At 42.7% G+C, this 72,089-nt stretch overlaps 1 protein-coding gene across 1 annotated transcript; it reads left to right on the top strand.

Moving 5' to 3' along the window:
• The first annotated feature begins 38,236 nt into the window (after positions 1–38,236).
• Positions 38,237–64,462, top strand: ATP12A (ATPase H+/K+ transporting non-gastric alpha2 subunit). Its single transcript, XM_032402451.1, has 23 exons — positions 38,237–38,245; positions 38,825–39,064; positions 42,110–42,169; positions 45,021–45,224; positions 46,004–46,117; positions 47,104–47,238; positions 47,370–47,487; positions 47,742–48,010; positions 48,659–48,857; positions 49,016–49,125; positions 50,707–50,841; positions 53,986–54,178; positions 56,341–56,516; positions 57,193–57,329; positions 60,095–60,245; positions 60,787–60,955; positions 61,043–61,197; positions 62,495–62,618; positions 62,801–62,946; positions 63,432–63,565; positions 63,719–63,820; positions 64,257–64,348; positions 64,434–64,462. Exons 1-23 carry the CDS (start codon positions 38,237–38,239, stop codon positions 64,460–64,462), a joined length of 3,201 nt encoding a protein of 1,066 aa, XP_032258342.1.
• Positions 64,463–72,089: the final 7,627 nt, after the last annotated feature.

The following is a 72,089-nucleotide window of genomic DNA, read 5'->3' as shown; positions in this document are numbered from 1 at the left end:
AAAGGGGTGATTTTGGGGCAGGGATTAGTTTAGAAAGTGGGCATGCCTGGGGAAGTTCCCAGTACCATGGCTGTGGAAGAAGCCAGCTACCATGCTTGGGGAAGGTGCCAGCTACCATGTCTGGGGAAGGAGCTTAAGGTAATGGGAGAGAGGAAGAGCAGCAAAATGGAGGGATAGAGGAAGCCCCTATTTCCACATTTTTACTTCATTCACCTCTGGAAAGGGGGCAGATACTCTTCCTATTTCTCTTTCTTATCACTTCCTCAGTCCTACCTTACCTCCTTCTCCTAGAGTGCAGATTTCAGGCTGGCTTCATAGTGAGACGTAAATCTCTTTGAGAAGCATGGCAGAGTTAATAACTAATTAGATTAGCCTTATATTTTCAACTACTTTGTGGGTTATATAGGATTTTATAATCTTATCTGGGGATCAAAACAGCCATTTTAACTGTTTGTATAGAAAAAAAATTATAATGTTCTAAGTTCCAAACCCCAGGATTACATTTTTTAAAATAAGATATACTATTTTTTTCCTGATTATAAAAGTAATGCATGCAATAATAAACTTGGAAAAATATAGGAAAATATAAAGAAGCTAATTTAAGTCATCCATAGTTTCACATTAGAAACACAGCCCATTTTTTAGCCGGGGCAGGACACAGCGCCAGCTCCTAGCCAGAATTTACGTTTTTGCCACCCTGGGTACAGAGCTGGAGCTCATTTCCTCTACTGCTGTCAGATGTAGCCATGTAACCAAATCCTAGCCAATGAATGTAAGTAGAAGTTATACTTCTGGGCCTGGCCCATAAAAAGCTCCCACACCTGCACTTCCATACTCCCTTCCTTTCCAGCTAGCTAGAATGAAAATGGTCTCCAAGGCAACCTCAGAGGCCATGCATTCAGGATAGAAGTATCCCTATCCGCCTCCGTCCTGCAATAGTTTTACAGAGGAGGGGCCTATGTCAATCTGTACATCCACCCAGTAGTGCTAAGGAAAAAAAAACAATCTTCTCTTGTATTAGTCTTCATACTTTTGTGTCTACCCCTTCCTACATTTAACCTGCCCTATTAATATAACTAGGGATTGCCTAGATTTCCCTAGTAATCTGTAAACTATCTACCATGGGCCTTTCATACAGCATAGGCCCTCAACAAATATTTCTTGTTTGATTATAGATCAATTGGTTGACTGAACATATACATTTTCAATGCAATGATTCCTACAGGATCCCTTCCTTTTCACTACTAGAGTTGAGGCCTTGCTATCCAAGAGCCCCATTGCCAGCATCACTGGGATACTTTTGGTGGGCTATAGAATTTCCCATTTTTTCCTTTCCTCCACTGGGAAACAAGACCATAAATCTCTCAAAGCACAGTGAGGTCTAATAAAGAAAGAGTTTAATATCTATTTTACAAATCCAGACTGTCCAGAGGAATGTCCTATCATCACATCTAAATTCTAACTAGTTGGCACCTGGGTGGCTCAGTTGTGAAGCATCTGCTTTCGGCTCAGGTCATGATCTCAGGGTCCTGGGATCGAGGCCTGTATCCTGCTCCCTGCTCTGCGGGAAGCCTCCTTCTCCCTCTCCCACTCCCCCGGTTTGTGTTCCCTCTCTCACTGTCTCTCTCTCTGTCAAAAAATAAATAAAATCTTTAAAAAAATAAATAAATAAATAAATTCTAACTAGTATCTTTTGGCAGGAGTTTCAGCACAATAAGCGTGCATTAATAGATCAATCTAAATACAATTTTCCCTGCCTAAAGAACATGTTGGTTCCAAGCAAGGAGACAGGGGACTTTTAAAACATCCATAATAAGCAAATATCCCCCACAAGTAAAGAAAAAGAACAAGGGGAAAGTGAAATTAGAGGACTGAAAATGAAGAGCAAGAAAATAAAAGAAAGGAAATGCTTAAACTGAAAAGATTTAGAAACGGACAAATGTATGTTAAAGAAAAATGAAAAGATGAGACAAAAAAGGTGAAAAGAAAGCTAGAGATCCAGGTAAGAGCCCTGAGACTTTTCAGCTTCTCTGTTGCCACTGGCTTGGTGACCTGGATGGAGTCTGATTCAGATTAGCAAAGGGTGGCCTTCCCACAGTTGCTAGATTTAATGGGTGTCCCCAAGACCTTTCATTCACTTCCCCCTCAATTAACATATCTCAGTGTGGAATTATGCTAATTATTCTGGAATTGCCTCTTCAAACCAGATTAACAGTTTCCTTGTGCCAGAGTGATGTAGTGCTGAGATTAATGGAAACCAGAAATGGTGTCAGATTATTACTCTTATGTGTTACACCTCTGCCACTGAACAGACATAAAGGGCATCTTGCAAGGGGACTTGTTGCCCAAAACCCACCCCTCTACCCTGCAAGTCAGACCCTGACAAAGGCCACTGTTGGGCCAGGTGGGACACTAATGACTATGTCAATGAAAAGCTGGTCTTAGCAGTCACCATCAAACACTATCTTCTTGAAACACTAGAAGGACATATGTCAGTATCTAAGTAAACTGTCATACCAGATAGCAATCTTGAGAAAGAAGAACAAAGTTGAAGGTATCATAATCCCAGATTTCAAGATATACTACAAAGCTATAGTAAACAAAACAGTATGGTACTGACACAAAAATAGACACAGAGATTAATGGAACAGGACAGAGAGCCCAGAAATAAACCCACAACTATACAGTCAATTAACCTATGACAAAGGAGGAAAGAATATACAATAGCAAAAAGACAGTCTTTTCAATAAATGGTGCTGGGAAACCTGGACAGCTACATGCAAAAGAATGAAACTAGACCACTTTCTTACACCAACACAAAAATAAACTCAAAATGAATTAAAGAACTAAATGTGATACCTGAAACCATAAAACCCCCTAGAAAAAAACATAGGCAGTGATCTCTTGGACACAGCCCTTAACAACATATTCATAGACCTGTCTATTCAGGCAAGGGAAATAACACAAAAATAAACTGTGGGGTTACATCAAAATTAAAAGCTTTTGCACAGCAAAGAAAACCATGAGCAAAACCAAAAGGCAACCTACTGAATGAGAAAAGGCATTTGCCAACAGCATATCCAATAAGGGGTTAGTCTCCAAAATACATAAAGAACATATACAACTCAACACCAAAAACATCAAACAATCCAAGTTAAAAATGGGCATAGGATCTGAAGAGACATTTTTTCCAAAGAAGACATACAGATGACCAATGGACACATGCAAATATGCTCAATATCACTCATCAGCAGGGAAATGCAAATAAAAACTACAATGAGATGAACCTCACACCAGTCAGAATGGCTAGTATCAAAAAGATAACAAGATAACAGGTGTTGGGGAGGATGTAGAAAAGACAACCCTCATACCCTATTGGTGGGAATATAAATTGCGTACGAATGTAAATTGGTACATTGATGGGAATGCAAATTGGTATGGAGATTCCTCAAAAAATTAAAAGTATGACCCAGTAATTCCACTACAAGATATGATCCAACAGTTCCACTACTGAATATTTACCCAAAGAAAACAAAAACACTAGATTTAGAGGCGCCTGGGTGGCTCAGTCAGTTAAGCATCTGCTTTCGGCTCTGGTGTGATCCCAGGGTCCTGGGATCAAGCCCCGCATGGGACTCCCTGTTCAGCGGGGAGTCTGCTTGTCCCCCTGCCTCTGCTTCTCCCTGCCAGCTCATGCTCGATCTCTCTCTCTCTCTTTGTCTCAAATAAATAAAATCTTTTAAAAAAACACTAGATTTATATTCAAATAGATATATTCACCATTATGTTTATTGCAGCTTTATTTACAATAGTAAAGATATGGAAGCAACCCAAGTGCCCATCCATAGATGAATGGATAAAGAAGATGTTTTATATATATATATATGTGTGTGTGTGTGTGTGTGTGTGTGTGTGTATATATATATGTATATATATATGTATATATATACACACACACACACACAATGGAATATTACTCAGTCATTATACCATATGATTTCACTTATATGTGGAATCTAAAAAACAAAACAAATAACAAACAAACAAAACACCAAACAGACTCTTAAAAACAGAGAACAGACTCATGGTTGCCAGAGGGAAGGTGGGTGGGTAGATGGGTGAAACAGATAAAGGGTAAAATTAAGAGGTACAAACTTTCAGTTATAAAATAAATAAGTCACTGAAATGAAAAGAGTAGCATAGGGAATATAATAACAATATTGTAATAATGTTCTATGGTGATAGATTGTGACTACACTTAACATGTGAGCACTGAGTAATATATAGTAATGTATTACTGAATCAATATGTTGTATACCTGAAACTAATATAAGATTGTATGTTAATTATACTTCAATATTTTAAAAAGGCAAAAAAAAAAAACCCTGATATGCCACAAACCATGATATCTAATCATAATTTATTAAAATTAGAAATCAATAATAAATATGGTTTTTTGGGGTTTTTGTTTTTAAAAACACATATATCTAGAAATTTAAAAGTATACTTCTAAATATCATTGGCCCAATAGGAAAGCATAATGAAAGCTTTGAAATATTTCTAACTTAACAGAAAGAACTGCACTTTAAAAAACTTGTGGAAAACCCTTAATGCAGGATGTAAAGGGAATTTACACCTTATATGCATTTATGTAAACACATGAAAGATTAAAAATAAGCACAATAAACTGTGGAAAGGACAAGAGAACAAATGCAAAGAAAGCATTAGGAAGGGCGCCTGGGTGGCTCAGTTGGTTAAGCAACTACCTTCGTCTCAGGTCATGTTCCTGAAGTCCTGGGATCCAGTCCCACGTCTGGCTCCCTGCTCAGCAGGGAGTCTGCTTCTCCCTCTGACCTTCCCCCCTCTCATGCTCTCTCTCTCTCTCTCACATTTTCTCTCTCTCTCTCAAATAAATAAATAAAATCTTTAAAAAAAAAGTAGTAGGAAGAAAGTAATATAGATAAGGGTAAAAGTAATGAAATAAAGAATGTAAAAACCATAGACAATCAACCCAATAAAAGCTGGTTCTTCACAAGGACTATAAAATGGACAAACTCCTTGCAAAATTGATAAGAAAAGAAAAACAAGTTACAAATAGGCAAATTTAGAATGAAAAGCGTGACATACCTACATATTCAGTAAAGTTGTTTAAATCCTAGGAGAATACTACAATTTTTATATCATTAAATCTGGAAACTTCAGTGGAATAGAATAATTCTTAGGTATAACTTACCAAAATTGACCAACGAATGAATAGAAAGAATGGAAGAAAAACAGAAAGAAATTGACTCAGTACTTGTAAATATTCCACCTAATAATGATATCAGGGAATAAATGAATAAACGGGGAAAATAGATAAATCTCCCACACAGAAGCCTTTCAAATAATTTATGTAGCTACTCCATCCTCAGGAAAATGAAGCATAACTCCTCACTCCTTAAGTGCAGGCTGTACGTAGTGATTTTCTTTCAAAGAGTACAAAATGGATTGCACGGGGTGTGAGTGGGGAGAGTAGCCTTCCCATGGACAAATCTAGCAAGCACTCCCTCAGCCAAGTGAGAAAGGTCAGTATCAACAATGATAAATCATACTGAATGTATGTACATTTGATTTGATATGATGAGAACAGCAATTCACCTTTATGGTCTTCTTCCCCAAAACCCATAACCCAATATAATAATAAGAAAAACAGGGGCACCTGGGTGGCTCAGTCGTTAAGCGTCTGCCTTCGGCTCAGGTCATGATCCCAGGTACTGGGATCGAGCCCCGCATCAGGCTCCCTGCTCCGCGGGAGGCCTGCTTCCCCCTCCCCCACTCCCCCTGCTTGTGTTCCCTCTCTTGCTGTGTCTCTCTCTGTCAAATAAATAAATAAAGATCTTTAAAAAAAGAAAAACATCAAAGGGAACCCTCATGCACTGTTGGTGGGAATGCAAGCTGGTGCAGCCACTGTGGAAAACAGTATGGAGGTTTCTCAAAAAGTTAAAAATAGAGCTACCCTACGATCCAGCAATTCCACTTCTGGGTGTTTATTCAAAATAGATGAAAACACTAACTCAAAATGACCGCACTTATATGTGGAATCAAAAAACAAAAACAAAGCAAAACAAAAACCCAAACTCATAGATACAAAGAATAGATTGGTAGTTGCCAGAAGCAGGTGTTGGGAGGTGAGTAAAATGAGTGAAAGGGGTCAAAAGTACAAACTTTCAGTTAAAAAATAAATAAGTCCTGAGGATATATTGTACAGGATGGTGACTACAGTTATTAAGACTGCATTATAGGGCGCCTGGGGTGGCTCAGTCGGTTAAGCGTCTGCCTTTGGCTCAGGTCATGATCCCAAGGTCCTGGGATCAAGTCCACATCGGGCTCCCTGCTCTGTGGGGAGCCTGCCTCTCCCTCTCCTCCCCACTTGTGCTCTCTCTCTCACTCTCTGTCTCTCTCTCAAAAATAAATAAAATCTAAAAAAAAAAAAGACTGCGTTATATATTTGAAAATTGCTGAGAGTAGATCCTAAAAGTGCTCATCAGAAGAAAAAAATTTTTAACTATGAGTGGTGATGGATATTAACTACTCATTGTGGTGATCATTTCAAAATATATACATATAAAAACCACTATGTTGTACACCTGAAATTAATATAATGCTATATGTCAATTTTATCTCAATTTTTTAAATAAATAAGTAAATATTTTTTAAAAAGAAAAACATCAGATGAATTCCAACTGAGGGACATTTTACAAAATACCTAACCAGTGTGCCTCAGAACTGCCAAGGTCATTAAAAACAAGAAAAGTCTGAGAAACTGTCATAGCGAAGAGGAGCCAAAAGAGACCGGATAATTCAGTGTAATGTGGTTTCCTGGGAAGGGATCCTGGAACAGTGAAAGAACATTAGGGAAAAACTAAGGAAATTGAAATAAAGTATGGACTTTAGTCAATAATAATGTATCAATATTGGTTCATTAATTCCAGCAAATGTACCACACTAATGTAGATATTAATAATAGGGCAAAGTGCATGTGTGGGGTGGCGGGTTATATGGGAACTCTCTGGACTATATTATCTGCTCAATTTTTTAAAATAGGTTTATTTATTTATTTGGGAGAGAGAGAGAGTACGGGGACGGGGGGAGTGCAGGCAGAGGGAGAGGGAGAAAAATCCTCAAGCAGTCTCCCTACTGAGCAGGGATCCCAGAATGGGGCTCCATCCCAGGACACCAAGATCATGACCTGATCCGAAACCAGGAGTTGGTGCTTAACCGACTGAGCCACCCCAGCACCTATGATTTGCTCAATTTTTCTGTAAACCTTAAGGCTTCTAAAAAATTGTCTACTAACAAAAAAGCAGAAAAATAATTAAAAGTCAACAATTGTTCATTATTTGTTAGTTTCTGCTTATTGGAATATTATTGAATAAATAAATAAATAATTTTTTAAAAAGCTCTTGGCAAATGTGGAATAAACAAGAATTTCCTTAACCTGATAAAGGGCATCTACTAAAAACATCAAACTTTACTGTGCAGCATCAGAAGTAGTCCATTTAAAGTCGGAGGCAAGGCAAAGGTGCCTACTCTCACCAACCTATTCAACGTTATCCCAGAGGCTAAGTCAGTGCAGTAAGAAAAGAAGCAAAAGTTGTTAGGATTGGAAATAAGTGGGGAAAAATCATTATTTGCAAATGATAAATTTTACCAAATATATGGAAGTGAATCCACAGAGCAGCTCTTAGAGCCCCACTCTGTCACCTGCCTCTGACTGAGCTGCGTCTCTGAGGAGGGGCCTCAAGGAAAATGGAGGCTGTGGGTCAGGTCCTTCTCTCCAGTTTATACATTTTTCAAACCGTCTCCGTCTCCTGTTCTTCCTAACAGGAACCTCTGTGCAGCTGTCCACTGTGAGACGAGAAGAGAATTGAACAGATCCGTTGCACAGCTTCCCCGAAGCTGGCTTGGCCCAGTTGGAGGCAAGTCAAATGTCACAGTATGTAGCACCGTGGAAGCTGGGAGTGCAGCCTCCCCACCAAGCTCCTAATGCTTAACGTTTCACAGTTTGGGTTTGCTGTCTCCCACATCAGACCAACAGCAGTTTTGTCCCTCTAGGAGATAGAAAACTCCAGGGACAGAAGGGTCTCTCCCCAAACACCTTGAACTACATAAGCCCTCTGTACCACACAGACCCAACCCTCGGGACAGCTGGGGTGACCTCCATCATAGCAAAGCTGACTTTATACCACCTGGCAAATCGAATTTGAAATAGAAATTAAACTTAGTTATAGAAAAACAAAGTTCTATTTCTCACACTCTCAAGTTTGTTATCTGAGTCTCATTCCCTCTACATGAACATTACTGATGCTCAAAAATGTTTAGGGGTCATGACTCAACCTAAGTCACATGCGCTGCAGCTTGGGTGATCTCCATAAGTGACAGAAACTATCTTCCCCAGCAAGCTGTTAAGGTAATGACTTCTGAGAACAAAGATGGAGGGAAGGCAGCAGAGACGCTTTCATGCTTACATTATGCAGGGCTACATTACTTTTGTAATTAAAAAAATAATTTAAAAAAGAACTTATCAATTATATCTCAATTTTAAGAAAAGAAAAAATAAAATACATTTATAGTACACCTAGCACATAGTAAGCTCTCAGTAAATGATAGCTACCAATGAGAAGATCAATGTAAAACAATTCTTGGAAGGCAACTGTCCACAAGCCATGAAATTATGTCCTTTCCCATGAGGATTTGTCCTTATTACTATTGTTTATTCTGCCCAATCTTTATTTTTTTTAAGATTTTTCTTTATTTATTTGAGAGAGAGAGAGTGAGAGTGAGCACAAGCAGGCAGAGGGTCAGAGGAAGAAGGAGAAACAGACTCACTGCTGAGCAGGGAGCCCAACGTGAGGCTCAATCCCAGGACCCTGGAATCATGAACTGAACCTAAGAGAGACGCTTAACCAACTGAGCCACCCAGGCACCCCACTGCCCAATCTTTAAATAGGATATTTTGACTCACTGATCAAGCATTTAACCAAATGAATTACTGTAAATATAAAAAAATTCTAAACAACAGAACATAGTACATGAATTCAAATAAAATTTGATATTTAAACAAGTATTCCCAAAAATTACGCATGTATGTCTTACTTTATGGAAAAATTAATTTTTAATAACATGATCTCTAAAATTATTCCCTTATTAATTTCCCACTGTTTTCTATTTTAAAGGGGAAGGAGTAGATGAAATAATATACCAGTCTGAAATTTTTTGTCTAAGGCCATTAGAATGCTGATAGTCATTGAAATCAAACAATTGAACACTAACTGATGATTCTGGTCACCTGTTAGTTCACATTTCCCATATAGCAGCAACCTGAGCCTCTTTTGACTGCTACCCACTTCCTTCCGAACCACAGAATTTACCATAATCCCTAGCTTTATACCCACTGCTTCTATTGTCATGATTTTGCCTTCCCTTGTTGCCTCGTAAGGCTGGACATTACTTTCACTGCTCCAGTCTAACACACGACATTTTAGTTTTGAGGATGGAGAATGCATAAAATGAGTTATTTCCCTGTTTTATTAGGCTTAGCACATTGTATGCTGTGTTTACTGAAAGAGAGGATTACTCACACTATATATAACATCCGAAGATGTCATATAAAGGCCATTATTGGATTCATAAAGCTTTCCTTATATAGCCAGGATCATCATAAGGTGTATTTGTGGAGTGTAAATGGAAGAACATTTCCTATATCTAGTCAGTGCTGTTCCCAATCTCTGCCAGGCTTAAAAAAAAAAAAAAATCTGCATTAAACACATACACACATACACACACATATCAGTATTCCTCATTAGCAAATAATTCTTTGTTCATCAGTGATTGATACTACCAAAATGATTACTTAAGAGCCACGGATTTTTTTCAGCTTTTACATTTTAGTGAATCATCAGATAGCTTAACTTAAAAGTTATCTCACTAACTACCTGAGTCCCCAAAAGTTATGAAAATAGTGCAGATTCAATCACCTTCATATACTTGTGGAGACAGAGAAAGAGCCATGCTCACCATAAAACTAAATTCTTTTTTTAAAGAGAGAATGATGATGCTCATCACCAAATTATAAGACTAACTAAAGTATTTTGAAATTATCTAAACAAGTCCTCCAAGACCATTTAGAAAAAGAACACTACTTAAACAGTTGCTCAGTTGTGTGTTACTTAAAAGTTACATCATGGGTTCTATATATTGGCTTGCACAGGATTCCTTTCTATTCTCAATAAAACAAAAGCAACTCAGCTTCTGCTGCTGCTATAATTGGTACTTCAAAAAATAAAGAAAAGAATATCTACCCTTCCATCCTTCCTGGTCTCTTGCTCCCCAAATGAGGGGATTACTTGAGGAAACTGAATCCTTTGCTCCAATCACACATCTGACCTTGAAGATGTAATTTCCAACATACATTAGGATCTATATTTACACAGACTTTATGAGAACACGGATGAGAATTTTATTTTTAGAAACAAGTAAACTACAAAGTTTATTCCAAGTAAATATATCTGGGGAGTGTTCTCTCTCTACTTAAGCACAGGAGATTTTTCTAGTTTGGGAGGGAGCTATCCTCTGCCCTGAAGGATGAATTTTGTTCCTCATTACATACAAACTCACTTTTCCTGGAAGGAATTTTTTAAGACTTCCTTGTGTATCTCCTTGTCTCCTGAGTAAATGAATTTTTCAGGTTTCTAAGAAAAAAATGCTACATATTGTGGGAGAAAGTATTCTACACTCCTTCTTCCCCTTGTCCTTGGGTCTGTTGGTTGCCATCTTCAATCCAGTGAAGTATATAGACTGTGGGCACCAAAATTCCTGTGTGCCCATGAGATGGGAAGTGAGTTCACTCAGCTGCAATGGTTGGGTCATCTTAGAATCCCTTTTTGCCACCCCTTCTTGAAACACTGCCTGTCAAGTTCCCATGACCCCTCAGGGAGGCTACCTGTGCCTGCCTTCAGCACTTTGAAGGGGAGAAGCAGAAAAATGGATCCATATCCCAGGAAGTTCTAGAAGAGCCTGTGCTATTCTTAGAGTCTAAAGAAGGGAAAGGGCTAGCCAAATAGTTTCTCACATTTCAAAGAAAGGCTTCCTGCTTCTCTCAATTCTCACACAACTTTCTGTGGAACTTTACAGAGAATGTTCAATAAATTCTCCCTTCCCTTTTGCCCAGAGTCAGAAAAATGAAGAGGTTACATAGCAGAAATAACTCCAGGTTGCAGTCCTGGATCTGGTCCTTGCATTGGCACTCACTTGCTCTGTGATATTGTGAAAGCCACTTACCCAAAGGAATTTCCACCTGCCCACCTGCAAAGTGCTTGTGGCAACTGTATCAATCTGAGTTCCACCAGAGAAACAAAACCTGGAGGAGATAGATAGTGAGAAACTGATTACAAAGAATTGACTTACACAATTCTCGGGGCTGGTGAGGCAGGTCTGAAGGCTATCAGGAAGTGGGGCTGGACCTCTGGATGAGAGCTGAGGCTTCTGGAATTTCATGTTCAGGGAACCTTCAGTTCTGCTCTTAAGGCCTTCACCTTTTTGGATTGTGCCCACGCAGATTCTAGCACAGTGTCCCTTGCTTAAAGACAACTGATTGGAGACTTGAGTCCCATCTTCAAAATACCCCACAATACCTAGATGAGCATTTGATTGAATAACTGGGGACTGTAGCCTCACCAAGTGGACACATCAAACTGACCTTCCCATGAATGTTTGTCCTTGCCGAGCCCCAGGCCTGTGAAATGATGAGCCACACTTCCCATACCTGGGAGGTTTGAAACTTGCTCTCTCTCTCTTTTTAAATTTAATTTAGTTGTATTTAAATTCAATTAACAGATAGTGTATTATTAGTTACAAAGGTAGAGTTCAGGGATTCATCAGTTGCATATAACACCCAGTGCTCATCACATTACATGCCATCCTTAACACACAAACCCCCTACCCACCTCCCCTCCAGCAACCCTCAGTTTGTTTCCTAGAATTATAGTTCCCCTTTCGCCACATCCTCGCCAACATCTGTCATTTGCTGACTTGTTAATTTTAGTCATTCTGACTGGTGTGAGGTGGTATCTCATTGTGGTTTTGATTTGGATTTCACTGATGATGAGTGATGTTGAAATTTTTTCATGTGTCTGTTGGCCATTTGTATGTTTTCTTTGGAGAAATGTCTGTTCATGTCTTCTGCCCATGTCTTGACTGGATTTTTTTTTCTTGGGTGTTGAATTTGATAAGTTCTTTATAGATCTTGGATACTAGTCCTTTATCTGATAAGATATTTGCAAATATCTTCTGCCATTCCATAGGTTGGTTTTTAGTTCAGTTGACCGTTTCCTTTGCTGTGTAAAAGCTTTTCATCTTGATGAAGTCCCAATAGTTCATTTTTGCTTTTGTTCTCTTGTCTTTGGAGACGTGTCTAGCAAGAAGTTGCTGTGGCTGAGGTCAAAGAGGTGGCTGCCTATGTTCTCCTCTAGGATTCTGATGGATTCCTTCCTCACATTTAGGTCTGTTATGAATTTTGAGTTTATTTTTGTGTGTGGTGTAAGAAAATGGCCTAGTTTCATTCTTCTGCATGTGGTTGTCCAATTTTCCCAGCACCATTTGTTGAAAAGACTGTCTTTTTTCCATTGGAAATTCTTTCCTGCCTTGTTGAAGATTAGTTGACCATAGAGTTGAGGGTCATTTCTGGGTTTTCTATTCTGTTCCATTGATCTATGTGTCTGTTTTTGTGCCAGTACCATACTGTCTTGATGATTCCAGCTTTGTAATATAGCTTGAAGTCTGGCATTGTGATGCCACCAGCTTTGGTTTTCTTTTTCAACATTCCTCTGGCTATTCAGGGTCTTTTCTGGTTCCATACAAATTTTAGGATTATTTGTTTTAGCTCTGTGAAAAATGTTGATGGTATTTGGATAGGGATTGCATTGAATGTGTAGATTGCTCTGGGTAGCATAGACACTTTAACAATATTTGTTCTTCCAATCCACAAGCATGGAATGTTTTTCCATTTCTTTGTGTCTCCTTAATTTCTTTCATAAGTGTTTGGTAGTTTTTAGAGTACAGATTCTTTACTCTTTGGTTAGGTTTATTCCTAGGTATCTTATGGTTTTTTGGTGCAATTGTAAATGGGATCGATTCCATTAATTTCTCTTTCTTCAGTCACATTGTTAGTGTACAGAAATGCAACTGATTTCTGCGCATTGATTTTATATCCTACCACTTTGCTGAATTCTGTATGAGATCTAGCAATTTTGGGGTATAGTCTTTTGGGTTTTCCACTTACAGTATCATGTCATCTGCAAAGAGCGAGAGTGACTTCTTCTTTGCCAATTTGGATGATTTTATTGATTTTTATTCTCTGATTACCGAGGCTAGGACTTCTAGGACTTCTAACTTCTACTGTTAAACAATAGCAGTGAGAGTGGACATCCCTGCCATGTTACTGACTGTAGGGGGAAATGCTCTCAGTTTTTTTCTGATGGGGATGATATTTGCTGTGGTCTTTCATGATATTGAGGTATTTTCTTCTTTCCCTACACGGCGGATTGTTTTTATCAAGAAAGGATGCTGTATTTTGTTGAATGCTTTTTCTGCATCTATTCACAGGATCATATGGTACTTGTCCTTTCTTTTAATTAATGTAGTGTATCACATTGATTGATTTGCAGATGTTGAACCACCCTTGCAGCCCAGGAATAAATCCCACTTAGTCATGGTGAATAATCCTTTTAATGTACTGTTGGATCCTATTGGCTAGTATCTTGGTGAGAATTTTGGCATCCATGTTCATCGGGGATATTGGTCTGTAATCTCCTTTTTGACGGGGTCTTTGTCTGGTATTGGGATCAAGGTAATACTGACCTCATAGAATGAGTTTGGAAGTTTTCCTTCCATTTCAATTTTGAAACAGCTTCAGAAGAATAGGTAGTAATTTTTCTTTAAATGTTTGGTAGAATTCCCCTGGAAAGCCATCCAGATCTGGACTCTTATTTCTTGGGTGATTTTTTATTACTGCTTCAATTTCCTTGCTGGTTATGGGTCTGTTCAGGTTTTCTCTTTCTTCCTGTTTCAGTTTTGGAAGTTTATATGTTTCTCTGAATGCATCCATTTCTTCCAGATTGCCTAATTTGTTAGCATATAGTTTCTCATAATATATTCTTATAATTGTTTGTATTTCTTTGGTGTTGGTTGTAATCTCTCCTCTTTCATTCATGATTTAATGTATTTGGGTCCTTTCTCTTTTCTTTTTGATAAGTCTGTGTAGGGGTTTATTGATCTGATAAATTCTTTCAAGGAACCAGCTCCTAGTTTTGTTGATTGGTTCTACTGTTCTTTTGGTTTCTATTTCATTGCTTTCTGCTCTAATCTTTATTATTTCTCTTCTCCTGCTTGGTTTAGGCTTTATCTGCTGTTCTTTCTCCAGGTTGTGTATTTGAGACTTTTCTTGTTTCTTGAGAAAGACCTGTATTGCTATATACTTCCCTCTTAGGATTGCCTTTGCTGCATCCCAAAGGTTTTGAACAGTTGTGTCTTCATGTTCATTTGCTTCCGTGAATTTTTAAAATTCTTCTTTAATTTCCTGGTTGACCCATTCATTCTTTAGCAGGATGTTCTTTAGCCTCCATGTATTTGAGTTCCTTCCAAATTTCCTCTTGTGATTGAGCTCAAGTTTTAAAGCTTTGTGGTCTGGGAATATGCAGGGAATAATCCCAATCTTTTGGTATAGGTTGAGACCGATTTGTGACCCAGTATGTGATCTATTCTGGAGAATATTCCATGTGCACTTGAGAAGAATGTGTATTCTATTGCTTTAGGATGAAATGCTCTGAATATACCTGTGAAGTCCATCTGGTCCAGTATGTCATTCAAAGTCCTTGTTTCCTTGTTGATCTTCTGCTTAGATGATCTGTCCATTGCAGTGAGTGGGTGTTAAAGTCCCCTACTATTATTGTATTATTATCCATGTGTTTCTTTAATTTTGTTATTAATTGGTTTTTATAATTGGCTGTTCCCCAGTTAGAAGCATAAATATTTATAATTGTTAGTTCTTCTTGTGGGATAGGCCCTTTAAATATGATACAGTGTCCCTCTTCACCTCTTATCACAGTCTTTGGTTTAAAATCTAATTTGTCTGATATAAGGATTGATACACCAGCTTTCTTTTGATGTCTATTAGAATGATAAATGGTTCTCCGCCCCCTCACTTTCAATCTGGGGGTGTCTTTGGGTCTAAAATGAGTCTCTTGTAGACAGCATATCAATGGGTCTTGTTTTTTAAATCCAATCTGATACCCTATGTCTTTTGATTGGAGGATTCAGCCCATTTACTTTCAGAGTAACTATTGAAAGATATGAATTTAGTGCCATTGTATTACCTGTAAAGTCAGTGTTTTTGTATATTGACTCTGTTCCTTTCTGGTCTATGTTACTTTTGGGCTCTCTCTTCACTTAAAGGATCCCCTTTAATATTTCTTGCAGGGCTGGTTTAGTGATCACAGACTCTTTCAGTTTCTGTTTCTCCTGAAGCTTTATCTCTCCTTCTATTCTGAATGACAGCCTTGCTGGATAAAGTATTCTGGGCTGCATATTTTTCTCATTTAGCACCCTGAACATATCATACCAGCCCTTTCTAGCCTGCCACATCTCTGTGGATAGGTCTGCTGCCAGTCTTATGTTTCTACCCTTGTAGGGTAAGCACCTCTTGTCCCAAGCTGCTTTCAGGATTTTCTCTTTGTCTCTGAAATTTGCAAGCTTCACTATTCTGTTAAGGTGTTGACCTATTTTTATTTATTTTGAGGGGGGTTGTCTGTGCCTCCTGGACTTGGATGCCTGTTTCCTTCCCCAGATTAGGGAAGTTCTTAACTATAATTTGCTCAAATAAACCTTCTGCCCCTGTCCCTCTCTTTCCTCTTCCTCTGGGACCCAACTATTCTAATATTGTTTTGCTTTATGGTATCACTGATCTCTTGAATCCTCTCCTCATAATCCAGTAATTGTTTATCTCTCTTTTTCTCAGTTTCTTTATTCTCCATCATTTTGTCTTCTATTCTTCTATTTCACTGCCTCTCTCTTCTGTGTTGTTTATCCTAGTGGTTAGAACCTCCATTTTTTTATTGTATCTCAGTAATAGTCTTTTTGATTTTCACCTGATTAGATTTCAGTTCTTTCATTTCTCCAGTAAAGGATTCTCTAGTGTCTTCTATGCTTTTTTCAAGCCCAGCTACTATGTTTATTTCACTTAGCATAGTACCTTCTAGGTCCAACTGTGTTGTCACAAATGGCAAAATATCATCCTTTTTTTATGCCACATAACATTCCATTGTGTATATATACTACATCTTTCTTATCCATTTACCAGTCAAAGGACATTTGGGTTGCTTCCATATCTTGGCTCTTGTAAATAATGCATATATCTTTTTAAAATTAGTGTTGTCATTTTCTTTGGGCAAACACCCAGCAGTGGAATTATTGGATCATAGGGTAGCTTTATTTTTAATTTTCTGAGTAACCTCCATACTGTTTCCACAGTGGCTGCACCAGTTTGCATTCCCAGCAACAGTGCACAAGTGTTCCTTTTTCTCCACATCCTCGCCAGCACTTGTTATTTCTTGTCTTTTTTATTTTAGCCATTCTGACAGGTGTGAGGTGATATCTCATTGTGGTTTTGATTTGCATTTCCCTTTAAGATGAGTGAAGTTGAGCATCTTTCCATGTGTCTGTTGGCCATCTGTATGTCTTCTTTGGAAAAATGTCTATTCAGTTCCTCTGCCCATTTTTTTTAATTTAATTTAATTTTATTATGTTATGTTAGTCACCATACAATACATCATTAGTTTTTGATGTAGTGACCCACGATTCATTGTTTTCGCATAGCACCCAGTGCTCCATGCTGTACGTGCCCACCTTAATACCCATCACCGGGCTAATCCAAACCCCCATGCCCCTCCCCTCTAAACCCTCAGTTTGTTTCTCAGAGTCCATAGTCTCTCATGGTTTGTCTCTCCCTCTGATTCCCCCCCTTCATTTTTTTCCTTCCTTCTCCTAATGTCCTCCATGCTATTCCTTATGTTCCACAAATAAGTGAAACCATATGATAATTGACTTTCTCTCCTTGACTTATATCACTTAGCATAATCTCCTCCAGTCCCATCCATGTTGATGTAAAAGTTGGGTATTCATCCTTTCTGATGGCTGAGTAATATTCCATTGTATATATGGACCACATCTTCTTTATCCATTCATCTGTTGAAGGGCATCTTGGCTCTTTCCACAGTTTAGCTATTGCGGACATTGCTGCTATGAACATTAGGGTGCATGTGGCCCTTATTTTCACTACATCTGTGTCTTTGGGGCAAATACCCAGTAGTGAAATTCCTGGGTCATAGGGTAGCTCTATTTTTAAATTTTTGAGGAACCTCCACACTGTTTTCCAAAGTGGCTGTACCAACTTGCATTCCCACCAACAGTGTCAGAGGGTTCCCCTTTCTCCACAACCTCTCCAACATTTGTTGTTTCTTTCCCTGTCCATTTTTGCCATTCTAACTGCTGTAAGGTGGTATCTCAATGTGGTTTTGATTTGGATTTCCCCGATGGCTAATGATGATGAGCATTTTTTCATGTGTCTGTTAGCTATTTGTATGTCTTCTTCAGAGAAGTGTCTTTTCATATCTTCTGCCCACTTTTTGACTTCATTATTTGTTTTTTGGGTGTTGAGTTTGAGAAGTTCTTTATAGATCTTGGATACCAGCCCTTTATCTGTAGTGTCATTTGCAAATATCTTCTCCCATTCTGTGGGTTGCCTCTTTGTTTTGTTGACTGTTTCCTTTGCTATGCAGAAGCTTTTTATCTTGATGAAGTCCCAAAAGTTCATTTTTGCTTTTGTTTCACTAGCTTTTGGAGACGTATCTTGAAAGAAGTTGCTGTGGCCGATGTCAAAGAGGTTACTGCCTATGTTCTCCTCTAGGATTTTGATGGAGTCCTGTCTCACAGTGAGGTCTTTCATCCACTTTAAGTTTATCTTTGTGAATGGTGTTAGAGAATGGTCGAGTTTCATTCTTCTACATGTGGCTGTTCAATTTTCCCAGCACCATTTATTGAAGAGACTGTCTTTTTTCCATTGCAAGTTTTTTCCTGCTTTGTCAAAGATTATTTGACCATAGAGTTGAGGGTCCATATTGGGGTTCTCTATTCTGTTCCATTGGTCTATATGTCTGTTTTTGCGCCAGTACCATGCTGTCTTGGTGATCACAGCTTTGTAATATAGATTGAAATCAGGCAACGTGATGCCCCCAGCTTTGTTTTTCTTTTTCAACATTTCCTTGGCGATTCGGGGTCTTTTCTGATTCCATACAAATTTTAGGATTGTTTGTTCCAGCACTTTGAAAAATGTCATTGGAATTTTGATCGGGTTGGCATTGAACTTATAGATTGCTCTGGACAGCATAGACATTTTAACAATGTTTATTCTTCCGATCCATGAGCATGGAATATTTTTCCATCTTTTTATGTCTTCTTCGATTTCTTTCATGAGTATTTTGTAGTTCCTAGAGTATAGATCCTTTACCTCTTTGGTTAGGTTTATTCAGAGGTATCTTACGGTTTTTGGTGCTATTGTAAATGGAATCGTTTCTCTAATTTCTCTTTCTACAGTTGCGTTGTTAGTGTATAAGAAAGCAACCGATTTCTGTGCATTGATTTTGTATCCTGCCACATTACTGAATTGCTGTATGAGTTCTAGTAATTTGGGGGTGGAGTCTTTTGGGTTTTCCACATAAAGTATCATGTCGTCTGCGAAAAGAGAGAGTTTGACTTCTTCTTTGCCAATTTGAATACCTTTTATTTCTTTTTGTTGTCTGATTGCTGTTGCTAGGACTTCTAGTACTATGTTGAACAATAGTGGCGAGAGTGGGCATCTTTGACGTGTCCTGATCTTAAGGGAAAGGCTCTCAGCTTTTCCCCATTGAGGATGATATTCGCTGTGGGTTTTTCATAGATGGATTTTATGAACTTGAGGAATGTTCCCTCTACTCCTCTTATTAATGTGTTCTATCACATTGATCGATTTGCGAATGTTGAACCACCCTTGCATCCTGGGGATAAATCCCACTTGGTCGTGGTGGATGATCCTTTTAATGTATTGTTGGATCCTATTAGCTAGGATTTTGTTGAGGATTTTGGAATCCATATTCATCAGGGATATCGGTCTGAAATTCTCCTTTTTGATGGGGTCTTTGCCTGGTTTGGGGATTAAGGTAATGCTGGCCTCATAGAATGAGTTTGGAAGTTTTCTTTCTGTTTCTATTTTTTGAAACAGCTTCAGTAGAATAGGTATTATTTCTTCTTTGAACGTTTGGTAGAATTCCCCAGGGGAATCCATCAGGCCCTGGACTCTTGTTTTTTGGGAGGTTTTTGATCACGGCTTCAATCTCGTTACTGGTTATTAGCCTATTCAGGTTGTCAATTTCTTCCTGTTTCAGTCTTGGCAGCTTATAGGTTTCCAGGAAGGCCTCCATTTCATCCAGATTGCTCAGTTTATTGGCATATAGTTGTTGATAATAATTTCTAATAATTGTTTCTATTTCCTTGGTGTTAGTCGTGATCTCTCCCCTATAATTCATAATTTTGTTAATTTGGGTCCTTTCTCTTTTCTTTTGGATAAGTCTGGCCAGTGGTTTATTGATCTTATTAATTCTTTCAAAGAACCAACTTCTAGTTTCGTTGATCTGATCTACTGTGTTTCTGGTTTCTAATTCATTGATTTCTGCTCTAATTTTAATTATTTCTCTTCTAATGCGTGGCTTAGGCATCGTTTCTTGCTTTTTCTCTAGTTCTTTAAGGTGTAGAGTTAGTTGGTGAATTCGGGATTTTTCTATTTTTTTGAGTGAGGCTTGGATGGCTATGTATTTCCCCCTTAGGACCACCTTTGCAGTATCCCATAGGTTTTGGACCGATGTGTTTTCGTTCTCATTGATTTCCATGAATTGTTTAAGTTCTTCTTTGATTTCCTGGTTGACCCAAACATTCTTGAGCAGAGTGGTCTTTAGCTTCCAAGTATTTGAATTTCTGCCAAATTTTTTCTTGTGATTGAGTTCCAGTTTTAGAGCATTGTGGTCTGATAATATGCAGGGAATAATCTCAATCTTTTGGTATCAGTTGAGACCTGATTTGTGACCCAGTATATGGTCTATTCTGGAGAAAGTTCCATGTGCGCTCAAGAAGAATGAGTATTCTGTTGTTTTAGGGTGGAATGTTCTGTAAATATCTATGAGGTCCATCTGGTCCAGTGTATCATTCAAAGCTCTTGTTTCCTTGTTGATTTTCTGCTTAGATGATCTGTCCATTGCTGAGAGTGGAGTATTGAGGTCTCCTACAATTAACGTATTGTTATCAATATGACTCTTTATTTTGGTTAAAAGTTGGCTTACGTAGATGGCTGCTCCCATGTTGGGGGCATAGATATTTACAATTGTTAGATCTTCTTGTTGGATAGACCCTTTAAAAATGATATAGTGTCCTTCTGTGTCTCTTATTACAGACTTTAGTTTAAAATCTAATTTGTCTTTCATAAGAATTGCTACCCCAGCTTTCTTTTGAGGTCCGCTGGCATGGAAGATGGATCTCCATCCCTTCACTTTCAGTCTGGATGTATCTTTAGGTTCAAAATGAGTCTCTTGTAGACAGCATATGGATGGGTCCTGTCCTTTTATCCAATCTGCAACCCTGTGCTGTTTTATGGGAGCGTTTAGGCCATTCACGTTGAGAGTGATTATTGAAAGATATGAATTTATTGTCATCATGTTGCCTGTGAAGACGTTGTTTTTATAGATTGTCCCTGTAAACTGCTGTTGTAGATCACTCTTGGGGTCTTTCTCCTTTTATAGAACCCCCCTTAATATTTCTTGCAGGGCCGGTTTAGTGGTCACAGATTCTTTCAGTTTCTGCTGGTCATGGAAGCTCTGCATCTCTCCATCCATTCTAAATGAAAGCCTTGCCGGATAAAGTATTCTTGGCTGCATGTTCTTCTCGTTTAGTACCCTGAATATGTCTTGCCAGGCCTTTCTGGCTTGCCAGGTCTCTGTGGATAGGTCTGACGTTATTCTGATGTTCCTCCCTCTGTACGTAAGGAATCTCTTCCCCCTAACTGCCCTTAAGATGGTTTCCTTGGTTCTAAGATTTGCAAGTTTTACTATTACATGCTGGGGTGTTGGCCTGTTTTCCTTGATCTTAGGAGGGGTCCTCTCTGCCTCTAGACTTGAATGTTTGTTTCATTCCCCAGATTAGGGAAGTTCTCAGCTACGATTTGCTCAAATACATCTTCTAGTCCTCTCTCTCTCTCCACTTCCTCTGGGATTCCAATTATTCTGACATTGGAATGCCTCATGGTGTCACTTATTTCTCTGATTCTATTTTCATGGATTCTGAGTTGTTTTTCCCTGGCCTCCTCTTTTCCCTTTTTATCTATTATATTGTCTTCCAGGTCGCTTATTATCTCTTCTGTCTCAGTTACCCTAGCTGTTAGATTATCTAGATTGGATTGGATCTCATTGATAGCATTTTTAAGTTCTGCCAATTCACCTTTTATTTCTGCCCTTAGAGACTCTATGTTGCCATTAATTGATTTCTCCATTCTAGCCATTGTCTTCACAATTGCTAGCCTGAATTCCATCTCCAACATCTTGGTTATATCTGCATCCATTTGTAAATCTGCAGCATAAGTCATAATCTCTGAGTCTTTTCTGTTTTGGGGGCTCCTCCTCCTAGTCATTCTGTTGATGGGTGTTTGAGGGAATGTATAGAGTCCAAATTATTGACCAGAACCCAAGCAAGATGCACCTGTTTTCTTGGGACCTTAGGGTTGCTGGCCTCTTGTTTTCCCAGCCTGTCTACTGGGGGAGGGGCCTGCCACGCTGTTACTTAGGCAACCCTGTTGGGGCGGAGTTGCCCTGTGCCCCTGTGGTGGTGGATGGGCTCAGCGGGAATCAGTTTTTGGGGCTTTTGTTCTCTGGCAGCTTTCCCTGGTGGCTTTCCGCATCTCTTCCACAAGTCAGAGCAGAAGAGACCATTTCCAGCCCTCTGCCTCAGAGCAGAGAGACCTCAGTCTGTTCTTCAGTGAGCTCTCCAGGCCACACTGTCTCTGTTTCTGTCCGTGCTGGTATAAACTGCAGCGTCCTGGGTTGTGCGCCCCTCCGCAGTGCTCCCAGTCCTGCCTCTAGGTTGGGGCATGTCTCTGCCCTTTGTGCTTCTAAAACCGCCAGCCGCTCCCAGTTCATGCGCGTGCGACCCACCCCCCCACCCCACCCCCTGTTTCCATCCCGGGGGCTGCAGTTCGCAGGCATGACCCCACTGCTCTGGGTTTCCACCCCGGGGGCTGCCCTAAAGTCCTTTCCCCGCCGCTACCAGTCTGCGAGTCTGTGCCCGTCCGCAGCGCGGGAGGCTGTCACTCACCGGCGGTGTAGGATCCCCACGGCCAGGCTCCCTCCCGCTGCCATTTATCCTCCGATATCTGCCCGCAGAATCACGGCTCCCCACTTCGTACCTCAAAACCAACCGCCTGCAATATTCTGTTTGTGAGATCCAGATCTTCTTACGTCTCAGGCTGGTTTCGTGGGTGCTCAGAGTGGTCTGGTAGATATCCAGCTCAATTCCGGGGACCAGTGGGAATAGGGTCCCCTACTCCTCCACCATCTTTCCCCTTCTCTCACTTGTAAACAATTTAATTTGCTGCTTTTGTATTCCATTTTTTCTTTCTACCAACCCTGCTACTTATAGGTTATATGGAAGATGGAACCTCCATTCAATGTCATGTTCCTTTGCCCACTCTTGCATGTCATGACTTTTGAAATGTGACCCCTAATGATCATTTAGTCAAGGAGGGTATCCATATGTGGTACTTAGCTTCTCTAATTCTAACGGTGGCAGCCTGGTTTGCATAGAAACAGTGGAAAGCTTTGGGTCAGGCCAGACGTAGTGTCCACACAAACCAAGGCATATTTAGAACCTCGTTCAGAGGGAGGGAACCAACATAATCAATTTGCCAATCCCTCATTGGTTGGGAACTTCAGTGAATGGTCCCAGATTCTTTTGACATCTTCCTTGGGCACTGTTTAAAATACATAGGACAAGTTTTATTGTATTAACCAAGTCATTATACCTCAAAGGCAATCCAGCATCCTTGGCAATATGCCATCCTACTCAGGCATTGTGATGGCCACTCTTTCTACACACCCAAACTGCTGTATCTACTGAAGAGTTGGTAATAGGGCTTGTACCTGAGCTAGGACATCAGCTTCCTGATTGCCAAGGGGTATAAGTGCCTTATGAGCTGGAGGATGAAAAACAGTGAAGGCTACCTTAGGCTCTTGCAGGTGTACCCAAATGTCTTTCCACATATTTTGCTCCCACAAAGGGTATTTATGATCATCTACCACTTAGCTTTCCATTGTCCAAGCCGTAGGGTTAATCCTTTTAGAACAAACTGTCAGTGCAAAAGATTAATGGCCAGAGTTCATGAGTAATCACCAGCCAGACCACTCTGCATCCATCCCACTGGCTGCTGCACTGGCTGCTATGTGGGAGGTTTACCTGGAGGAGCACGATGTACACTGCCAGGAGCTGGTGCTCTGTGAGGGTATATTGGCTTTCTGTCCCCTAGGGGCATTCTCCCATTTTGTTGTCTCTGTCACAGTGTTTGACACATACCTTCCAGGGTAGTATTTTTGCCTTCTCAAAGGCAGCTTGCTGCTTTGATCACAGGTCCCACACATGCCTTTCTTTACCAGGTGGCATAAGGGATGGAGGCACTGTGCCAGGTAAGGAATTAAAGTCCTCCAAACTCCCAAAATCCCTACTAGGGCTTGCACCTTATTAATCACAGCTTATCAGGCCAAACAACTCCCAAAACAACCTTACAGCAGTGTGTGGGCATTGAACTTTCTGTGGGTTCATTGCCCATCCTCTCCCTCATAGGTGTTCCAGCAAAGCCTGTAGGGTGTCCTGCAGCAAAGGCAAATCTTTACAGGTTAACATGATATCATCAGTGTAAGGGGCCCATTATACTGATGTAGGGAAGAACAGGGACAGGTCTCAGGCTACCATCCCATGACATACTGTGGGGCTATGAAGGTAGCCTTGGGGAAGCACTTGAAAGGTTCATTATTATCTCTCCCACAAGAAGGCAAATCGATGTTAGCTATCAGAAACCTGTACTTGTCAAAAATCTTTTTCATGAATTTCCTTGAAGTGAAGCACTTTTGTAGGAACACTTTTTGCCAAAGCATCAGAGCAAAATAACTGTCTGTGAATGACAAAAGGCTTAAAAATGGCCATGGTTAAAGATCTGATGAGACATTATTATTTATGACAGTATTATTTATGATAGTTATTATTTATGACTACAGCAGTCTGTATTTTGAAAAGGCTTCCTCCTATCCTTTTTTTCCTTCAGTGTCCCTGGGCAATGTTTTGGTTATCCTCTAGAGTGCTTACATTTCAAAGACATGATAAGATTTTCAACTTTCATAGGACAGAGAAAGAATGCAAGTTTTCTCCTAGGAGTTTTGGGGTAACTGACATTTAAAATTTTCCTCATAATAGGGGCCAGAAGACATGGGGCATTTTATCTGTTTTTTCATCAATTACCATAACATCCTCCTCTTCATTTTCATCACTTTGTCAGAGATCCTACCTCTTAGCATCTAACTTTGTCACAGATACCCAGATCTTCATCTGATGAATCCTAGGCCCTCCTAGGTTTGGAGAACACATGCCAAGGCCTCTCACTCCTTATCCTGCTCTCCCACTGTCTGCCAGCCATGAAGCTACCAGAGTATCGGACATTCACACATCCTTCTCTAATCTCAGCTGTTCTAATTTTCTTTTATTTATTTTTATCTTTATTTATTTATTTAGAGAGAGAGAGCACGCAAGCAGGGGTGAGGGGAGGAGCAGAGGGAGAGAGAAAATCTTAAGCAGGCTCCACGCTCAGCATGGAGCCCATCCCAGGCTTCATCTCACAACCCTGAGATCATGATCTGAGCCAAAATCAAGAGTTAGATGCTTAACCAATTGAGCCATCCAGGCACCCCTCAGCTGTTCTAATTTTCTACTTCAAGCTTCAGCCTCTAGTTGGGCACAGTGGCCACCAAACTGCCCACAGTAGAAACCAGCCCACTGTAGCAACTATGAGCTTCCTTTCTCTTCTGCATTTCCCAGGTGTCCCCATACTTACACAGTGGTCCACAAGCATCTGACATACAGGCCACCCCTCCCCACATAGAGACCTATGTCCAACTTGGGATTTTCCCAAGGATGCCTCACTCTCAAGGCTCATTTCCTCCATCTTCTGGCTGGTTAACTAATTGTTGGGTCACAACCAGCTCAGAGCTTCCTGTGTAAAATATGAAATTCTCCCCCCATATGTAGACCAAAGAAAGAGGACGCCACTCCAGGTTGGTAGGTGGCAGTTTTAATAAGTAAAGGGAACTTACATATGAGGCTTATCTTGGGCAACATCAAGATGAGTGATCCCTACCTCTGCTTGCCAAATTTTAAAAGATTATTAAGAGGCCCTAACTAAAGAATCTGTATGTCCATCAACAGATGAATGGATAAAGATGATGTGAGACACACACACACACACACACACACACACACACACACAGAGGAATATCACTCAGCCATCAAAAAGAATGAAATCTTGCCATTTGCAATGACATGGATGGAACTCTATAGAGGGTATTATGCTAAGCGAAATAAGTCAGTCAGAAAAAGACAAATACCATATGATTTCACTCATATGTAGAATTTAAGAAACAAAACAGATGAACATAGGGGAAGAGAAGGAAAAATAAGATAAAAACAGAGAGGGAGGCAAAGTATAGGAGACTCAACTCTAAGAAACAAACTGAAGGTTGCTGGAGGGGTGGTGGGTAGGAGGATGGGGTAACTGAGTGATGGGCATTAAGGAGGGCACTTGATGTAATGAGCACTTGGGTGTTATATGCAACTGATGAACCATGAAATTCTACCCCTGAAACTAATAGTACAGTATATATATATTTTATTTTTTTTATTAACATAATGTATTATTTGTTTCAGGGGTACAGGTCTGTGATTCATCATTCTTACACAATTCACAGCGCTCACCATAGCACATACCCTCCCCAGTGTCCATCGCACAGCCACCTTATCCCTCCCACCCCTCTCCACCGCAGCAACCCTCAGTTTGTTTCCTGAGAATAAGAGTCTCTTATGGTTTGTCTCCCCCTCCAGTTTTGTCTTGTTTCATTTTTCCCTCCCTTCCCCTATGATCCTCTGTCTTGTTTCTCAAGTTCCTCTTAACAGTGAGATCATATGATAATTCTCTTTCTCTGATTGACTTATTTCACTTAGCATAATACCCTCTAGGTCCATCCACATCATTGCAAAAGTACAGTATACTTTAACTAAATTGAATTTAAATAAATTTTAAAAAAAAAGAGGCCCTAACTGGTTTCAGTCATGTATACAGTGCAGGTATTCTCAGCACCACATTACATCTCAATCCTATGTTCTTGGAGCAGCCTCTGGGATCAGGAAAGGCAAGTGAAACCCACATTCCAAGGACAGCCAAGGGGATGAGGAGTCTCTGAGTGCCCAGGTTCAGCTCACAGGTGAATCAGCAGCCATTTCTTTTGAATGACTTTCCCTACCACCCTCTGAAGGAGGTTAATGGGGTCTTAGTACCTTCTGAATGCTAATAACATGGCAACTCTCCTAAGGATGAGAAGATTCCAAACATTTTTGAATGTATTTGTCCGTATGATCATGTTGCAGAACTAAGAGTCCATGGCACACATTTGGGGAACTACGAATAAGATAAATAGAATCTTCAAGAAATCACCTTTCTGTGTTTCCCCTTCTCATACATTAATAATCAGAGCTGAATAATTGATTCACTAAGACCAAAGAAGCCAAGAACACAAGAGTATTTAGGCAACTGTTTGGATCTTTCCAGTTCCCAAACCTCCAAATCTAGGTGATCCTGTGAGCTGCAGACTTGATGTCTAATGCTGTTTAAATCCACCAGAAAGTTACTGGGTGCCCTATTTCCTTTTATTTTGTAGAAATAGTTTACATGCTGCATTTTATTTTATTTTATTTTTTTAAAAGATTTTTTATTTATTTATTTGACAGAGAGAGACACAGCGAGAGAGGGAATACAAGCAGGGGGAGTGGGAGAGGGAGAAGCAGGCTTCCCACGGAGCAGGGAGCCCAACGCCAGGCTCGATCCCAGGACCCTGGGATCATGACCTGAGCCGAAGGCAGACGCTTAACGACTGAGCCACCCAGGCGCCCCTATGCTGCATTTTAAAACAGAGCTTATAACCAGCATGAGATTTAGCAGAAATAGCTTGATTTCTCTGAGTTCCTAGGAAAACTAAGAATTCAAATCACTTCATCACAGCCTCTCAAATATTTCACAACCAGAGCCTCTACTCCATGCTTCTCTTACTTGAAGGTGATTGTTCATTGTCTGCCTCCCTACTGCTACCCAGACACCCCAAGATTAGTTAAATGACTTTAGAACAAATCACAAGGAAATCTGTTCTAAATAGTGCCTTTGAAAATGGAGCAGTTGATGGTAATATCTAGTTATGAGAACATTAATAGATTTTTTTATATAAACCCCATCCTAAAAGGTGGTCAATCCTATAGGTCTCCTTTAGGTTGTAGATGAATGACAGAAAACTGCCTTTGGCATCTGATTTCTTTTCTATATGCTAAAAGTTCTCTGTGTGGTTTACTGGGCTGAGCTTAAAGAACTCTCATTAGCTTGTATTAGTTCAGGATTCTCCAGAGACACAGAACCCATAGGATGTTTAAATATAAAGAGATATATTTTAAAGAATTAGCTCACAAAGTTGTCAGGGCTGGCAAGTCCAAAATCTAGAAAGCAGGCCAGCAGGCTGGTGACCCAGGGAAGACTTAATATTACAGCTTGAGTCCAAAGCGGTCTGGAGGCAGAATTCCCTCTTCCTTGGAGAACCTTAGTCTGTTTTCTCTTAAGTCCTTCAACTGATTGGATGAGGCTCATCTGCATTATGGAAGGTAATCTACTTTACTCAAAGTCTATTGATTTAACTGTTAATCACATTGAAAAAAAAAAAAGCTTTCACAGCAACATCTAGACTGGTGTATGACCAAAAACTGGGTAGCATGGCCTAGCCAAGTTGACATATAAAGTCAACCATCACAGACCTTTAGTCAGAATTTTCTAAGAGCTGAAAGTTTGCATCAGAAGTAAGAAGGAGTGATTGAACTGAGACCAGCTTTTTTTGCTTCTGTGTAGCATGTCTTTCATTGTTTGCTGAAGTGGAGCTGAGGGATGCCCCTGGCAGATGATCTGGTTCACAATCCGTGTCAGGACCAACTCCTTGGGAAAGCAGAGGCTCCAGGACACAGCCCGGGGTCTGGCTACTCTATTCTAAGCCCCACCCCAGCTCATCCTTCCTGGCCACACAGGGAGGGAAAGAAGAAAGGTGCCTCCAAGTTGCCGCCAAGGTGCTGATAAGCTTCCACAGGTGTTCTGAGAAGAGGGAGTCAGTGTTAGAGATTCAAATGGCCTGTAATCACTTAGACTGGTAGGATTTCCAGTCACTTGCTCACCACAGAAACAATGCTATTCTTACTGCAGATAAGCCATCTCTTACACACTCTTGATATCAAGACCAAGTAACTCATCACAGAGGAGTGGAGAACAATTGACAAAGCCTAGCATTTGCTGAACTGAACTAGAAAATCTCCCAAAGAGATCACAGGTGCTTGGGTCCTAGACTGGGTCTCTGGGAGTTAGAAACTGGCATTATGATGTAAACTGTGTTCTGTCAGCCCTCATTCCACTCTGCTAATGCAGAACCCCGACATCTACAGAGGCCTGGGATGCTGGGAGAGGTCAAGTCTCCCTCCTACCCTCCCTCTACTCTAGCCCTGTCACACTCCACTGCTAACTCCCTGTCCACCAGGCACCAAGGATCATCACCACTTCCTGCAAGTTCCTGCTGAACCTCAGTTTTTATGAAGCATGGCCACTGTGAACACACAGAACTTATAGATGCCAAACCCCAGAGTTTCACAGGTGTGGGGAACAGACTTCTGAGCTTTTACTCTAGTCCTCTCTCTTCCTTGGGCCAGAAGTGCATTATAAGCTGGGTCAAGAGGCAAATTAAAATGACAACACGTTGTACTGTCCTTCCAATGACTAAGGTTTTTGTACTGGACCAACCTTTGCACACCTTGCTCTTTCTTCCCTGCAAGGAGATGCCTCCACCCAACCTCCTTTTTTTGGCCTGCCCCACCAGTTAACCAGACATGCCCAGGCAGGTCCTACTCTTGGACACAATTTAGGCTCGAGGTGGAAGCCCTGTCGTGCTCCCAATGTGTTCATCAGTTACATTTAAAAATATAGAAGATATTAGAAATGTGGTTACCTTGAGGTCATCACAATTCAATACATTGATTGTAGAATGAGTCTATATCCCTGTTCATGAAAAGCTCTACTCAGATATCAATACTCACACATTACTGGAAGCCAGCACATGGCTGGGACACTCAACTTACTGTTGGTGAATGTGCACTTCAGGTGTCTGCCTTATAGTATAACTGGCCTGTGCTTACTCACCCACACTCCCACATCCCCTTCTTCCTGGGAACAAGAGTGACCCTTTGTAAAGGGGTGGCTATGAGACCTTTGCCCTTTAGTCTACAGATCTAAGCCACAATAGGAAGGCACCCATTTTAATTAAATGCAATAAAACTACCACATAAGTACTTATAAAGGCAAGGTAAATGTTGTCGGACCATAAAGTGTTAGAGTCAGAAGGGATCTTATTGAACATCTAGTCCAGGGCCCTTGACCTTGATTGCACGTTAGACCCACCTGGGGACACAGCTCACACTAGACCATCGAAGTCACTCTCTGGAGGTCCAGGCATGGACATATGCAGGAGGGCCAGTGATCTGGTCCAATGGTTCTCAAGCCCACTTGTTCATAAGAATCACTTAGGGAACTTTATAAAAATAAACTTCTAGGACTTACCCCAGACTTACTTGGGTGTGGGGTTTTTAAAGCTCCCAGGTTATTTGGTGATCAGTCAGGTTTGGGAACCATTGATCTACCCAGCTCTAACACTGTACTGAAGCCACAGACATGTTAAATGTCTTGCCCCAGCAAATGCAGTCAACAGACAAGAAAGCCAGGACAAGAATTCAGTTGTACAGGTTCTCAATTCAGCATTATTTATGAAGAAATTATGAAGTCTTTCTCTCTTTCAAGCTGGAAAGAAATATCTACTTTCATATTTTAGTCTCACAAAAATTTTAAACCATGTTTTGTTTTGTTTTCTATTTCATCAACAGCTCCTTACATCTAGAAAATCCAGCTTCAACATGAGTTTTTTTCAGTAGTTATAAGGAAGGTGCTTTCCTAATTCCAAGAGTCAATCACAAAATCAAGGGTGATGAAGGAAGATTGTGGACTCTCCTTTAAAAATATTCTTTTGGGGCACCTGGGTGGTTCAGTCAGTTAAGTGCCTACTCTTGACCTCAGCTCAGGTCTTGATCTCAGGGTTGTGAGTTCAAGCCCCACATTGGGCTCTACACTGGGCGTGGAGTCTACTTAAAAAATTTTTTTTTAATATGCTTTCATTTTCCAAGATAATTGAGATATAGAGGCACCTACTTTGTGCCAATCACCATGGCCATATTTTTGAGAGATGTAAAGTATAAGACATGCCACAAAGAGCCTATTTCTTTGATGGGGAGACAAGCAAATGAAAGGAAGCAACGGGGCTATAGGGCCAAAACTATGATAATGCGTTAGTCCTTTGGAGCAGGTAGAGTGTGAAATGGGATCTTACTCAGAGAATACCTCACAGAAGAAGCAAGTCTTGAGAAGTTGAACATGATGTTTCCAAATCCCATCCAGCCCTAGGCGTAGGGAAACATTCACCGTTTTTTCATATAATCTTTTTTTTTTTAAGATTTTATTTATATATTTGACAGACAGCACAAGTGGGGGGGGGAGCCACAGAGGGAGAGGGAGAAACAGGCTTCCTGCTGAGCAGGGAGCCCGATGTGGGGCTCGATCCCACGACCCTGGGATCATGACCTGAGCCAAAGGCAGACGCTTAACCAACTGACCCACCCAGGCGCCCTTGTTTTTTCATATAATCGTGTGGTTTGTTGTTTCTTTGCACTAATTACCATTGGAGTTTTTTGTTGTTATTGTTACTTCTTTTCTTTTACTGCTGGTTTTTTTTCCTGGTTTGTTTGTTTGGGGTTTGTCTTTTACCCAAGTTGTCCTTTGCTCAGTCAGAAATGAAATATTTGGCACATAGTTGCAAAGCCTGCGGGGGTTCTATAAATTCCTGGTGCCTGAGTGATGCCAGGTGGCCCCAACAGTAATGATCTCATCCAGGTAGCCTGAGCCTAGTGTGTTGTTTTGGAATGTGCTCCCCCTGCTGGTCACCTCTAAAAGTGAACATTAGTGTTTTTTGTTTTTTTTTTAAAGATTTTATTTATTTGACAGAGAGAGACAAAGTGAGAGAGGGAACACAAGCAAGGGGAGTGGGAGAAGGAGAAGCAGGCTTCCCGCGGAGCAGGGAGCCCGATGCGGGGCTCGATCCCAGGGCCCTGGGATCATGACCTGAGCCGAAGGCAGACGCTTAATGACTGAGCCACCCAGGCGCCCCAAAAGTGAACATTAGTTTTAAGAAAGGCACTGAATTCCTGTAGCGCTCTTCTCAGAAGAATGTGACCTCTGCAGAGTGGTAAGAATTTTCTCGCTGAAAAGATATCTGATTTAAAAAGAAAAAGAAAAAAAACTTACTCCCACATGCATTCAAATTGACTGGCTTAAAGCAAATCTGGTTCAGATGGGCTCTTGGGAGGGACGGGCAAAAAGAGAAAATGTGAATCTGTTTTACTTTCATGTTTGCCCTCTCAATAAGAAGACCAGTAGAGCTTAGGCCAATGTCCCAAAATGTGCCTGCTGACAAGCAACAAAGGATTGACCCCCAAGGCCTCTACAGGGAATAGGATTGCCAGAGTTAGGAAATAACAATATCCATTAAATTTGCATTTCAGCTAAACAACGAATAGCGAGTATGTCCTTTTTTTTTTAAGCAAGCATGTCCTATGCAATATTTAAGACATACAAAAAAATTATTCGTTGCTTACCTGAAATGCAACACTAATGGGAGCCCTGTGTTTTATCTGGCAACTCTAAGCAGGAAGAAAAAGTGAGATGAGGAGAAACGTCAGTCCGGAGTCAAAGAAATCTCTTAGATGAATACTGCCCAAATGTAGTGGTGGCTGAAGCTGGAGACAGTTGAACCGTTAGACCAGACCTGCCAAGACCCTTTTTAATTCAATTTTCTCTCCCTAGAGCTGGAGACAGGCCCTGCACTATTGCATCTGTCAATTAACTAATGCAGTTTGTCCTGTTTTTCTGACTCCACCTGTTTTCCAGGCTATCATCATGCTGGTCTCATGTTAATTAACACATATGGCACTTCAGCAGCCCATCCAGTGGCTTTATTTCCTAAGGGGATACTTTGGCAGCCACAGTAAGATGGCCTATAAAGGTACTAAGTGTTTTCTCTTGTCCTTCTCACTTCTGGCCTCCCCCAGCACCCAGATGCACTTTACAAAGCAGATCTGACCCTTTGCTGTCTCCTCTGAGTGACGGCAGGCAAAACTTCAGAACCTCCACGACCAGCTCATCTCTTAGGGGAACTTCCCAGGAGAATTTGCAGGCAAGCATCTGCCAGTTTTCTCCTAATTGTCCCTTGAAAGCAGTTTCTCATTCCTTTACTCATTTTTTATTTCCCTTCATTTATATGCAAAATGCCTAAAGTCTCAAGCCATGCTTTGGACTCTTCACTGGTTTGTGGCATGGTCCATTCTTGTGCACCTTTCTGGGTCAGCAAGAGCTAAGTTGGCCTTGCTGTGAATGAGACCAGGAATTCAGGCTGTGTTCCTTTTCTTTTTTCCCCTTTGTTTCTTCGTGAATTTTTGTTATTTTGAAGTGCTGATCCCAGAACAGATGTGAGCATAGAGCTAGACATGCTGACTTAAGACGCGGGGTTATCACAGACAATTATATAAAGTACATCAGAGAGAAAGAGAGAGACGATCAAGTAAGAAAGTGATTGTTATCTGTGCCTGACTTATATAGAACACTGACTCCATAAGGACAAGGTCATTCTCATGTAACCCAACACCAAACCTGTCATCTCACAAGGGACATATCAGAGCTGAGGGAGATGAACATAACTGTATTGACTTCACTGAAAAAAGGTCAAACTTAGATCATCATAAAGAATGAAGCACCTCATCATTATTACTAAATTGAAGCCGATCTTTGTGGATGAAACAGACTATATGTCTCCTGTGATGTCCTTTAATTCTATAGCTTCTCTTCCCCACCTCTTAGAACAGCTCAGTTCACCCTGGAAACATAGCATAAATATAAATTTATTGGGGCATGGAGAGGGGAAAGTCCTCTAAGCTTCTCTAACGTAGATTGTGTGACGACCATTTGCTCTCTCCCTGGTTTCATTCCAAAGACTCTTGATAGAACAAATAAATTCTGCCCAAAATAACAGTTGCTTAGAGACTAGACATGCTTAGGGTGTCAGGGTGCTAAAGTACACTTGACAAAAGCAGCAAGACACCTTGTTTAGAACCTGCTCACTGACAGGAACCTACAATAAAGAGAATAGGGTTCAAGACTCATGCTGGGACAGTTGTAAACCCAGTAACTTCAGAGTCAGAAGGGCTCTCAGTTTTTGCTCAAGAACTGCTCATCTTTCCCAAAATATTGTTTCCATTAGACTACTCTCATCCTCAAGGGCTCCCTAAGGCACATTGATAAAGTCCAACCCCAGCACAGTCCCACCTTGAGAGCTGGACCACCTGCTACTCCGAGAGAACCTGTCTGCTCCGGCTACCAGGCTCCTTTCTCTCCTTAGAATGCTGTCATTTTCATTCCCATCCCTTCGGTCATTGCAGGAGTCATAAACTTCTTCTTTCCTCTTCTCCTACAGCATGCAGTGCCCTACTCCTCCTTAGTTGTCTCAGGTTACACAGCCTTCAAAATCCACTTGCACTTGCCCCCCTTCGAGAATCACCCATTATTCCACTGTCTAGAGCTCACTTCTTCCTTGGCTCTTCTGGAATTCTGGTGTCTGTCCACTGACTCAGGGCTGGACCAGATGTAGCCTTTTTTTTTTTAAAGATCTTATTTATTTTTCGGGGTGGAGCACAAGCAGGAGGAGTGGCAGGCAGAGGGAGAAGCAGGCTCCCCACTGAGCAGGGAGCCTAACACAGGTCTCTATTCCAGGACCTGGGATCATGACCTGAGCCGAAGGCAGATGCTTAACCCACTGAGCCAGCCAGGTATTGTCCCTCAGGTATAGCCTTTGATGTGTCTTTATATTAATATTCTAACCCAGGGTGATGTATCTTACCTCCTTAATCAAGTCGAAAGCTCTTTCAGAGGAAGGACCTAGTATGGCCCTACACATTTATCCCAGGCCTCCAGTAAATATTTCAGAATAAATAAATATTGGAGTATCTGCTTTTGTCTCCCTACCTCTGAAGAATGTGGAAGCTGGTGACCAAGAGAGTATCACCTCACTCATGAGAGGCAAATGCCTACAAAGTTGACTGAGCTTATTTGTATGAATAATATCCTTCATGTCATATGTGTTATATGTCATATATGTTACACATATATATATGGTATAACTTCCATGATAAAGGTGAAGATGATTCAAATGGGAAGAATCTGTTTCACCCTCAGATTCAAAAACAAATTTAAGACCTTCAGGATGCAGTCAATTTTTTTCAATCACCTAATAAAAGGAAAATGATAATTTTTTGAAAAAGGATCTTAGTACCCAAAATAAGTCACAGAGAATAAACGTTGTAGTAACCTAAAATTTGGGGGAGCTACATTCACAAGGGGAGAAAGCATGCCCTGTGGCATGACCCCACCTAAGCCCCATGCGGGTCTTTTATCTACTTCTGGAATCACCCCTGTCCACTCTGGTCATGGTCTTTAACAGCCTCAGGCGGGGCCATTATTGTGGTATTGGTGCTTATTTCCGAAAGCAGGTTTCCTTTCTGCACGTTGTTCATCTGCCAATCTCAGGGTTTCTTATACGTGAAGAAACGAGGAAACAGCGTAGCGGTGTGCTTGGCTGCAGTTTTGTTTTGTTTTGTTTTTGCATCTTCACTCCAGGTGCCCTTGTCGGTGGAGAAATGCAGCCTAGTCAGAGCCTGGCACGATGAGTGAGCACAGGTGTGTGGGGACTGCCCGTGTGCGTGGGACAGGAATCCAGGAGAGGAAGAAGATAGTGGGTAACAGTGGCACCGGCTGATCCAGATGTGAGGCAGGAAGCGAAACTTCCTCTTCCCATTAGCACCTGGATCCCCTTCTCTGGAGTACTGAATCTTCACACTCACACTCTTGAGCCAGCTGGTGGATGTCCCTTCACCCAGGACTCTGCAGCAGGACAGGGGCCTTCAGGGCAGCAAGAGTGGTCCATAAACAGAAGGCCCTAACTCTGCCACTCTCTCTGCCTCTCTCCCACCTTTCATGGAGAGTGGAAAGAGATAGGGAAAAATCTGAATAATTAATTCTAAGAAATAAAAATCTTGCCATCTCCCTCATCTTTCCTTTAAACTTTTAAAGCACTCAGGGCCTATACCATTTAGCGCTAAATTCTTTTCTGGCTTGGGTCATTTACTATCGTCTATTCATTAATTTTGCCTCTCCAATTCATCGCTTCTCGGCCTTTTGGCTAAGATCAAGTGTTGCCTCTCCAATTCATTCGTTAATTTTGCATCTCCAACTCAAGTGTAGCTTTCTTGAGGGCAGAGAATGACACAATTTTAGCACCATTTCTCCCCAACAGTCCCTATGTCTGGTACAGTTTCACAGACATTGTGTGCATTAATTGATTAAAATAAGCTAGGAGTAGTTACAGATATTATGACAGCCTATCCCAAATATGTAATATTTACCAATGGGAACAGTCCCAGAAGAGATTCGTGGCATGGATAGGCTTTTTTTGAAAGACAGGAAAACCCAGCTTTAAGCAGAAGCTGCTACTAGAGTATTTGGGCTGAGAAGGTGTCCCAAGTTGTACCCTGGCCTTTCCGGCCAGTTCAAGAGAGGTCATAGAATTGGGTGGAATTCAGGGTACACTGCCCAGAAAAGGATGGGGCATAGTTCCTGGGGCCAAAAAGTGGTGAGTCTGTGTTTCTGAGGGGAAATTCAGTCCATAGTTCTATCAGGTGAGGACCACTCCAGGTACCTGCCTCACAGATACCTGGAGGACCTTCTCCTCAAGAAATATTGGGATGTCTGGACTCTGGGGCAAGAGGACCAGCAACAGCAAAGCAGTAACTGGAGTTAGGGTGTGTGTGTGTGGAGTGGCCCCATTTGTCCTCTTTGGTAGAAGTCGCTATCCAGGATACCCGATGGCATCAGAAGCTGCCACGTGGGCCATAGCAGTAGTTGCCAAGACTGGCCCCTGGCAGGAACCAGAAACTCTGCAGGACCAGAGAGGTGCTAGAGTATCTGACAGTGTTCTCTTTTGTCCAATTTGGTAGTAACTAACACTTTCCCAAACTTGACACCAACAAGAATAAACAGCAATCTTCTCTAGCAGGAGTTGTTACGATTTGCTGACTTTAAAATCTGCTATCACCTCTCCATTAGCCCATTCCTCTCCCTACATCACTCTCTCCTATTCCCCTAATTAAGTAAGTGTGAATCTGACTTTGCTTTTGAAGCTTAAACTAGACTTGAGTTCAGGGGCATTTCTCTAGCCATCCTGCTTCTCTAGTCTCTCTGTCCAAAAAGGTAGCGCAGGAGCTCAAAGAGTGGAAGGTGAGCAAGCAGCCACTTGTAACTGCAAAATCCCTTCTCTTGGATTCCCAGCAAACAGTGGGAACATCAGTTGCATGCAAATTTTTTCTCCGTAGCCCTGTCTTCAAATTTTCCTTTGAAGAGCATTCTCCAGCGGAGAAGGAGAGGGAAGAACACAACACAGACTTAGCCAGGGGTCCGCTGTTGCTTAAGTCTGGACTAGAATTTAATGTCCCCTCCAACTCCAAAGAACCTGTGATCTGTATCTGCAAACCAAATGTCACCCGGAATTTTCCTGTCCCTTACCGTTTAGTTAAGAAGTAACTCACTGGTGTTGCCCAGCCCCACAATGGGTGTGTGTGTGGGGGGGGGGGGGGTCTGACTTCAAATTCTGCCATTTTGGAAAGAAAAGAAGAAAGAAAGGGCGGACAACGGAAGGCAAGAAGAAAGGAAGGAAGGGATTTATAGCATTGGCGGGAGAAGGAGATGTCCATCCCAATTAGGGGATGAGGGTGTTTATCCGACCCCAGCCTACAGCTTCGGTTCTGCCCACGAGGCAGCCTCATTCCTGAGTCCTCTGACTGCACAGCTTCCTCCCATCTCTCCTCTCCACTCCCCCCTCCACAATTGTTTTAGAACTCCAATTTTTATCCGGATCCCGCAAGGTAATTCAGCTACTCCTCAGATCTCTCTCCGTAATTCCCAAATTTACTCTGACACTACATTGGCCTGTGGAAATCCAACCTCCGATAATAAGGTTGCGTTTTATGGCCAGGACACCCTAGAGAGCAGTTGCCGGTAGGAGCCGCAATTCTCCCGCTCTGCTTAGTACTTTTACGAATTCCTTTATTAGCAAAACAAAGCGGGTGAGGGTCCCACCAAAGCTGGGATGAGGGCGTGCGATCGTCGGGGGCTCGCCCGGAGGCAGGCTGCGGCGGTTCGCCGGCGCTGCCCTTGGGGACCCCCAAGTCCCCGGCCGGGGCCCGCGCCCTGGATGGAGGCCCCGCCGCGGGCTTCCGCGCCCGGGTCCGCGCCTGCGGGATTCCCGCCTCCCGGGGCGTCGTGAGGCCAGGCAACCCGCTCGCGGGTAGGTACGTGGGCGGGGCAGGCGGCATTTAAGGCGGGCACCGCCTCCGCGGGCCAGCGGCTGGAGCTCGGCCGCGGGAGGTGCGCCTAGGGCTCGCGCCGCCGCCGCCGCCCGACCGGACCCCCGCCCCGCGCGCGCTGCCACCCAGAGCCTGGACCCCGAGCCCGCCTGCCGGCGGCACCACCACCCGCGCCATGACCAAGGTGCGTGCGGGCCCCCAGCGCCGACCGGGACCCGTGCAGAGCGGGTGGAAGGCGAGGGGAAAGAGGAACGACTGGCCGTCTTGATTCTGCGCTCCTGACCTCTGCACGGCTCCTCTCCCTTCCCGGAGCTGGCTGGGGTGAAGACCCGAGTCCAGACGCTGTGGGAAGGGGCCCCAGGGGTCCTAGGCCGGCTCCGATGTGGCGCGTGGCGCCGGGCTGGGGGTTACACGGCCGCCCTGCCCGGGACTGGGATTCAGTGGGCACGTCCCACCCAAGAAGCGGGACACACGCCGTGTGTCCTGGGGGGAGCAAGGTACTAGGGAGACCCTGGGGCTTGGAGGGCTCTTGTCTCGAGTGGGAGGAGGTAACTTCCCCCACCTTCCCCAACCCCAGGGTGGGGTCACCCTGAGGAGATGCCGGCAGGGCTGTGCTACCCAGCCTTCCCTCTACACTGGAGGGGAAGAAAGGAGAGAAAGGGCCTGGGAGTTGCTGTTTGAAGGTGGGGAAGAGAGAACCTCTCCACATCGTGCGACTTACTCTCTCTAGAGGAGAGAATGAAGGGGGCTCCCTTCCCTGTAGGTCCCTGACCCACAGAGAGAAGCGCTCGACACCTCTTCAGAAAACCCATCTTGGACCAATATTGTACCTCTGCTTTCCTTTCAGAAAACACTAGAAATTTACTCTGTGGAGCTCAGTGGAATGAAAGACATCGAACAAACAGACAAGGGGAACAGCAAGGAGAAGTACAGAGGCCTGAAGAACTGCTTGGAACCCAAAAAGAATCACCGTAAGGAGGAGCTTACGAAAGAACTGGATCTGGTCAGTTGATTTGGTCCTTAAGCCAAATGGGTCCACTGCCCTTCCCCCTTGAGAACTTGCCCCTATAACCTACCTCTTAACAAAAGAAAGATCAGTCTCAAGGATTTGAAAATCCCCATGAGATTTGTTTCCTAGTTTAAAATGAATGGTGTGATAATATCTGCCCAGGGGTCAGAGGCCTTCTGCAGGATTCCTGCATTCTGGTTGTAGCCACTCCCAGGTAGAACTCTGAGGGAAGCGCCTCTGATTCCAGTCCCCACAGGCACAGCCCAGACCTCTCTCCTTCCTACCCGTTTCACTGAGATATCCCTAACCAACTGCCAGTTTTTAGCTGATAAGGGAAAACTACTGGAGCTGGAACCATGCAGGAGGAAAACAAAACCACTAAACCTTGCTAGGTTTCTGGCTATGTATGCCCCATGAGAAAGAATAATTTCACTGTTAAGAATATTGGGCTTGGATTCAGAGGACCTTAGGCTCAATTAAGTTCCACTTCAGTGATTGGTAACTGGGAGCAAACTACCTAGCTTCAGTGAAGCTCCATTTTCTTTATGTAAAGTGGGAAATAAACAATTTGCATGGATGAGGGGGAAAAGTGAGAAAAGAGTAAGAATATTTTGTAATTTATGCAATTTATAATTAAATTATAATTTATAATTAGTAATTTTGTAACTTATGGAAGCACAATATTATTCCTGTTAAGGAAGAACTTTGGAGTTATTAAAGCTGGCCACCATGGGCAAGATCTGCCTCAGAACTGAAACGTGACAGGTTATGTTTCAGGAATGTCAAGGGGGGACCTTCTACACCAAGCTTGAAGTTTTATAGATCATCCCTGCAGTTCACTGCAGACTTTAAAACTGTTACTGTTGGAGCAGACAGCAGTGGTGTGAGTTCACATGGGCTAGAGAGCCCATCGTTAAATATTCAGGAATTCGGCAAGTTGATTGACACTGAGTTAGCATCTTGGAACTTGGTTATGGTGAAAAATCGGTAAATGCTACAAATCAGAGTTTTTTATTTATTTTTCCTGGAGAGCTTGTTAAACATTTAGCAGCACACTACTAGGCATTTGCCTATGTATGTTCTGACAGATATTTAAGAACACAGCCCTGAAATAGGACTGACCTGAATTCAGATCCCAGTTTCATTGACATTCAGTTCCTATTTCAAAAAATAGGAATTAAAGACAGAGCCTACCTGTTGGAGTTGTTAAAAAGGTTAAATGAAATAAAACTGGAGAAAGACTTAGCACAGAACCAGATAATAGTCGTTCTTATTTCCTACGTATCTCTAGGATTTAGGATTGAAGACATATCTAGTCTTCCTTGAAATTGCTACTTATAACATGAATATATATCCATTCTATCATATGCCTGTTTATTATGAAGAGAATCTCCCTTCTTTGAGCATTTTGTGAAGATACATAATATAGAAAGATAATTTTCATAGTGTTAGCTAGTGTGCCCCTGCTTCCCGGCTGAGAGAGGACCATCTTTCCTTCTTCTTTCCCAACATTCTCACAAGAATCCTATAATTTGATTTGTGAACGCGTACTGGGATGCCCTCTGGCACATTAGAACCTTGACGAGAATGAAAGGATCCCTGGCTGCTGAATGAACAGGCTGATAATGTCGGAAGCCTGAGCCACAGGATGCTGCCCCGAGCTATTCTAGTGCTGGCCGGCAGAGTGCGCCACAGGCACCCAACATGCCTCCTGCCCCAGGCTCTCATCCCCAAAGCCAGGGCTGCAGAAGGAAAGATAGTCTGCCTCCTTCTGCCTCACGTACAGGCCCTTAAAGTCTGAGGTCCAGCCATGCAAACAATGGCTCTAATCACCTGTTACTTGTATCTGCGCAGAATTTAGCACACTGTGCACAAAACTGTGTCTTAATCCTTTGAATCCCCAGCAATATCTTTCAATCAATATTGGTTGGTACAATGACTAAATGAATAAAGCAGAATCTGGCTGAGGAGAAGACAAAATAATTTTTTAATTGGAAAATCTAATCTCTTAACACAACAGGTAACCTTTTTTGCATATACTTAAGAAAAGAGTTGGTTCTAGTACCCATCACAGTATAAATCTTTGTTTCAGTTGATCAGAGCTTGAAGAATCCTGAGTGCTAGGTTTTCTAGGTGGGGTAAAGAAGGCTTACTTACCCCTGGGTTTTCAGAGACAAGAAGAGGCTTCTAATCCTGTAGCCCAATGGCTCTCAAGGGACAGGATAGGAGGAATTTGCCCCCCATTGGGACATTTAGTGAGGTCTGGAGACATTTCTGCTTATCACTACTCCAGGGAGGGTGCTAGTAGGTGGCCTATAGTGGGTGGAAGCCGCCTCCCCCCCAACAAGGAGTTATTGGCCCAAATGTCAATAATGCCAAGGTTGAGAAACTCTGCTTTAGTCTAATGATTCTATAACAAAATTAGCAAGTGTGGGCCATACTGGTATTTATTTGGCAGTTTTAAATCTGCAGGGCTTCTCTAACAAGTGAACTCCCTGAGTCTCAAGTACTTGATTAAGGAAAGGCTTGCTTCTCTCTACCAGACACTACCTGCCCAGTGGAGGGCTTCATGGGTAAGGAGTTGTCAGATGGGTCTGGTCTGGTTTGGTATTGCTCATCACCGTCAACTAATCCCAGAACTCAGGTCTGAACTAAGTATCCAGATCACTAGCACCCGGACAGCAGGCAGGTATGCTAGAACTTGCATGTGCTGGAGATCAGATTGAGATGAAATGCATTGCTTTGTTTGTAAAAACTAAAGACAGCTAATATGTAGTAAATGACAAATTAAGTCTGAACTCAAGGGATGGCCAGAAAATCCCCTGGCCGGTGAATCAGAAGAGTTTCTCCTGTAGCAAGACTCTCTCTTCCCTCAATGCAATAACCACCTGGCACAGAGGCTTTTCTCGTTCTCTCCCTCACTCCCTGGCCCCCTCCTATCATCAGTGCTTCTCTCAGTTTTCCTGGGCTGGGCAAAGCTTAGGGTTTGAGTATTCTGGAATTATTAATGCACTCTCTTCTTCCTTTCATGGACTTCAGGATGACCACAAACTCAGCATTAAGGAACTGGAAAAGAAATATGGTACAAACATCATTACAGTAAGTCATCAAGGGATTGGGGATTGGGAAGAGAAGCCCTGGGACTATGCAAAGGACTGTACAAAGCCGTGTGCTTAGGGTGTATGGAAAATTCGATGGCATCTTTAGGATGAAGCAGCAGCTTTGAGAATGCCAGTCACCCACAGGCCCAGCACGTGAGAGAGGGCTGGTTGACCTCAAGAGCTGGCGTGTCTGAACTAAAGCCCAGAGTCAAGCCCCTCTGCTGAGCTGGACGCCTGGCTATAAACATTTCTTTTGATTGTAACTGCAGGAAAGCTGTGGTATCCCCAGAAAGGCTCGGACACTTTCTTATGGTCATGGTCAGAGGTTGCTTTAGATCCCAATGTCCAGGAAGTATAATGGTCTTATCAAAGAATGGGGAAAACCAATGTTAAAAAGCAACCATCCAGAGTGACAGTCTTATAACCCTGCTTGTCCATCTCTTCCTATGAGAAGGAACGATGACTCCAGGACATACTGGTGTGCTCTCAGGTGTCTGGCAAATTCCCCCACCACAGAAGGACTGCTTTCTTGTGTGAATTCAAACTCAAATTAAATTTTAAAAGTTTTGGTGTCTTGACATCAGGAGATTTGGATACATCTGTTCAAGTCAACAAAAAGACCTACTGTGTGCAACACACAAGACTGGCAGTGAGAGGGCCAAAGAGAGGCAGGTGATCCCTGGTCTTAAGGAGTAAGCATTTCAGCAGGGGAGGCAGGGATGTAAGAGAGTATCATAACATCCAGTCTGTTTGACTTAGATGGCAAAGAGAGGTCTAAATGGTGTGCTGAGTGAGTGACAGATTCTGACCTGACCAGAGGAGCCAGAAGGGGCTCCCTGGATCATGCAGTGTTTGAATCAGGACAGAAGAGGAGGATTTGGGTTTAAGTTAGCAGAGTACCCAGGAGACCAGAGAGGACAGTCTGGGGTTTCTGGGAGCTAATGTGTGTGGAAAGGGGAAGGAGGGGATAGAAAATGAGACCAAGGAGAGGTAATTTGGGTGAAACCATCAAGCACTTCCATATTAAACTAAGGAATAAGGACTATATTAGTTATACACAATTTCTAAACAGGGAAGTGATTTAAATAAGATTGGCTTTCAAAAGGTATTTCTGGTAGAAGATATATACAGATACAGGTAGTAGGTAGGTGGATAGACTTTTTTTTTTAAGTGGGAGATGGAAGGGTCTAGAAGAATGAGACAATAACCCAGGAATATAAAATGAGGAACTGAAACAAGGCAGCAGCAGTAAGATGGGAAGGGAAGGGGACAAGATTCCAGAGATGTTTCAGAGAAATAACTGGTAGGACTTTGTTTCACTGGGGTGTTTGAACAAATTCCTGATCCCAGTTACCAAGGTAGAGAAGCAAGAGGAGGAGATTTGGTCAGGTGGTCAACAGGGCCATGGTGGGACATGGGGCTGAGAGATTAGAGAAAACAGCAGGAAGGAGATGGTGATGAATTTTATTTTGACTACAAGTTAGTGACTTCAAATCCAGTTATTCAGCAAATATTTGAGCCTGTATTACAGAACAAGCAAGACACCCTATAAAGGACACGAAAATCAACAAGGATAAACTCTTTTTTAAAAAAATTTTTTATTTATTCATTTGTCAGAGAGAGAGGGAGAGAGAGCACGAGCAAAGGGAGTGGCAGGCAGAGGGAGAAGCAGACTCCCTGCTGAGCAAGGAGCCGGATGCGGGACTTGACCCCAGGACCCTGGGATCATGACCCGAGCCAAAAGCAGCCACTTAACCAACTGAGCCACCCAGGCGTCCCAGAGTCTTTTTTTTTTTAAATTAAAGATTTATTTTACTTACTTTAGAGAGCACGCATAAGTGGGGGGTGGGGCAGAGGGAAAGGATCGCAAGCTGACTCCGCATTGAACGTGGAGCCCAACACGGGGGTTGATCTCACGATCTCAAACAACCATAAAGTAAGGCCTGAGATCATGACCTGAGCTGAAATCAAGAGTAGGAAGCTTAACCAACTGAGCCACCCAGGTGCCCCAAGGATATAGTCTTTAAGCTGTCCTTTAAGTAGCTTACAACATGATTAGGAGAAAAAGTAATGACAAGACTTTCTCCATATAGGATAGTTTGTGGGGAAAAAAACCTTATGAGTCACAATACAGGATTTCAAGGGGGGTGGAGGGGCCTCTGTACCCCATGGAGGGCATGCTTACCAGGGAGGGCTTCTGGCAAGAAGTGACCACACGTGGGCTTCAGAGTTGGGTAGAATTTATAACTCTTAAGATGAACAAGAACTTAGAACTTGGAGTGGATATAGAGAAAAGCAGAAAGACACCAGACTTAAGGATGAAAAATTAGCCGGTGCAATATGTAGAAGTTCCAGAACAGAGAATATTTTCTGGATAGTTACCACATTGCCCTTAACCTTGGCGATTAGCTTTTGTATTTCGAATCCTCCCTAGCCAAGTTACTCCTATCTCTAGATAAATCTCCAAGAAACTAAAATGCCTTGGTAGAGTCTAATATAGTGGCTCTGGAGCCAGGTTACCTGGTCCCATTTACTAGCTGGATGATTTAACCTCCATGTGCCTCAAATTTCACATCTGTAAGATGAGGATAATAATTGCACCTTCTTCAGAAGGTTATTTTGAAGAGTAAATAAGCAAATATACAGAGTACATTGCCTGGCTGATATTAAGCATTAATATTAAATATTCTTTTTAAAAAAGTGTGAGTTGGGGGAGGTGAGGCATCATCCACTTTTCCCAGGCCCTTCTTGGGCATGGTAACTCCTACCCACAACCTGCAGAAAAATGACATCCAATCTGAGGGAAGAGAAATGTCTAATACCTCTTTGTTTTTGTCTGGCTTTCTCAGGGTCTCTCCAGCGCCCAAGCTGCTGAGCTCCTGGCTCGGAATGGGCCCAATGCCCTCACTCCTCCCAAGGAAACACCGGAGATCATCAAGTTCCTCAAGCAGATGGTGGGGGGGTTCTCCATCCTTCTGTGGATAGGAGCCATCCTGTGCTGGATTGCATATGGGATCCAGTACTCCATGAATACATCCTCATCCCTAGACAATGTAAGGGGGACTCCTTCCAGGGTTTGCTAAACTAGTAATGGGAAAACAACCATAAAGTAAGGCCATTAGTGGGCAGAGCAGTGGGCTGCAATCAGGAGTCTACACTGATCAATCACTGTGCAGGTTTGGGAAAATCAGTAATTTCGCCAGCTGTAAAATACAAATCATAGCTGACTTTCTGATGTCTCAGAGGCAGTATGAGCATGAATTTTAAAGGGAGAGAGAGACGCACTGTAAGTTCCTAAGGGGACAAAAAAGATCTATATCCATGTGAAATATTTTGGGTTTCTCTCTCCTCAAAGCTAATTGTGTCCCTTTAACATGGGGAGCATCTCTGCCTGCTGCTAACAGTACCAAAACCAAAAAACTGACCTGGCCAGCATGGTGCTAAGAGAAAGAAGCCAGATGCAAAAGGCCACATACTCTATGGATTCCATTGATAAGAAATGTCCAGAACAGTCACACCTTAGAGACAGAAAGCAGATCAGAGGTGGTTAGGGCTGGGGGCAGGAGTGGGAAATGACAGCCACTGGGCAGTAGCGGTCTTATTGGGATGATGGAAATGTCCTAAAACTAGCTTGTGATGATTGTTGCAAAATTGTGTAAATTCATCAAAAATCATTGAATTATACACTTTAAATGGGTAAATTTTGTGACCTGTAAATGACACCAGAATACCACTGCCATGTCTCTCACCTTCCCATGGAGAGCTCCAGCCCTAGGACCTGGCTCATTCCTGATGCCTGTTCTTCTGATTGATGCTTCTTCTCCTTACCCAGGTATACTTGGGCTGCGTGCTTGCCTTGGTCATTATTTTAACAGGGATCTTCGCTTACTACCAAGAGGCAAAAAGCACCAACATCATGGCCACCTTCAATAAGATGATCCCGCGGGTGAGTGGCAGCCATCCCTCTCTGGTCTCCACATGACTTCAGATGAGGAAGCATCAGATAAGGAGGAGAATGGGGCCTCTGAGGCAGAGGGTCAGTGCTCCACCCATTGCTGTCTGAGAAGTCTTAGGCAATCTTTCTGAAGCCCCATTTCCTCACAGAGTTTTGAGATAATCAGGGAAGTAAGATACAGGAAAATGCTTAGTCAAGAGCAAAACAGGACAGAAACATCAGTCATCGCACAACATCTTCTATTACTGCTCTTGAGCTTTGGTGAACTGTTCAAACAAAAGTAATTCAGGTGCTTCCAAAAGTGAGTTGTAGAAGTTCGGGAGTATTCCCTGGTAGCCAAGGAGGTCAACCTACAATTCTTTATCTGTGACCATTTTTGCACCCATTTTGGAGTCTCTCTGCATGTTGCCCCAAACTGCTGTCAGTGAGGGACGCCCACTGCTCCTGTCTTCCCACAGGACCCCACGTTAGGAGTCTTCTAGGGAGACCACACACCACTGTCAGCACAGTGGGAACACCACACTGCCCCTGGCCCACAGAGCTGCCAGCTGGAGAAGGTTCTGGATGGAATCGTCCATGCTAAGAAGTGGGAGATCTGCCTTCCACTCTGTTAAAGTCTTCCTGACCCGAGCAAGAGTATTAAACCCTTTGGCTCAGCCATTGGGGTTCTTCCTGGACATCCCAGCCAAGATCATTCATCCTTAATTGTCCCTCTCTGTCATGCTTGGGGCTGTCAATTTGCTATATCTGCCCACAGCAGCCTTTTCTGGTTCCAAGAATATCTCTAAGAGTTCCTCCTCAAGAAAAGATAGTTCTTAGTGTCTTCAGGCCCCAAGTAAAAGTCTTTTGTTGCATTTTTGCCATTCTGACAGTTGTGCCTTCCAGCGCCTCCATTCTGGAGATGTGGGGAGATGAGGATGGAGGAGAGTTGGCATCATTCCAGGATCTGAGGCATCTGTCACCGTTTTCTTTTGCAGCAAGCTCTTGTCATTCGAGATTCAGAGAAGAAGACAATCCCTGCAGAGCAGCTGGTGGTGGGAGACATAGTGGAGATTACAGGAGGAGACCAGATCCCTGCAGACATCAGGTTGTTGTCTGTTCAGGGCTGTAAGGTAAGTGCCACAGGGCACCCCAAAGATCACGCCGATAACTAGCTGCCATTCTGTTGTCTTTCTAGATCTCAGTGTGACTGGAACAGGGAACAAGATGCCTAGTCTTGAACTTTTTCCAAAATTTCTTCTAGGTAGATAACTCATCTCTCACTGGAGAATCTGAACCCCAGCCCCGCTCCTCTGAGTTTACCCACGATAGTCCCCTGGAAACAAAGAACATTGGCTTCTATTCTACAACCTGTCTGGAAGGTAAGTCTGCCTGGTTCCCATGACTGCATGCACCACCCATATCACCTCTCCCCTGCAGGCTTTATGCTCTTGTCTCTTTACCATCTCTTGCTACAAAGCTTTTCACGGACAAAACATGGAACTGAAGAGCCCAGAGAATTTTGTAATGTTGTGTGCTAATTGATCATGTAAACCAGCAAAGAGAAGACTATAAGCAGGCTATGGTCCCCTCATAGCTGAGGATCCCTGGAATAAAATGTCTACTTCACCTGTAGGCACAGCGACTGGCATGGTCATCAACACGGGCGACCGCACCATCATTGGTCAGATCGCCTCACTGGCTTCAGGAGTCGGAAATGAGAAGACACCCATTGCCATTGAGATCCAGCACTTTGTTCATATTGTGGCAGGAGTGGCCGTCTCCATCGGCATCCTTTTCTTCATCATCGCAGTATCCCTGAAGTATCAGGTCCTGGACTCCATCATCTTCCTCATTGGCATCATTGTGGCCAATGTGCCTGAGGGTCTCCTGGCCACTGTCACTGTGAGTCCATGCTGCTAGGTGGCCTGTCCCCTGACCCTGTTAACACATAGCATTCTGCTGTGCTGGGTGTGTGCCCACCATAAACTGCAAGTCTCCTCCATCTTCAGAACAACACTCCCTCCCTGTCAGGGGACACCATGGGACGTTCTGAGGAGACTGTTTCTTAGAGAGACAAACAGAATTGTGATATTGTTAACATTTTTAACACTGTCCTAGAAAACTTTATATTTTCATTTTTAGGAGCTCTATCTGCAAATTGCATATTATCTTTCTCCTTAAAAGCTCGATAAGATAAAAAAAAAAAGTAAGATCTAGATAAGACAGACACAAACCACCACTTACAGATTTTCAGGAAGCCTGACACCTTCTCTACATTTTCACATTTCTTAAAAAGAAAAAAGAATCCTTGGCAGTTTCTACAACTGAGGAACTTAGGCACATTGTTTACCTCCTACATTTAATAAAAGGATTATGGCATATATATAGGGCTTTATGTGGTTTATCAGCCACTGGGTCAGCTTTGCCGCATCTGTAACTATACCTCTGTCGTGAATCAGTTCCGCTCCAGCTGCTTCTACGTTATGGAGCCTGAGTTCAAAATGATGATTTTTCTCAAAGCTTCTTCCTCTCTCTCTCTCTCCTGTCTAGGTGACTCTGTCGCTGACAGCTAAACGGATGGCCAAGAAGAACTGCTTGGTGAAGAACCTGGAAGCAGTGGAGACCCTTGGCTCCACCTCTATCATTTGCTCAGACAAGACTGGGACTCTGACCCAGAACAGGATGACTGTGGCCCATCTGTGGTTTGACAATCAGATCTTCATAGCTGACACCAGTGAAGACCATTCAAGTAAGTCTTCTGGAACATTCATTGTGGCCCGAAGCTATGGACTCTAGCAGAGGGGGCCGAGCAGAACATGGCAGCATTGGTGTGCAGTCTCAGAGAATTGGTTGAATAGTATGGATATTAGGTCCAGGACCCACAGCATCCACTGTTCTGTTTTCCAGACCAAGTCTTTGATCAAAGCTCTGGAACCTGGGCCTCCTTATCAAAGATAATAACATTGTGTAACAGAGCTGAGTTCAGACCAGGACAAGAAAACATCCCCATCATGAAGGTAAAGCTTCAGTATATATTCGGTCTTAAATCATAGCCAGTTTGAAGTCACTTCCTCTGTTCTGATTTGGTACTTGATTTAAATCTCTCCCACTGAGTGAAGTTTGTACTAGTAAGAGGAAGTCTGACTCACAAGACCTGCAGAAAATTTTCTTCACCCTAACTTGCTTCGAGAAATCACCGAGATGTCTAAAAGTCCTCAGAACAGTGGTTTAGGCCTATTGAAAATTCTGTCTCATTCCTGAAAATGAATGTACCTTTAAGTTACTTTCCTTTACAAGCAAGTAGATATAATCAAAGTTCCTTTATTACATAAGTGCCATTCACTGAAGTTTAAAATATAATTGGAAGGAAATAGAAGGCTTGACCTTAGAACGTATTCCTCTTGGCAGCAGATGCGGTGCTAAGGGGCCCTGGAATGTTAGCATATACAAAAACAAACTTTTCTTTCTCCCCCTTCCTCTTTCCCTTCCTCTCTCTTCTCCCCCTGTCCTCTCCTTCTGAGTGAGTCACTCAATCTGTCTTCTCCTGGCTTTTCTATTTGCCATCTGTTTCCTTCATTGACTCTTTCTTTCTTATACTTTTTGTTTGGTTGCTTTTCTTTGTCAGACAGCTCATCAGTTCTCTTCTTGGCCCATCACTTCTCTGTCCATATCTTTCAAATCCTTATCTCCAGTTCTGATTTTTCACCCAAACTCCATGGATCTCCAATTAGCTGTGTGTTCCCACTTGAAAGTTTTGCCATGTTAGACTCTGAACAAATTACACTTGCCACCTTCCACCTGTACCCAACCTGGCTCTAAATCACTATCTTGTCCCTTTTCTATTTTTCTATGACATAACCATTTTAATTTATCATCCAGTCCAAAATTTTTGGACATCATCTTTAACTTTCTTCGTTCCTAATATCTAGTGAATCACCAAGTCCTGTTATTCTTGCTTCAAATAAATATATAATTTTACTTTTCTGTTATCGCCAGTACCTTACATCTAATTAATTATACCAACCTCTTGATTGGCCTCCATGATTCCAGTTTATCCCTCCCCCCAGTCTTTCTTGCATACCGGTAATTTTCCTTAAATACTTCTTTAGATGAACTGCTTCACCTAACTTGGCTCAAAAACTTTCCATGCATCTGTTTTCTGCTGCTCGAGTTTTGGACCTTGCCTGCCTTCCAGGGCCCTCTGAATCTCTCTGCATCCTCCATATCCACCTGCACACTCAGCACTGACAATGGAACTCTTCCACTTCATGCCTTCATTCATGGCATTCTGATTTCCAGAAGGCTTTCTTTTGTTCCTTTGTCTGCCAGTTATCACCCGTCTTTCAAGACTAGTTCATAGCTGGTTTTTTCATGGAACCTTCCAGGTCTCACAGAGCTCAAACTGTTTTGAATTTCCCTAATGCCAGTAAGCAGCACCATTCAGTTTAACACCTCCACCATGGTTCGGTCAGTGGCTCATTGTGGTGTAGTCGTTTGTTAGATACTGAGCTTAGTCAGGCCGTCTGCTGGCTCATTGAAAATAATCACAAAAGAATCAGATTATGTGCTACAAATATTTGTTTTCTCTTGATTCTCAGAGAGTTGTGGTTGGAGATGCCTCAGAAACTGCTCTTTTGAAGTTCTCAGAGGTCATTTTGGGTGATGTGATGGAAATTAGAAAAAGAAACCACAAAGTAGCTGAAATCCCTTTTAACTCGACCAACAAATTTCAGGTGAGTTTTTCCTCACAACTGAATCTTTGTTATCATAAGAATGGCATTTCTACCTGTAAGTGTCCTTTGGTTAGTATGTATTTTGAATGATATTTGACTTCAAAAATTGCCTTCAGGGATGGAGGGCCTGGGCATCTGGTAAGCCCAGAACAGGTTTTCCTTGCTGGCCTCTTTCCTTTGCCAGAAATAGGTAGAGAAAAAAGAAAAGGGAAGATCTTGTCAGGGCCTGGCTGTCCCTATGAATGATTGATCTATATTATACCCCCCCCCCCCCCCCCCCACACACACGCCACCACCACCAGGTAACTTGCACAGGTGAGGGGCAAAAGCCATATCCTAAAGGATAAATGAAAAGTGGGGGATTGGGGAGAACTAACATTTACTGCTCCCTTAGTCTGTATCTGGTTCTCTCACTTAATCCTCACGATAAACCTGAGGTAGGATTAATTAATCTCAATTTCTAGGTGAGGAACCAGGTCCTTAGGAAATGTTGATGTGACCAGAGTTCCCAAGCACCTAAGTGGCACAACAAATTTTCACATATATTTTCAACTCCCAAGGCCATGCTTTTTCTACCACCACACAGAACAGTTTAGCTTGGGCCTTGTGAGTAAACCTTGCCCTTACCAGCCACATTGCTTTCCAGTTCTGCCCCATATGCAGTTGACAGGGACCTCCTTTCTACCCATTGCTCAGGAAGAAAATGGCCATCATTGCCTATCTGTCTTCCCTCATTCCAGGCTGGCCAACAGTCAACTAGCTCCATCCTCCGCAGGGTGGGACAAGTGACAGTTTGTAGCCCAGTTTACTGCTGCAGGTGGGACTTCCCATAGACTCCAAAGCCCTGAGAGCAGGGCCTTGTGACTTGGTCTTTGCATAACAGGAAAGTATATAAATAAGATAACCATGTTTGTGTAAAAGTTTCTGGTGTTTACCCACACATTTTGTTCGGATGGCATTTAGGATTGGGAAATAACTGTGTTGCAAACATCTCTGTGGATAACAAGCCAATGAAGAATTGTAGTTAGCCAAATAGACAACTAAAAAATGTATGAAGTAAAATATTAAAGCCAGTAAATCAGGTCTCTTGTTCAAAACAGACGTGAAAATAGAATGAGTAATGATCCTAAAATAACAACAGTAATGATAGTTATCATATGCTAATTTCTACATGTATTGAATCACTCAATTCTCTCAACTCTATAAGGTAGGGAATGAGGAAACTGAGGTACAGGGCATTATCACACAGCTAGTAAGGGCCAGAGCCAGGATTCAAGCAGACCCAGGGAGTCTGTGCTCTTAAGGAGTAGATCCAATTGTCTTCTAATCAGGAACAAGACTCAGAATCCTGCTGGGGCCCCATCTACTCTAGTAAAGACTTTCCTCATCATGTGAGAAATGAGAAAAAGCAGGTTCCATGAGGCTTCATATACTAAATGTTGAAGGGGAAAATAGGCTACGCAGAGTTGGGACTAGATAGGAGGACCTCTGTGGGTTCCTGCAGAAGAGGTCAAAGAGCCTCTTTGGAGGCTGTTAGTGCCATTTTATATCTACACATGAGCAACACTCAAAAAAAAGTCTTTGATGTTGTGACCTTGGAAGGTCTCTGGGGTATCATTCAACCAAAGGAAACAAAGTGGAAAGTGTATGTCTTATTGATTTTAGAATAGCAATTCCCCAAACTGAGACCAGCCCGTAAAAATATTTCCAATAGTTTGTGGCATACTGGAAAATTAGGACAGTATTTTATAAAGTTCTATATAAGGATGAGTGTATTTAATTTAAAAGATTATCCTTTATATGGTACCTGACTAAGGCAGGGACTCTGGAGCCTACTAGCCTGAATTCAAATCCCAGCTCAGCCACCTATTAGGGCGTGACCTTGTTCATGCCAGTTAACCCCTCTGTGCCTCAGTTTCCTTCCTTGTAAAAGGTGATAATAATAGTACCCATAGCCGTAGGGTAGTTTCGAGAATTAAATGAGTCAATGTGTGAAGCACTTAGAAGAGTACACACTATGAAAGTGTTTATTGTTTCTACTTTTTAAATGTTAAAATATCCTATCTTCGAGAAGATGATAGTGATAATAGATGGGAGGTTTTGCTTTGGTTTTGGTTAGGTAGTTGGGGTTTCTTTAATGTGTTTACTTGGCCATTAAAAACAACAACAACAAGAACAACAACAAGAACAAAAAAACTATGTTTGCCCTCTACTTTTTTATTTTTTATTGTGCTCCTCTCTGGTATCCAGAAGGTGAAGAACTACTGATTTAGAATCAACTGATAGACCCAAAATGGTAGGGTTTTTTGTTTTGTTTTGTTTTTTTGTAACTTACTCATTCTCTTTCAAACACTCCAGCTTCCTGAAATTCCTTTCGAAGGCTTAGAAGAGTACCTGGTATATAACAGCTTCCATAAGACTTAGCCATTTTAAATAACTTTTTTTTTAGATTTTTTCTGATTACCTTATTAGGATGAATCTGGAAATAGAATCAGTAGATGAGAGGATGTTGATATTAAAATTGTGTTACTTAACTGTCCTGAAAGCCTGTACGTGAGAGTGTCTACTTCCTCCACCCCTACCATTTTCCTTCACCTCCAGGCAGTAAAACTGGATTAATTTGGAGCTGAAGAGGCATAGGAACTTCTGCTGCCCTCATGCCTGCCTGAGCTCAGAATAGCTTGGGACCCAAAGGCTGCTACCCATGATAGGGAGGTAGAGACAAGAAGCAAGAAGAGGTGGCTCACAGTCCCCTGACCCCTACGGGCACCACAGGAGATCTGGTTCAATACACAAGACTTCACAGGGCAACAACCACATCTGGCCTCCCTAAAGCAACTAGTTTCTGTTTGAAAGATGAGATCTACTTACTTTCGATTCAAATTCAGGGTGCCGCTCTGAGCAGGACCAAGTCTAGATCTCTGCATATTACTTGACCACAAAATAAAAAGGATAGAACATGCCTGTAGTGAACACTCCACTTCATGCCAAGGATAAGTAGCCTAATGAGAGAAAGGGATGTCTTTAATCTTCTTGTCATGTTGCTACTTAAGAGATCTGTCCAGTTCAGGCCCTTATGAGTAAAGATGGTGTCATTATTTAATGGCAGGGAATACGTAACACACTCAATTCCTTCTCTCCCAGCTCTCCATACACAAAACGGATGACCCCAATGACAAGCGCTTCCTCATGGTGATGAAAGGGGCCCCTGAGAGGATCTTAGAGAAGTGCAGCACCATCATGGTCAACGGCCAGGAGCAGCCTCTGGACAAGAACACAGCCGAGGCCTTCCACACAGCATACATGGAGTTGGGAGGCCAGGGGGAGCGCGTGCTGGGTGAGCTCTTGGTGGCAGAACCCTTACCTGTCACCTGTTGGGTGTGAGGCTCATGCCAGGTCAGGGCACAAGAGGAGACAGGCTTATTATTTAGCTGAGTAGCTATGCATCCACATGAATCATAGAAAGAAGAATATGATAAACATACGAGAATATTATGTGGTGGTACTGAGGAGGGTGGGGTGGCTTCCAGATAAAGAAAATCTGGGAAGCTTTTATGGAAGGAGTTACATTTTAAACTGGGCCTTGCACAGCAATTCTTGAAGGGAGGTGAGGTAAAATATTTGAAGTAGAGGGAACAACATAGGCCAAAGCACAGAGTTAGAAATGGATGGGGTGTGTGCTCACATTATGAGTGAGCCAGTCTGTGTGGAGTGTTGCAGATAGATGAGATGGCATAGTCCTAGGGAATGGGCAGGAAAGATAGATTGGAGGGCATAATATAGAGTGCCTTATGTGGGTGAGGAACTGGGATTTCATTCCACAATCAGAGAGAGTCACAGAAGGCTTTGGGGTGAGTGAACCAATCAGAATTAGAGTTTAATTCTTGGCAGGAGCAGGGAGAGGAGAGGCATGGGTCTCAGGAGGAGGTGGCTGCCCTTGTTCAAGTAAAAGAGGGTGGGAATTTGATCCAAGGCACTAGGAAGGTGACGGAGGGGGCAGATGCAAGAGACTTCATGGAGGCAGAACTGGTAAGACTTAGCAACTAGTTAGAGGAGAAAAATAAGTTTAAAATAATGTTGAAGTTTCTCACTTGCCTATTAGGGAGAAAACACTGCCAGTAATAGAGACAGCGGTTGTCAGAGGTGGAAGGAACCATAGAAATACAGCCACTGGTAGGAACCTAATTGTGGTAACTTAAGTGGTATCACAGGGTATGTTCTGTCCTGAGAATCTGGGTTGACAGAATGGTACCTGTGAACTACAGAATATGAATTCAAGGTAACAGAAGTTCACAGTTGATGATAAGGCTCATTAAACATCATAAAAGTTCTTGCCAATAGAGATGGAATCTGTGGAATGTGTGTTTCTAAAGGATATTTTAGCTTGTAAAGCAAATGAAATAATTAAATGAGGTGATAATGCTTTAAGCATGTCTTAAATAGCCCACAGCACCAGGTAGTGTTTTCAATGCAGGATTGATACCCATCTGACAAGAATCGCTCTAGGAACCTTGTGTTTGACCTCTCAGACTCTGTGCTTTACTGAAATGTGTGAGGCAGTGGGGCATGCTGAGAATAAATTTGATATAAAAGCTGATGAGAAAGTCACATGATCTTAGGAGTCCCACCAGACACAGGAATCCCTTCTACCTTAACTCAGATGCCTTCTGAGTAACAAAAGGTTCTCCATTCCTAATGGCCTTTCTCTCACACTTACCTTGATTAAAGACTGAGCTTCATACCATTCTCCTGGTGCCCCAGATTCTTTCCCCAGTTTATGCAGTAGCATGTGCTGTTTTCTTTGCCTCAAATGGCCATCCCATCCCTAACCCTCCCTTCTCCCTGGAAAACTTCTAACTCCTCTCTCAAGAGTCAACTCACATGTGACCTCCTTGGGGGAGTCTTTCCTAATTCCCCAGGTGGCTGTTCTCTATAACACTCACTATGGTGGGGTTTTTTTGTTGTTGTTTTTTGTTTTTTGTTTTTTAAAGATTTTATTTATTTATTTGACAGATAGAGACACGGTGAGAGAGGGAACACAAGCAGGGGGCATGGGAGAGGGAGACGCAGGCTCCCCGCTGAGCAGGGAGCCTGATGTGGGGCTTGATCCCAGGATCCTGGGATCATGACCTGAGCCGAAGGCAGACACTTAACAACTGAGTCACCCAGGCACCCTCACTATGCTTTTTTATGCTTTACCTCTTTATGTCTCTGTCCCCACACTAAACTGAGACGTCTTCAGAAACAAAGGCCACCCCCTCTTGGTTTCTGTATCCCTAGAACATACCAGAAAATCCAGTGGGCACACAGTAAATTACTTTTGGATGAAATATGTCCTTCCTAATTACAGCATGCATTTTGGAATTGAAAGAATATAACGATTCTGGTATACTGTCAAATATTAGTAAAATAGTAAGGGAGTGTGTGAAAATGTTCCTCCTTTTCTTTTGTTATTTCTTATCCTAATTTCATTGACTCCCAAATTCATGTGCATTCCAGGTTTCTGTCATCTCTACCTGCCAGCAGACGAGTTTCCAGAAACTTACACATTTGATGTAGACACCATGAACTTTCCCACATCTAACCTCTGTTTTGTGGGGCTCTTATCTATGATTGATCCCCCTCGCTCCACTGTACCTGACGCAGTCACCAAATGTCGGAGTGCAGGGATCAAGGTGGGAGTTATTTTCCTGACTTAAGAAGTCCTCCATTTATGTTGTCTAAGAATGTTTGCCATCGGAGATAGTATTTAAGTCTCAAATAAATATCATAATCCCCCACTCCCTTTTTATCTCAACTTTCACTATACTAAGATTCTAGTAACTGTCCCAATCAACAAAATACTGTGTCAATGTGGAACAAACCAGAATAGTGACTGCAGTGAGAAGGCCATGAATTGACTTTATCTTGCCCTAGATTATGATAGACAATAAAAGGTTTTATTACTTAATCTTAAGGTTCAGCCTCCAAAATCCATTTGCCTTCATATTATCAAAGCCAAAATATTAATTCCATTAGCATGTTAATATCAAGACTGTTGAAGCAACATGAGGCTGTCTCAAGTACACATCCCCTAGCCCTTTCACAAGTAAGGTAACATCCAAGGGAAAGGGCCTCCTCTAATGTCAGAGAAGGAAATGTAAGAAGCTTAGAAGCAAGGATAGATCCAATGAGATCAGTGTGTTCTTCAGAGACAGTTTTGTCTTTGGTCTAAAGATCAAGAACTGCCCATAAGGGCAAACCACTATAATCACTAATCACATTCTACCAGGTCATGGTAGAGTAGGTGATACTGTCTGGCCAGCCAAGTTTCTCATTGTCCACATGCCTTTCTCATTGTTTGTGTTCTAGGTTATTATGGTTACAGGTGATCATCCAATCACAGCCAAAGCTATTGCCAAGAGTGTGGGTATCATTTCGGCCAACAGTGAGACGGTGGAAGACATTGCAAAACGCCTCCACATTGCTGTGGAGCAAGTTAACAAGCGGTAAGCACAGAACCAATGTAGCCGAAACTCAAGTTCTTATCCAAGTCCTTATCCTTGTTAGTTCCAAAGAGCTGTGCTATCTGGAGCAAATCCCCTTTTTGCCAGACACTCTCTCAGGGTAATGCTAGGCTGTATTGATACCATGAAAATTACCCGTGATGTATTCCTTATATGAAATTTAAAGACCCAATGGAGTAGATCTGAAAACTTCAGTGCCACATCTAAAGTGAGAAAAACTGAAACAAAATTTATATGAAATTACTTGCCATTGATCCAGTTGTATAATCAGGAATATTAAGAACCCTCTGTGTTTGGTGCACTCCCTTAGTGCTTATTTTGAGTATTTATTCAGATGCTTCATAATGTGTAGCTATGTGAACATACGGTAGCAAATAGAATGAAAGCTTCCTAACGAAACACTTAGTTTTTCTTTCTGTCTCCTAATTCTTGTAATCATGTCTGTCCTTTAGTCCATTCACCCATTCATTCACTCATGTATTAATTCTTTCAACAATTGTTTTTTTTCTTGTTGTTGTTGTTTTAAAGATTTTATTTATTCATTTATTTATTTGAGAGAGAGAGAGAGAGTGAGCACAAGCAGAGGGACAGGAAGAAGCAGACTCCCTGCTGAGCAGGGAGCCCGATGCGGGGCTCGATCCCAGGACCCTGGGATCATGACCTGAGCTGAAGGCAGACACTTAACCAACTGAGTCACACCAGTGCCCCTCAACAATTAATTGTTGAGTGCCAACAATATACCAGGCACTGTCCTGGACACTGGAACTGTAGTAGCAAACAGACTAGACACTATCCCTGCCCTTGGGGAGCTTTCCATGTAGGCAGAGGGACAGAAAAATAAAAGCTACTTGTGATGTGGTAAGTACAGTGGTGTGATAAGTACAGTGAAGGACACACAGAGGACAACGGTTCAAGCAGTGGGAGGAGTCCAGAGTCACCTGGACTGTTGACAATTTAAACGATCAAAGACTCCAAAGTCTCAGTGTAAAAGTAAATGTCACTGGCTTTATTATAATTTCATATTATAATAAAGGGGAAGGGAGAGACCAGTGAACCTCTTCTAGTTTACCCAAACATTTATACCTTTTAGAATACAGAGCTGTCGGACGCCTGGGTGGCTCGGTCGTTAAGCGTCTACCTTCGGTTCAGGTCATGATCCCAGGGTCCTGGGATCGAGCCCCACATCAGGCTCCCTGCTCAGCGGGGAGTCTGCTTCTCCCTCTCCCTCTGCTGCTCCCCCTGCTTGTGCTCTCTCTCTCTCTCTGACAAATAAATAAATAAATAAAAATCTTAAAAAAAAAAAGAATACAGAGCTGTCAGTTAATAAATTATTACCTGGGCAACAGTTACCAGTTAAGACTACCACACAGAATTGTAGCCTCTGGGCACAATAACAATATCTGAAGTCTAAGAGTATTCCAACATTCCTTTGTGTAAACAGCATTCATCGACAAAAGCTTTTTGGAGCTTTTCTTAATTTGTTTTATTTATTTATTTATTTAAATTCAATTGGCCAACATATAGTACATCATCAGTTTTTGATATAATGTTCAGTGATTCATTAGTTGTGTATAACAGCCAGTGCTCATCACATCACACGCCCTCCTTAATGCCAAAAATAATAGGATTATACATATCCATGCAACTCACCTCACTGAACAGGAGATGGGATAGATAAATTTGTTAATGTTTTTAGCTATCCACTTTATCAACTGTACCTTTATGATCATACACTAACTGTACTTTTGCAGTTGTGGGGAGAAAGGACAAACCCTTTTCTTTTTATCTTACTTTTATATATATATTTTTTTTACCAGAACATAAGAACACCTATAATTTGAGTCAAGTGCTAGAATTCCGGTATTTAGCACCAACAGGAAAACACAAACCTAAAAAAGCTCAAAACAAACATGTATAGAAAAAGGCATGCAGCGTTTTGTGAGTAGGGGTATAAGCTAAGATTTGAAAGCTCAAATGTGGAGTGTTAGCCAAGGGAAGGTGAGGTGAGAGATGCCTGTTCCTGGCAAAGGGGAAAGACGGGTGAAGGCCCAAGGGCACTGGAGGGGGTTGGAGGCTCAGGGCTGGGAGTCCCACGGGCTGCAGGGGGAGAGCCAAAGGGGAGGTGAAGCTGCAGCTGGCCTTGCAGACCAAGTGAGGGGCTCTGGGGTCTGCTTTAAGTGCAGTGGAAAGCCTCTGAAATGTTTTAGCAGGGAACAACACAATCAGATCTGCATCATTAATAGTTTCTAGAACCTTACTTTCATCAGCAGCAGACAATAGTTTTCCTCAAAGAGGACCTCAATAAATTGTTCTCCCTACGCGGCTCATTGCACAGTAGACACTATAAATCTGAAATAAGCAACAACACAGAATTGTTACCCATGTGTGTTGGCATAAGCTGAATTCAAGGACCCAAAACATTTGAACAGGAAGTTTTTTTACCCTCTTTTTACTCCTTAAGTAAAACATTGCCCCACAGGTGTTCCCACCCATTCCTACAACCAAAAGGCTTATTCCTATTGTATGATATCAGAAAATGGGCCTTACTGTTTCGCCTCAGTTTACTGTCTTGAAATGGAGACCAAAGTGTCCCCAGAACTCATAACCCCTATCATCCCACTAGAGTATTAGTGTCAAGGACATTGGGTTCCCGGTAAAGTCAAAGAGGCGTCAGCCCACTTCCTGCCCAGAGCAGTGTTTCAGCCTAAGATCCTTTGGCCTCACTCAGTTCCTTCTGGCCCTTCTAGGGACGCGAAAGCTGTGGTGGTGACTGGCATGGAGCTGAAGGACATGAGTCCGGAACAGCTGGATGAGCTTTTAGCCAACTACCCAGAGATCGTCTTTGCCCGGACATCCCCCCAGCAGAAGCTGATCATCGTGGAGGGCTGTCAAAAGCAGGTGGGTGGACAGCAGCACCCAGAGAAACTTCCAGGTCTGTCACTGTCATGGGGAAATGCAGGGCTGAGATCTGGATCCCAGATGAGGGCTATGACACTTTTTAAACCTCTTCAGAGACAATTCTTCGCCCGTCTTCATCACTTTACATTTCTACCCTCTCAGGGGGCTGACACTCCACCCTCCTTTGAGATCTTCCTGCATGCAGGGCTTTCTGACAATGAAACATTTAGTCCTGGGGTAGGTGTGCATATAGAAAGATTTGAAAATGTAAGATATAGAAGAAAAAATGTAAAGACACAAGATATAAAAGATCCACTTTAGCCTGCCACACACAATGGTTTTAATTACGGAACACATCTTATTTGGAGTTTGGTGTTCTTGCTTCTGGGATTTCCCGGCTTTACCTTTTCCCCAAAACAGACCGTTCATTTCAGCTCCAGTTGGGCCTACATCCTCCAGAGGAAAGGGAGACTATGTTGATTTTGTCCTACCTGTGACCCCTTAGATCTGCTGACTCCCATTTTCTCATGTGTCCCCATAGAATGCAGTTGTCGCCGTGACAGGGGATGGCGTTAACGACTCTCCAGCTCTAAAGAAGGCAGATATTGGGATTGCCATGGGGATAACAGGTTCTGATGCAGCCAAAAATGCAGCTGACATGATCTTGCTGGATGACAACTTTGCATCCATAGTCACAGGGGTGGAGGAAGGTGAGTGAGGTCTCAAGTGGCCTTACCAAGACAGCGGTCACCTGGGGGATCAAAAGCAAGTCCTATGAGAGCAACATCTTTGCCTAGGTCGCCTGATCTTCGACAACCTAAAGAAGACTATTGCTTACACCCTGACCAAGAACATTGCTGAGCTGTGCCCCTTTCTGATCTACATCACTGTTGGGCTTCCCCTGCCCATTGGCACCATTACTATCTTGTTCATCGACTTGGGCACAGACATAGTAAGTAGCACTAAAGGGAACAGGATCTGATAACTGCCCCAAGTGATGGCAACTTCAGGGGCATTACCTGCAAGGGCAAGGAATGGACTAAATCAGTGCTCCTCAAACTTTGATGTGATGGGGCCAGAAGGTCTACATTTCTAACATGCTCTTAAGTGATGCCAATTCTGCTGGTCCACCAGCCGCACTTCAAAGCAGAGGACTAAAGAGATCTGTCAAATGTTTGGAAGTTAAAACCACTTCACTTCCTATAAGAGCTTTTCAAGACATGAGCTCTTTACCCTCCCCCCAAAATAGGCCATTGGTCAGTTTCAGCTCACATGCCTCCCTTCCCTCTTGAGAAGATAGAGCTATCACTAAATAGCCCGTGTAACGCCGGGGCCCAGTGGCCAATGTGATAACCCACAACTGCTCCTTGTCAAGTAAAAGAATCTGTGATCTAGAAGCCCCTCACCTACACGCAGTTAGAAGTAGCAGGTATTAACACACGATCAGGCCTCATATTGACCTACAATAATGTCACGTAAACCCTCCCCTCTTCTGGTATGTGTCCATTTAAGAAATTATCATGACAGTTACCCACATGGCTCCAGCTTACATAGGCAAAGGGGGAAAAAGGCAATGGAGCGAGCTGAATTCACAATGAGAATGCAGCAAATGGCGCCTCCTACCCTCTTGTTTGGTAAAATACCCAGGCAGTCAACACATTGCAGAGAGACTAAAGATATCTTTGCCTTAGAGGGGAACCGGGGTCCTCATGCTTTACAGTCAGATCATTTTCCAGGCTCTTTCAATTCACTTCTTTTTCTCCACTGCAGTGCTTCTTGCATCACCTGGGAACTTGTTAGAAATGCAGATTCTCTGGCCCCAGCTCAGACCTTGGGAGAGACTGGAGGTGGGAGGTGGGGCCCAGCGATCTGACCTTTAACAGGCCTTCCAGGTGGGAGGACCTGTGAGAGAACCGCTGTAATCCAGTGGCATGCCTAAGGAGGAGAGGATGGTAGGGAAAATCTGCCCCAGAGGAGAAAAGTTTTTATAGCTAGCATCTTTAGAACTGCCAGCACATGGTGATAAAAAAGCAGACTGATTTTTAAAGCCAACTGTTTTTAAATTCTCTAGAAACAATGAACCCCCATTGCCTACACCCTGGACAGACCGGTTCCATAACCCTACCACCGCTGCAGTCTGCCAGCCCCCTTCCCACCCTGAGGCCCCCAGCTATGCCACTGCCATTATCACTCTCTTGGTACAGCACAGTGTTTCGGGGCTAGGCCTCATGGACTGTCTCCCCCTCTAGATCCCCTCCATTGCCTTGGCTTATGAGAAAGCTGAAAGTGACATCATGAACAGGAAGCCTCGCCACAAGAAGAAGGACAGACTGGTGAACGAGCAACTTGCCATGTACTCTTACCTGCACATTGGTATGACGAAGGCATCGCTGACCTGTCAGACAGGGACCACCCGAGAATTCATTCCAGTCAGAAACTGTTTTTCCTTGTGGGGCAGGCTTGGAATGGGAGGAGGAACCGGAAGGAAAGTGAGCAGAGGCGCAATTCCAAAGTCATTTATAGAACCTCTGCCCTTATTTCTTTTGTGCTTTTAGGCCTCATGCAAGCTGTGGGAGCTTTCGTTGTATATTTCACTGTGTATGCACAGGAGGGCTTCAAACCCAGCGGTCTCATTAACATCCGGGTGGAATGGGAAAATAGCAATGTGAATGACTTGGAAGACAGCTATGGACAACAGTGGGTAAGGGAAGGAGGCTCTGCCTTCAAAGTCCTGCAAAGTCCTGCTTCTCCCCTCCTCTCACTGTCTTGCCCAGACTGATGCAGAACTTCCATTTCCCTGGACAGCCTTAATGAGACAGAGAAGGTGAACGTTTTCTCAGTTAATAGGGCCTGTGGGCCCCTTTGTTACATTGGTTTGGCCTTTGCCAGGACTCAGCCTTCTCTCTCGAATTAGATACCTTGAGCTCACTTTCTTACATTGGCTTTGCAATTGATATGGAAGAGTAACCAGTCCAACAATACCCATGGTGGGGCCAAATCAATTAAGTTAGCATCTTTCCCTACTCAACCAAGTAAAGAAAAAAAAGTTTCTTTCCAAACACAAGGAGGTGATCCTCTGTCAATCTTGGTGAGGTGGGGAGAGAGTAAAACTTTACAGAACTACGTTGATATCGTCCTGAAGTTTTCCCTCTGGGGTTTCATGGTCTCCTTTTTGTCTGTTGACAGACATGGTACCAGAGGAAATACTTAGAATGGATGGGCTATACGGCTTTCTTTGTTGGCATCATGGTCCAGCAAATAGCAGATCTAATCATCAGGAAAACCAGGAGGAACTCCATCTTCCAGCAGGGTCTCTTCAGGTACTGCCCACATCCAACCTCATAGTTCAACCCTGGGCCTTCGATGCAGGAATGATGAGGGTTAGGCCTATAATACATGAGGCCTTGACTCCACTAGGTGTGTGGTCCTGTAGCCATGTGAATTCAGAATGTTTGCTTTTATGTTTCTTGCAGAAATAAAGTCATCTGGGTGGGGATTGCCTCACAGATTATCATTGCATTAATCCTCTCCTATGGGCTTGGAAGTGTCACAGCCCTGAGTTTCACAATGCTCCGGTGAGTTCCTCTTCAACAGTGGACAGGAAAGAGCCAGCCGTGTTCTGAGCTGTCACAGCCTAAGTAAACATTTAGAATTCCAGTGGGTTATTTCCCCTCCAGGCTTTCAAATGAGACAAAACCAAATCAGTTCTATCTTAGTCTATCTTAGATTTTGACCTGCTAGTTTTCCCAGAAGAGGAAATGGGTTTTCTAAACTTCACCATCCCATCTCCACCTTCAACCAATAGGCCACTTCAAAGGCAGATATTGCTTCTACCAGTCACAGTCCAGTTTAAATAAGAAGCTTTCCAGTTTTATGTTGTATGACCCAATGGATGTGTTGTTCTTTCCAGTAGGGCAGAGAAAATGACCAAGAAGCTCTCTGCCCATTGGCAGGGGGCTTGGCCCTTTCTTTGGATGCATTCAGACTTACCTTCCTCCCTTCTGCTTCCAGGCCTCAGTATTGGTTTGTGGCTGTGCCATTTGCCATTCTGATTTGGGTGTATGATGAGGTGCGGAAACTTTTCATCAGACTCTACCCTGGAAGTAAGTAGTAATATGATTTTTGAGACTCTGTTTATCTACTTCAACAGACTCCTGATTTCTCAGTAACTTTTTTCTACCTCCACAGGCTGGTGGGATAAGAACATGTATTATTAAGACCACCTGACTTCCCAAGTCTCCCAGTTGCACACTGGGGTTGTTCTTCATCTTCTGGCTGCATCTGGGAGACTGCTGCAGTAGGGACTTACCAAAATGCAGAAAGAGAAGGCAGAAAACAGTATGAAAGATAACCACCGAGGTTTTGTACTTTCAAGCAGATATTCAACTGTTTATATATGATTTGCTTCTCTATATCCATCTCCTTGTTCAAAAATATGTGAATTTCAAGGGAAGAATGACATGTTTATATGTATATAAAGTTCACTCACGTTAAATAGTCTTGGGTAATCCGGCCACCTGCTCAGATCTCCCTGCTAGATAAGATTGCTCAAACCTCCATTCCATACCCTATTAAAAGTCCAATGACCTTCCTAGATTCTGTGAATTCCCAGAGAGCTTATAATTTCATAGTCACCTTAGTTAAAAAGGGTTAATTCAGCTGAAGGTTTGCAAGAGGTAGAAGTGATGGCAGGTTTACATCACAGCAACATGGACAACCTCAGTTTTGACTCTCAGACATCCTTCTTAATGGTCCCCAGTCACCCAGCTGCATCCCTGCTCATCCCACTCCTCACCACCTCACCAGTCCTTTGGCGCCTTCCCTCCTCCCAGCTGGACTCCTCCCTCCCTCCCACGTTGCTCTCCACCCCACCACCAACTCCAAAACTGAGCTCCACGTCCATTTTGCACATCCCAGCTCCAGATGCTCTCCCATCCCAAAGAGGCTTTCATTTACCAGGATTCAGCCTCAATAGAGAGGCATTGGGGTTTAAAACAATAATATTTATTTCACGTAAAATGGTTGCAAAGCACTCTCCGGCACTAATTTTATGCCAGTTATGTTTCATGCTTTAACTTCGCTTTATTCACATGTGACACATACATCCATGTTGACAGCCCCTAGGAGGCCTCATTTTTAAGTAAAAGATGTTTTATAAAACCCAGTCTAATTGTTGTATTTTAATTAATCTGAGTTTTTCAACTTTTTTTTTTTTTAAAGATTTTATTTATTTATTTGACAGAGAGAGGGAGACACAGCGAGAGAGGGAACACAAGCAGGGGGAGCAGGAGAGGGAGAAGCAGGCCTCTCGCGGAGCAGGGAGCCCGATGTGGGGCTCGATGTGGGGCTCGATCCCAGGACCCCGGGATCATGACCAGAGCCGAAGGCAGACGCTTAACAACTGAGCTACCGAGGCGCCCCTAATTTGAGTTTTTCTAGAATGCATAGCATAGGGCACAAAAAAATGAGATGTGATTTCAATTTTTTTTTTTTTTTGCTTCTTTCAGTCATTTTGCTTTTCTATGGAAGGTCTAAAGATATAAGATATAAGATTTACCTTCTGAACTCCCCTCACCAACATCCCTGCTCTGTATCCTGAATCTGATGTGCCTACATTTTTAAGTCAGTATTTCTGGGGGAGGATACACCTTTCATCAGCAGCTCTGGGGAAAGCAGTTTTCACAGCAGTTGACTTGACAGAACCTAAAAATTGCACTTGGTTAAACTTTCACATTCCCTGGCCTACCCTATCACCTCTCCTCCATTGTGCCTTTAGACAAGGACATTCTGCTGCTGATGGCTCTAGGCTGGTGTCTCTGGGACAGGAAGAGGGAGCCACAGAACCTCAGTTCTGTGGCATTTTCTCATGGGTCACATTGAGAAGCATGAAAGAGGTCAGGGGCCACCATTGTAACTTTATGTGAATAGATTATGATGTACAATGTGTACTGTATGTGTATATTTTAAGTGAACCGTATTGGGTCCTCAAGGTCTTGCATCTCTGTTTTCAACCACAGTTATCACTGGGCTAATCTCACATCAGTAGTAGCAATGAACTGGAAACCCTTTCCAGGCAGCAACATCATGGCCTTCTCATTCCAGTCTTGACAAGGCAGCTAATGCTTTCTAAACTTCAACTAAGAATAATTTGTCCTCACTCTGTTTCCTGCCAGGCTGTCTGAGCACTCCTGGCTGTAATGGTTGGTAGCTCTTGGTCCTGCCAGAGCCAGCCAGGAAAGGCTATAAATCTAACACAAACCTCTAAGGGACTTAACTTGAGGTTGAAAGGAGTAACATTTGAAATAGAAGTCTCCTCACAGAAGGAGTCCTGTCTGGAATAACTCTCATATTGTACATACCTACTCTTATAAAAATTGACACTCAAATATTGTAAAATGAACATATAACTAATTTAAGAAATCCCAGAAATGAGACTCACATATCAAGTAGCTTTATGAAATTGTAGACAGAATAAGGCAATAAAGTGCCATATCAGAGAAATGTTTTTTTGGAGGGACTACTTCATTGACCTGCTAAGGAAGGTCTAGATACGTTTTAGAAACAATAATAAAGTTGACTTTAATTGGTGTGGCACAGTAACCCAAGGATATGAGGATGAGGCTGGATTTACTGAGTCTTTATTTTTGTATTTCTGGTTTTTTTTAAAGATTTATTTACTTGAGAGAGAGAGAGAGAGCATGAGCAGCGGGAGAGGGAGAAGTAGGCTCCCCCATGAGCAGGGAGCCCAACGCAGGGCTCGATCCCAGGACCCCGGGATCATGACCTGAGCCGAAGCCAGATGCTTAACCAACTGAGCCACCCAGGTGCCCCAAGTCTTTATTTTTTAAAATAATCTATGTTTGGAGCATTTTTAAGCCTCTTGATACACATTACCAAGTTTATTTTCAGATAAGCTGTATCAATTTACATTCCTGCTAGCAGTAATAAAGTGAGTATTTATTTTGCCTGTCATAAAAGATATGAAGGATCAGTCAACTATAAGAGATTTTTATTCATTCAGCGAAGATGTATGGAGTATCTGTCACGCAGTCTGATCATACAGCAGAGAACGAGACAGAATCATGGAGCTGATACTCCAATGGAGGGGCAGAAAAAAATATAAATGGCAAAAAGGCTTTAAAAGACATAATGAGGCTTAGATAGTAAGCTGTAGGTTGGGGAGGTATGGTGAGCCTACTTTAAATAGGTGGTCAGGAAAATCCTTTCTGAGGAGGTGAGTGAGAAGAAGCAGTCATTGTCACCAGCAGAGAGAAGAAAATTCCAGAAGAGGGGGCACAGTGAGGTGTGAAGGGACAGGGACAGCAACAGGAAGACTGGTTCATCAGGCAGTTGGAGAAATAGGCAAGAATCATATTGGGTCTCATAGTCCCTGTGAAAGAGGTTGAATTTCATTACAAATACAGGGTCGCACTATTGGAGATTATTAATAAAGGCAGTGACTTGCTCCAGTTTACATGTTATGATCACTTTGACTTCTGCATAGAGGACAGGAAGAGGGGGGCCAGGGAAGAATGGATGCAAGAAGATGAGTTAGGCAAGGAAAGCTATGATTTAGACTAGGCAGGTAGTGACAGGTATGAGAACACCTGAATGTGAAGCACCTGGCCCCTGTGAGTGTGTGTGTACCTTTAAGTAGATAAACAGACTTCCATGGAAGAATTTTGTAAGGGAGGTTACCTGTAGATGCTCCAAATCAGGCCACTAGAAAGGCCACCAATTTCCCTGGCTGACTCCATGATTATGAAGATGGGGGAAAGGAGAGATATTGAGGCAAGGATCTTCCTCCCAGGGGACTTCTTAAGCAGAACAAGATACACATTTAAATGCACATACGCTAGTTGCTCCTGACTCTACCTTTATAAAGAGTATAAGGTCTCCACATTCACTCATTCTGCCATCACCACTCTACTTGTGGAGTTTAATGTCGCTTAACAGGACAGTAACAACCGCTGAAATCTATTAAATACCTATTACGTCTGGGCACTGTGATATCTTCCTAAAAGCATTATCTTATTAATGGTCACAACGACCAGACCAGTGAATAGTGCCAACTTCACATTACAAATAAGGCAACGGAGACTCAGGTTAAGTGACTTGCCCAGCACTGTGGATTTCTTCTGTTCTACTAAGTAGCTCAATTTTAGAATCTGTGAAGTGATGGAGGGAGAATTTGTGCTTCCATGGAAAACACCCTTCAGGTGTTATCTAAAGTTATCAAGAACTGACAGCAAATCAAAATATTCCTTGTCTATAGATACGTAAATGAATCCCATCCCATGAGGGACAGTCCTGCTTCCTCTGGAAAAGCCAGGTTTACTCCTTTTGCATAATCTTCTGACATTCCTTGACTACAAATAAACATGTGTTTTTTTGTCCTTTGAAACAGTTCTAAAAACCAGTCCTAAAAACCAGTCCCCACATCTAAATAATGGGCCAATAAAATCTTTTAACCCTTGTTCATTCTGTAGTTGTGGAAGAGCCATGATTTTACCTTTTCTTTGAAAAATACCCTTTCACAATGAAAAGAGAGGAAGAAAGCCGTCATTCACTCCTCTCAGGGGCTTGTAGCCTTGGTGCAGTTCACATCTACCAACTGCAGGTGGGCTAATCTCACCCAGCCAGCTACCCAAACAAGCTCCAGGGCCTGTCTTCCATTTTCCACTTCCGCTTCATTGATGCTGTTTTTTCTGCTTCAGACCAGATCTCTGGGCAGGCTCCTTCCTCCAGTCTGACATACCAGAACCAACTCAGGATTTTATCTTCTTGGTCTAGAGGTTCTAAGATAAAGTTCAATGGAAATTTAAGACAAAAGCCTGATTCATTTTAAAGGGATAGAAGCTCCCCTCTACAGAGTTGTTATAGAGATAAATTGAGATACTGTGGAGAAAAGCACTCTGTAAGCCTGAAAGTGCAAGAATTTATTAGAGGGTCTTTTTTGCATTTCATAGTTATAACAGGGAATTTCTCCCTCTTGCTTTCATTTTTCAACAAAATCAAGCACCTGCTAGGTAGACAGCGGCAGGCTAAATGAGGTGAGGAAACTAGGATTGATCAGTGTAGTGCTAGCCTCAGAGGAGCGAATAATACAACAGGAAGGGCATGTTCGTATATAAGCTGTGGCTCGAGGGCAGGGTTTGGCGCAGGCAGCAGAGGCACAGTGTTGTAAGTATTCAGGAGACCGCCCTCAGCAGGCCCACTGAGTCAGGAGGTGGGATTTCAATGGCAGAGATGAGGGAAAGCACCACAGCAAGGGAAAGGAAGGGGCAGGGGCAAGTGATGTGTCCCAGTGGGTCACAATGTGTCCCGGAAGCCAGCTCCCTTGAAGGTAGGTTTTAAGCTACCTGAGTGTAGTAACGGGAGGATGAAGAGACACCTATCTCCCGGCCCCTGTGAGCCTGGGTCTAGTATTCAGCCTGACCACACCCTTGGGGGGCTGCAGTATCTGTGACCAAACCCCCAAGAGACAGAAATAAGATTGCCTATGAGATTAAAACTGAAATGAACACATCCAGGGCCAAAGCAGAGATATACCTTAAATAAGAAGACCCGTGCTAAAGACTGTCAGAAAGCAGCTGTCCACAACAGAGATAAAGAAAAGGAACACTGAAGCCTAGTTGATATGTCCACTCATACCTGTCAAGGGGAAAGAGCCTGGATCCACTGAGCCATGTGATGGCATCCCTGGTAGGTCTAGTCCTAACATGGGGACAGGCATGTCAGACCCACATCAGGTCACAAAGCCACATCCGCTTCCTCTAATTCCATTTTAACCTGTTGACATTCTGACTTGTGATGCAACCAGAGGAGGAAGGCCTGGCTGGGGAATATGAAGACCTCATGCCCCAGGCAGTTATTTCATAATGTAAATTCATTAAACCAGCACCTGGTTTATATACTTGAGCCTCTAGGACATCAGTCATGGTGGAATGAGACTCTGAAGCCATCAACTCCCCAGAGAAGTCTAAAGGGCCATTGCCCCTGACAGATCTCTGATCATTCCCTTTAATGTCTAGTGTGGGAAAGCCTGGGCTGGTCCTAGAGGAGAGTGGAAGGTAAGTCAGGTAGGCAGACTGTGGAGCCCTTGAGTGCCTAGCTCAGGAGTCAGGACTTCATTCAAAAGGCAATGAAGGATGAAGAAGGCCGAGCTCTTGGGGGTCATAAGGATTAAATAAGCCCATCCATGTAAAGCACCTAGAAGAGTTCCTGGCACATACTAGCAGCTCAAACGGTATTGGTGATCCTCATTAGAACTTCACAAGTCCTTATTGGTCTACAAGGCCCCATGCAGTGTGCCTTTGACCTCTATGTTGTGAGCTGTTCATTAGGCCTTGATCTGGCCCCATCAGGATGCCAAATGGTCACCCAGCTCGGAGCCTTTGTGCTAGCTGCTCACTCTACTGGAAATGCCTTCTCCCAAACACCCCGAGGCTTCTTTCCCTCCCACCCTTCTGAGATCTGCCTGATGACTATAAACACCCCAACACTCCTCTCCCCTTTCCATGCTTCATCTTTCTCCATAGCAGTCCTCGGCATCTGACATGCTCCATGTTTCACATGCTGATCTGTTTGATTGCCTATCTCCCCATGGACAAGCCCTGGAATGTAACCTCCTGGAGGGCTGGAACTTGGTCTCCTTGGTTTGCTGCTAAGGCCTAGAAGAGTGCCTGGCACATAGTACATGCTCAATAAATATTTGATGAATGGATGATTGGAGGAGCTTAGAACAGACTATCAACAAGGGAATAAGTCAAGAAAACAGGCTTAGAAACAGAAGCATGAAAAGACCTATATTCAGAAGGTAGGAAAAAAGGAGAGGGATTCAGAAGGTAGGGAGAAAGGGGATTGTTCATAGTGGAAAAACATCCTGGGCTGTGGAGTCAGATAGATCTAGTGTAGATACTCCCTGCCATTTATTACATTACTGTGGCATTCTCTGAGTCTTCATTTGTCATCTCTAGAATAGGGATGATACCTGCCTCATGGGGCACAATACCTATGAGGCCCTCAGTATCTTTCAGTTGCTGTTCTTCCTTTTTTCACTTTACAGTCACCATATGTAGATCTATTTTTTCATTAACATTCACATACATATGGGGCACCTGGGTGGCTCAGTTGTCAAGCGTCTGCCTTCGGCTCAGGTCATGATCCCAGGGTCCTGGGATCGAGCCCTGCGTCCGGCTCCCTGCTCCTCGGGGAGCCTGCTTCTCCCTCTCCCTCTGCCTGCTGCTCCTTCTGCTTGTGTTCTCTCTCTCTCTGTGTGTCAAATAAATAAATAAAATCTTTAAAAAAAACCACTCACATACATATATAATTTTAATAAATGGGGTCATATTATACTATGTATATTATATTTTTATATGTAATCTTTTTTCTTTTTCTCATCTTAACCATTTTTTTAAGTATAGTTGACACATGATGTTACATAGTTTCAGGTGTACAACTTAGTGATTTGACAAGTTTATTCATTTTGCTATGCTCACCACAAGTATAGCTACCCTCTGCCCCATTATGTGATTATTACATCATTGGCCATATTCATATGCTCTGCTTTTTATTCCCGTGACTTACTTATTCCATAACTGGAGGCTTGTATCTCCCACTCTCCTTCACTCATCTTGCCCAACCCCTTCCCCCCCTCCCCTCTAGCAACCATCAGTTTGTTCTCTGTATTTATAGTTCTGATTCTGCTTTTTGTTTATTCATTTTTTTAGATTCCATTTATGAGTGGTTACATGGTATTTGTCTTTCTCAGTCTGACTTATTTCACTTAGCATAATACCCTCTAGGTCCATCCATGTTGTCTCATATGGCAAGATCTCATCA

The sequence above is a fragment of the Phoca vitulina genome, unplaced genomic scaffold (assembly GCF_004348235.1).
Source record: "Phoca vitulina isolate PV1807 unplaced genomic scaffold, GSC_HSeal_1.0 scaffold5, whole genome shotgun sequence".
NCBI classification, from domain to species: Eukaryota; Metazoa; Chordata; class Mammalia; order Carnivora; family Phocidae; genus Phoca; species Phoca vitulina.
The sequence above is the reverse complement of the archived record's forward strand: the minus strand, read 5'-3'. Positions and strand labels throughout refer to the sequence as shown.

What these genes read in the sequence shown, in the direction of transcription:
- ATP12A (XM_032402451.1), top strand. An exon ending in TTACGAAAGAACTGGATCTG is followed by an intron (nt 39,065 to 42,109) that starts GTCAGTTGATTT and finishes CATGGACTTCAG; the next exon opens with GATGACCACAAACTCAGCAT. An exon ending in CATCCTCATCCCTAGACAAT is followed by an intron (nt 45,225 to 46,003) that starts GTAAGGGGGACT and finishes CTCCTTACCCAG; the next exon opens with GTATACTTGGGCTGCGTGCT.